At 44.5% G+C, this 72089-nt stretch overlaps 2 protein-coding genes and 1 pseudogene across 2 annotated transcripts; all 3 read left to right on the top strand.

Moving 5' to 3' along the window:
* Positions 1-16408: 16408 nt before the first annotated feature.
* Positions 16409-20795, top strand: LOC112237196 (extracellular calcium-sensing receptor-like). Its single transcript, XM_042295008.1, has 11 exons — positions 16409-16638; positions 16746-17037; positions 17251-17493; positions 17655-17753; positions 17922-18237; positions 18320-18492; positions 18648-18878; positions 19419-19542; positions 19637-19830; positions 19940-20218; positions 20332-20795. Exons 1-11 carry the CDS (start codon positions 16409-16411, stop codon positions 20758-20760), a joined length of 2610 nt encoding a protein of 869 aa, XP_042150942.1. The 3' UTR covers positions 20761-20795.
* Positions 20796-34788: 13993 nt separating this feature from the next.
* Positions 34789-39304, top strand: LOC112237197 (extracellular calcium-sensing receptor-like). Its single transcript, XM_042295007.1, has 11 exons — positions 34789-35018; positions 35126-35417; positions 35736-35978; positions 36116-36214; positions 36383-36698; positions 36782-36954; positions 37110-37340; positions 37910-38033; positions 38128-38321; positions 38431-38709; positions 38823-39304. The coding sequence occupies exons 1-11, from the start codon at positions 34789-34791 to the stop codon at positions 39249-39251; spliced, it is 2610 nt and encodes an 869-aa protein (XP_042150941.1). The 3' UTR covers positions 39252-39304.
* Positions 39305-57037: 17733 nt separating this feature from the next.
* Positions 57038-61555, top strand: LOC112237201 (annotated as a pseudogene).
* Positions 61556-72089: the final 10534 nt, after the last annotated feature.

The raw sequence follows: 72089 nt of genomic DNA, 5'->3' as shown, positions 1-72089 counted from the left end.
CCCAGAAGACTCAAGGCTATAATCGCTGCCAATGGTGCTTCGACAAAGTACTCAGTAAAGGGTCTGAATACTTTATGTAAAGGTGATATTTGAGTATTTTTTATTTTGTTTAAATTTGCATTCTACATACATACATTCTACATACATACATTCTACATACATACATTCTAAACATACATTCTACATACATACATTCTCATATATACATTCTAAACAACGATTTTTGCTTTGTCATTATGGGGTATTGTGTGTAGATTTACGAGGGAGAAAAAACTATTTACTCATGTTAGAATAAGGCTGGAATGCGACAAAATGTTGAAAAAGTCAAGGGGCCTGAATACTTTCCGAATGCACTGTATGTTCTCATATTTCCAGAGTTGCTGGAGGGCTTTGGAAACCCATGTATGTATTTGTGACACCATATATTCTACATTTTGTGGAGGAACATGAACTGCTTTGGAGGCACATAGTTGCAGGGAATGACAAACACTGACCTTATTCGAATTGTGTTCTTGAAGTTTTGTCAGGACGGAGCTATTTTTGCTGCACATTGTGTTGCAGCGATCTGTGGCCAGACCGATGCAGTTTATTGTCATCAAGAAACCTGAACAAGGCATTGGCAAAGGTCAGTGAATCAGCAGCTGGAATGATTATTATTCCTCCAAATGTGCTTATGATTTGAAAGAGTTTATTGCTGTGTTGTTTTACCAGAACACCCAGCTGCTTCTTAGTAGTGAGTGAGTGAGAGAGAGAGAGAGAGAGAGTGAGAGAGAGAGAGAGAGAGAGAGAGAGAGAGAGAGAGAGAGAGAGAGAGAGAGAGAGATGTTCCTCTCTCACTCTCTCTCTGTCATTCAATTCAAGGGGCTTTATTGGCATTGGAAACGTGTTATCATTGCCAAAGCAAGTGAGGTAGATAATATACAAAAGTGAAATAAACAAACTATATAAAATGAACAGTAAACATTACACATACAGAAGTTTCAAAACAATAAAGATATTACAAATGTAATATTATTTATATATATATATATACAGTATTGTAACAATGTACAAATAGTTAAAGTACACAAGAGAAAATAAATAATCATAAATATGGGTTGTATTAACAATGGTGTCTGTTCTTCACTGGTTGCCCTTTTCTTGCAGCAACAGGTCACAAATCTTGCTGCTGTGATGGCACACTGTGGAATTTCACCCAGTAGATATGGGAGTTTTTCAAAATTGGATTTGTTTTCGAATTCCTTCTGGATCTGTGTTATCTCAGGGAAATATGTCTCTCTAATATGGTCATACATTGGGCAGGAGGTTCGGAAGTGCAGCTCAGTTTCCACCTCATTTTGTGGGCAGTGAGCACATAGCCTGTCTTCTCTTTAGAGCCATGCCTGCCAACGGTGGCCTTTCTCAATAGCAAGGCTATGCTCACTGAGTCTGTACAAAGTCAAAGCTTTCCTTAAGTTTGGGTCAGTCACAGTGGTCAGGTATTCTGCCACTGTGTACTCTCTGTTTAAGGCCAAATAGCATTCAAGTTTGCTGTTTTTTTTGTTAATTCTTTCCAATGTGTCAAGTAATTATCTTTTTGTTTTCTCATGATTTGGTTGGGTCTAATTGTGCTGTTGTCCTGGGGCTCTGTGGGGTGTGTTTGTGAACAGAGCCCCAGGACCAGCTTGCTTAGGGGACTCATCTCCAGGTTCATCTCTCTGTAGGTGATGGCTTTGTTATGGAAGGTTTGGGAATCGCTTCCTTTTAGGTGGTTGTAGAATTTAACGGCTCTTTTCTGGATTTTGATAATTAGTAGGTATCAGCCTAATTTTGCTCTGCATGCATTATTTGGTGTTCTATGTTGTACACAGAGGATATTTTTTGCAGAATTCTGCATGCAGAATCTCAATTTGGTGTTTGTCCCATTTTGTGAAGTCTTGGTTGGTGAGTGGACCCCAGACCTCACAACCATAAAGGGCAATGGGCTCTATGACTGATTCAAATATTTTGTTGAAATTTATGTTTCTTTTGATGGCATAGAATGCTCTTCTTGCCTTGTCTCTCAGATCGTTCACAGCTTTGTGGAAGTTACCTGTGGCGCTGATGTTTAGGCCAAGGTATGTATAGTTTTTTGTGTGCTCTAGGACAACAGTGTCTAGAAGGAATTTGTATTTGTGGTCCTGGTGACTGGACCTTTTTTGGAACACCATTATTTTGGTCTTACTGAGATTTACTGTCAGGGCCCAGGTCTGACAGAATATGTGCAGACGATCTAGGTGCTGCTGTAGGCCCTCCTTGGTTGGTGACAGAATCAGCAAACAGTAGACATTTGACTTCAAATTCTAGTAGGGTGAGGCCGCGTGCTGCAGACTTTTCTAGTGCCCGCGCCAATTCGTTGATATATATGTTGAAGAGGGTGGGGCTTAAGCTGCATCCCTGTCTCACCCCACGACCCTGTGTGAAGAAATGTGTGTGTTTTTTGCCAATTTTAACCGCACACTTGTTGTTTGTTACATGGATTTTATAATGTCGTATGTTTTACCCCCGACACCACTTTCCATCAATTTGTTTCGCAGACCCTCATGCCAAATTGAGTCGAAGGCTTTTTTGAAATAAACAAAGCATGAGAAGACTTTGCCTTTGTTTTGGTTTGTTTGGTTATCAATTATGGTGTGTAGGGTGAATACATGGTCTGTTGTATGGTAATTTGGTAAAAAGCCAATTTGACATTTGCTCAGTACATTGTTTTCATTGAGGAAATGTACGAGTCTGCTGTTAATGATAATGCAGGGGATTTTCCCAAGGTTACTGTTGGTAGTTATTGGGCTCAAATTTGTCTCCACTTTTGTGGATTGGGGTGATCAGTCCATGGTTCCAAATATTGGGGAAGATGCCAGAGCTAAGGATGATGTTGAAGAGTTTTAGTATAGCCAATTGGAATTGAGGATACCATCAACACCACAGGCCTTTTTGGGTTGGAGGGTTTTTATTTTGTCCTGTAACTCATTCAAGGTAATTGGAGAATCCAGTGGGCTCTAGTAGTCTTTAATAGTTGATTCTAAGATTTGTAGGTGATCATGTATATGTTTTTGCTCTTTATTTTTTTTTTAGAGCCAAAAAAGATTGGATAAGTGGTTTACCCATACATCTCCATTTTGGAGATGTTGTTTGTTAAGTGTGTTCCAATTTTCCCAGAAATGGTTAGAGTCTATGGATTCTTCAATTACGTTGAGCTGATTTCTGACGTGCTGTTCCTTATTTTTCCGTAGTGTATTTCTGTATTGTTTTAGTGATTCACCATAGTGAAGGCGTAGACTCAGGTTTTCCGAGTCTCTATGTTTTTGGTTGGACAGGTTTGTCAATTTCTTTCTTATATTTTTGCATTCTTCATCAAAGCATTTGTCATTGATGTTAATTTTCTTCGGTTTTCTATTTGAGATTTTTAGATTTGATAGGGAAGCTGAGAGTTCAAATATACTGTTAAGATGTTCTATTGCCAAGTTTACACCTTCACTATTGCAGTGGAATGTTTTACCCAGGAAATTGTCTAAAAGAGTGTCATAACGTTGGCCTGGGGGTTGGTTTATGACTGTCATAAATACCTCTTCCGCCCTTTTTCCTCTCTCTACCCTATTAAGATTGCATTTGCAAAACCCCTTGGTTAACATAGAGATTCTGGGAACGTCAGAATGTGGGGGGAAATTAACTATATTCTGGTAATCCGAACAATTGAACATATGCAGTGGTACTTAATGAATATGATGTCAGTTCGGTTGTCATCTGAGACATTCTCATCAATGATAAGATGACATAAAGTCCACAGTGGAAAGTCTATACATCAGAGTTATCAGATGCACATGGAATTGTTGTTCAATTTAAATGTTTGAATATGAAATTATTTGTGATGGGATGAAATGAGATTTTAGCTTCTAAAATGTGAGATGTGGGTTTTCATAAGTTAGGGCTGCTCACTCAGTGGCCCGCCCACGTGAAGAGACAAAGGCTGTAAAACTTCAAACACACCCTCCTCTTCCTTCCTATATAAGCTCTTGACTACAACATAACTTTCTGTTCCAATGAGGTAGGATGACGATCCTATGTCAGAATGGTTCAGATAAAACTACAGAACGAAGCCAACATCAGCATGAGCTTTGGTTGCGAATGGTATGAACTTTGAACTCTTATTCATGACAGAAGTGATATCTCCTAGCCGTTGAGTTAGCGACCGCAGCTGCAAACACAGGTTAGGAAGGAACAGACAGAGTATCCCATCTACCAAACAACGACGTTACTACAACTTATTCAAGTGACCACCAGAGACATTCTTCAAAGGACAGAGGACTCGGTTTGGCAACACGGCCTTCCATCTACCACCAACCTACTGAAGCGCAGCTCAGAGTAAATATTTATTGCATTTTCCTTTTTCCAAATGGGCGGTAATTTAGAATGCATAAGATACTGTATTTACGATAGCACAGCCTCGCCCTTTGTTCCTCAGTCTTCCCGCTCTTTCACTCAGACCCTGCCCCCTTTCTTTTGTGTAACAAGCTGTCATATCTGTTCCGCCCGCTAGGGACGTTTCCTATGACGTAAAGAATTATCCCGGTATAATTAATTATTTGTATATGTTATTCTGTGTGATTAGTTAGGTATTTAGTAAATAGATAATTAAACCCAATTTTGTATTGCTGATTCAACTTGTTAGCCAGGATTCTTGCAGATAACCAAGAATTTACAACTTTCAGAATATGAGATAAGATGACGATTAATGTTGACTGCTATTGATGTAAAATATTGCTAAATCTTTAAGAGTTTATTCGGAAGATAACAGCTCTATAAATATTGTTTTGTGGTGCCTGACTCTCTAGTTAATTACATTTACCTGATTAGCTCAATCAGGTAATATTAATTATGGAGAAAGTATTTTATAGAATAGCCTGTCATAGCAATTAATCTGGCATAGCCAAAGACACGACAAGACATTGAATTTGTTGTTGCCGAATTGTTTTTTTTGGTAGGTTTCCAAACTGCATTCCTTCCATCGATAGCATTTCTTAATGTTACTCAGTTCCTTTGGCTTTGATGCCTCATGATTGAGTATTGCTCTGTTCAAGTAGACTGTGATTTTGCTGTGGTCTGATAGGGGTGTCAGTGGGCTGACTGTGAACGCACTGAGAAACTCTGGGTCGAGGTCAGTGATAAAGTTGTCTACAGTACTACTGCCAAGAGATGAGCTATAGGTGTACGTACCATAGGAGTCCCCTCAAAGCCTACCATTGATTATGTACATACTCAGCATGCGACAGAGCTGCAGGAGTTGTGACCTGTTTTTATTGGTTATGTTGTCATAGTTGTGCCTAGGGGGGCATATATGGGAGGGAATGCTGTCACCTGCAGGCAGGTGTTTGTCCCCCTGTGTGCTGAGGGTGACAGGTTCTTGTCCGGTTCTGGCATTTAGGTCACCACAGACTAGTACATGTCCCTGGGCCTGGAAATGATTAATTTCCCCCTTCAGGATGGAGAAGCTGTCTTCATTAAAGTATGGGGATTCTAGTGGGGGGATATAGGTAGCATACAGGAGGACATTTTTCTCTGTTAAGATAATTTCCTTTTGAATTTCTAGCCAAATGTAAAATGTTCCTGTTTTGATTAATTTCATGGAGTTAGTTAGGTCTGCTCTATACCAAATTAGCATACCCCCTGAGTCCCTTCCCTGTTTCACACCTGGTAGTTTGGTGTTATGGGACTACCAGCTCTCTGTAACCTAGAGGGCAACCAGTGGGTCCGTATCCTCTACACCAGGTTTCTTGCAGGATGACAATGTCTGTATTACCAATTTCTTTGGTGAAGTCCGCGTTCCTGCTCTTTAGGCCAAAGGCAGATGACCTCAGGCCTGGGATATTCCAGGATGATATAGTGAAGGCCTTTTGTTCCATAAAGTGTCCAATGTTGTTGGTCGTGGTTTGGCCTCAGGCCAGTAAGTGTGAGCAGAGCCTGCTGAGCATCTGGTACATGCCATTGGCTTGGGCGAGTGTAAGAGTGGGGGTTGGGCCTGTTTGCCCGGTCACTCCCTGGGCATATGTGTGACTTCCATGTTGAGGCCCTCTTTGCGGGGGTGGGGGTGCATGGGGTGGGCAGGAGTGGCATAGGTCTGATCTGAGGGAGCCTAAATGGGGTGTGGGCATGGTTGACGTGGGGGGGGTGTTGATTGGTTGGGTTGGGGTTGTGGATGTGTCTGGGGGTGCTGTGGTCTGGATGTAAGTCCTCTTGGCGTGGGTCCTCTATGTGGAGGTCCAGGGGGGGTCCTGCAGGTCTTGGAGGGTGTCTCGCTGGTCTGGGTGGGGTGTCTATTGATCTGTTGCTCTTGTGTGAAGTGTTGGGGATACGTTTGAGAGCGATGTCCTTTAGAGTCCGGGCAAAGGTGGGCGCTGCTGCCTTGTAGAGGTGGACCTGGTCATAGAGGCTGTTCAAGTCCAGGGTGGAGTGGTGAGCCAGGAAAACATTTGATTTTGAGGCACAGTCACGGGAAATACTTGTGTTTTACCGCTGTATTGAGGCAGGGTGGAAGTCTTTTCGTGGTAGCAGGGTGGAGATAACCACTTGTGCGTTGGGGAAGGTAGAAGAAGCCTTTTCAATCACTCCCTTCAGTGCAGTGGCCAACCTTTCCTGCTGTGCTCTCAGATCATTTGTGCCTGTGTGTATTATTATGTGGATGGGTGAACCTAGTTGGTCCTCAGACAGAAGGTCTAGGGCGCGCTGGGTGTTTGGACACCAGAGTTTAGACACACTGTGTTTGGGAAAATGTTTTTTTTTCTTCTATATATTTCCCATTTGAGTCCATAAGGAGAACAATCTGTGTCTTGTGTTTGTCCTCAGTGGGTGTGGGGGGGTTGTCAGAAGGGCTATCAGGGGGGACAGGGGGGGTGCTCAGAGGGGGTGAGAGCCGCTGGGCTTGGGGTTTTTCTTTTGTCTGTTCTGCTGTGATGTCGACTATATGGTCAGGGTCTGGTGTGGACTGTTCTGCTGTGGTGTCAAGACTTTTGTCGGGTGCTGAGGTAGGCTGTTCTGCTGGCTTCTCTGTGAGGGTGGCCACCTTTCTAGTGGGTTGTTCTCTGTCACACGCCATCCCCCTCAACCTCTACTCCAGCAGTCTGATCCTCTCCTCTAGTGCTCTGTTCTTCTCCTGCTCCTGCTCTTTCTCCTGTTGAAGTTGTCTCACCACTGTCCAGAGTGCAGATATGTCTCTCTCCACCTCTGGTTAAAGGGGTGTTGTTGTGCTGGACTTTTGTCTGGGCCTGTGCTGATTGGAGTGTAATCACCTGCTGTTCCAGCTCCACCTGCCTTACCTCCAGCTGGGTGAATTTATCCTTCATTTCAATGAGGGAGTAGTAATCTGTGCTTATTTTCCACCATCATTTGCAAATAAATTCATAAAAAATCCTACAATGTGATTTTCTGGATTTTTTTTCTAATTTTGTCTGTCATAGTTGAAGTGTACCTATGATGAAAATTACAGGCCTCTCTCATCTTTTTAAGTGGGACAACTTGCACAATTGGTGGCTGACTAAATACTTTTTTGCCCCACTGTATAATGAAGAGGTCTGGTCTGACCAGCTTGGGGTGGGGGTATCTTTATCAAGGGAGTTTTTCCTTGCTGGGCTAATTCTTTAATTTTGTGAAAGTCCAGCTGAAATTGTTTGGGGTTACCCTGTACCATTACTGTTCCGGACTTACAGAAGTTTATATTAGCTGACTCAGAGTCCTCGTTGTCAAGTATCCTGAGTTTCCACCCCCCAACCCCCCCCTCTCTTAACAAAGGGGTAGTGTTCTAATATAGCACTATGCCATGCCAGGGGATGGTTTGTGTGGAAGATAAGGTTGCTGATGTTCCCATTTTTGTGATAGTCAGCAAAAAGTGTCTCTTGATTTTCCATAAGGAGCTTCATTTTGTAATATTTTCTTGCCTTAACATTCTTTACATAAACAGGGTACTATATTTTAATTACCTCTGAACAGCAGGAGGCAGCTTCTAAGGCCTCTCCATTTGGTTGGGGTAGACTGTTTGACTCTCCTCACTTGACACGTCAGTGCTAGTTGAAGCTATATCAAGCCTGGCAGAATTATGTTAGCATTCAGTTCTTATAAAGTAATGTCATGTATTTTTCTTCTTGTCTCTCTCTCTCTCTCTCTCTCTCTCTTCCTCTCTTCCTCTCTTCCTCTCTCTGCATGCTGGGAGTGTTTGGTGCATGCCGGGAATTGTTTGAGTGAAGGAGTGCACATGTTGTGGAGACTTAGTTATTCACAACTTTCTTTCAGTTTTCTATTTCTTGGTGGCATTTTTGGGGGGTTTTCTTCTGTGCTGATTAAGGTTATTATTTATTTTTGTTGTGGTAGAATTAAGTATTTAGTTTTTCGTATCTTAATGACCCTGATTTTGGCGGGGATGGCAGCCCGAATGGGGATGCCGTCCCTGTCACTTCGGCACGGCTTTAGGTGTGTTACTGAAGCTGCTGTCACAGTGGAGGAGTTTCTGGTCGCCGTAGGAGAGAAGGTAGGCTATGAGAATGTTGCTTATGCATCCCGGATGAATAAAGCGGTGGTGGTATTTCTTAAAGAAGAGTGTCTTGTTGATCGGATGGTTGAGCATGGTGTACTTCTTAAAGAAGAGTGTCTTGTTGATCGGATGGTTGAGCATGCTGTACTTCTTAAAGAAGAGTGTCTAGTTGATCGGATGGTTGAGCATGGTGTACTTCTTAAAGAAGAGTGTCTAGTTGATCGGAGGGTTGAGCATGGTGTACTTCTTAAAGAAGAGTTTCTAGTTGATCGTATGGTTGAGCATGGTGTACTTCTTAAAGAAGAGTGTCTGGTTGATCGTATGGTTGAGCATGGTGTAATTCTTAAAGAAGAGTGTCTTGTTGATTGGATGGTTGAACATGGTGTACTTCTTAAAGAAGAGTGTCTGGTTGATCGTATGGTTGAGCATGGTGTACTTCTTAAAGAAGAGTGTCTAGTTGATCGGATGGTTGAGCATGGTGTATTTCTTAAAGAAGAGTGTCTAGTTGATCGTATGGTTGAGCATGGTGTACTTCTTAAAGAAGAGTGTCTAGTTGATCGGATGGTTGAGCATGGTGTACTTCTTAAAGAAGAGTGTCTTGTAGATCGTATGGTTGAGCATGGTGTACTTCTTAAAGAAGAGTGTCTAGTTGATCGGATGGTTGAGCATGGTGTACTTCTTAAAGAAGAGTGTCTAGTTGATCGGATGGTTGAGCATGGTGTACTTCTTAAAGAAGAGTGTCTTGTTGATCGGATGGTTGAGCATGGTGTACTTCTTAAAGAAGAGTGTCTTGTTGATCGAATGGTTGAGCATGGTGTACTTCTTAAAGAAGAGTGTCTTGTTGATCGTATGGTTGAGCATGGTGTACTTCTTAAAGAAGAGAGTCTTGTTGAGCGTATGGTTGAGCAAGGTGTACATCTTAAAGGAATGTTTATTCAAGTTACGCCGCTTTTTTCTCCGTCAACAAGGGTAACGATTTCAAATGTACCGCCGTTTATTCCAAATAAGCTATTGGAGCACGAGTTATTGCGCTTTGGGAAGTTCGCCAGTTCAATTAAGGTTGTCCCGTTGGGTTGCAAACACCCGGTGTTGAAACAGGTAATGTCATTTCGGCGACAGGTGTTTATGTTTTTGGTCTCACCGGAGCAAACTTTAGAGTTATCGTTTAAAATCAAGTATGACAATAGAATATTGTCTATGGCTTATGCTAGTACGGGTAGTCAACAGTGTTTTGAGTGTGGGGATGTTGGTCATAATCGACATGCTTGCCCGAAAAGGGAGAAGGCCGAGGGAGGGGTGCAGGTGGTCCTCATAACGCCTGGGCCCTCTGATGTAGAGAGAGGTAGGCCGACAGCGGTAGAGCAGCCAAAAGCACCTGTTGCTGAGGAACAAGTTATCCGTGTTGAGGGCACGGAGTTGCAACTTGTATTAGAGGGAAATGTTATGCTGCAGGAAAGTATTGTTGTAGAAGGTAAGGATGTATCTGAACAGCCAGTTCCTCAGACTGGTGAGCAGGTGCCCAGTACGAGTGCTGGGGTAAAGGAGGGGGTTCATGTGGAGCTAGGCTCCCAGGGAGTGGAGGAGATGCCCACTATGAGTAATGAGGTACAGGAGGGGGTTCATGTGGAGCTAGGCTCCCAGGTAGTGGAGGAGATGCCCACTATGAGTAATGAGGTACAGGAGGGTTTTCATGTGGAGCTAGGCTCCCAGGTAGTGGAGGATATACCCACTACGAGTGCTGGGGTTCATGTGGAGCTAGGCTCCCAGGTAGGGAGTGCTGAAAGGGATGTGGTAGAGGGGAGTCAGTTGTCTGTGGTCTCAGCTGAGGATCAGAAGGATATGGATATCTCTTTTGATATGATAGCTGCTGGTGAGGACTCAATTTACGATCTAGAGGAGGTAAATTAGTTTCTGGATCAGACTTTTGGGAAATCTGTCAAATTGGCAGATTATTTTGATGTTGATAAGTTTGTGAGGTCAGCTGTGATATTACAGAAGACGGTGGGGTAAGACCAATTGAGTGAGAAGAAGCGGTTTCGCTTGAGGAAATGTATTACTGCTGTTGCAGCAGCAAAAGGTGGTGGGAAACGTGGTCAGGTTAATTAAGAGAATATTTAAATAATGATGATGATCATGCTTCATAGGGTGTCTTTTTTCTCTTTGGTTTCTCTGTGGTTTCTTCTGCTTTCTTTTCTCTTTTCTATATGGAGGTACTAAGGGTAGGTTCTCTAAATATTAATGGGGGAAAGGACAGGAATAAGAGGGCTTGGGTATTAGAAGTAATAAAACAGAAAAGGCTTAATGTAGTTTTCCTACAGGAGACACATAGTGATGAGGAAAATGAGGTTGACTGGGGTATGTGGAGGGAGGGGCAGCATGTACTCAGTCATGGTACTAATTTCAGTGCTGGGGTGGCAATCTTGTTTTCCTCAGGCTTAGGGGTGACTGTGGTATCTACAACAGAGATTGTCAAGGGTCGGGTTTTATTGGTCAAGGTGGATGTTATGTTTTTAAATTTAAATTTTTAAAAAATGTTTATGCTCCTAATGAGGGTACAGAGCGTATTGCTATATTTGATCAAGTAAAGGAAACCTTAAGACAGTGTGATCAAGAGGGGTGTATGGTTTTAGGGGGGGACTGGAACTGTACAGTGGATTTTACTGTTTATCGCACCGCTGAAGAACCTCACCTGTGGTCAGCCACTTGCCTGTCTGGCCTATTAACTGAGTTTGAGCTTTCTGATGTGTGGAGAGTAAGGAATGCAAAAGTTAGGCAGTACACATGGCTAAAAATTAATGAAGGTCGTGTCAGTGCAGCAAGGTTAGACAGGTTGTATGTATCTGAGCAATACTGTAGTAGGGTTGGAAAGTGTGCCATTACTCCTGTGGGTTTCTCTGATCATCATATTGTACCTGTTTATATTCACTTGTCCTGTCCACGAAGGTCATCACCTTACTGGTATTTTAATGTTAAATTGTTACATGATGTCATGTTTTGTGGCAGGTTTTTGTTGTTTTGGGAAAAATTAAGGGTTATAAAAGGGAATTTTGAGTCCTTGAGACAATGGTGGGAGGTTGGGAAGGCCCACATACAAGTGTTTTGTCAACAGTATACTGCTCTGTCTCAAATTGAAGTTAACCTCTAGCGACGAGCAATCCCGTATCCGGGAGCGTAATCATAGCCTCAAGCTCATTACCATAACGCAACGTTTCCTATTCATGAAAATCGCAAATGAAATGAAATAAATATATTCAAACACAAGCTTAGCCTTTTGTTAACAACACTGTCATCTCAGATTTTCAAAATATGCTTTTCAACCAAAGCTACACAAGCATTTGTGTAAGAGTATTGATAGCCTAGCATAGCATTAAGCCTAGCATTCAGCAAGCAACATTTTCACAAAAACAAGAAAAGCATTCAAATAAAATCATTTACCTTTGAAGAACTTCGGATGTGTTCAATGACGAGACTCTTAGATAGCAAATGTTAATTTTTTCCAAAAAGATTATTTGTGCAGACGAAATAGCTCCGTTTTGTTCATCACGTTTGGCTAAGAAAAATACCGGAAAATGCAGTCACTTACAACGCCAAACTTTTTTCCAAATTAGCTCCATAATATCGACAGAAACATGGCAAACGTTGTTTAGAATCAATCCTCAAGGTGTTTTTCACATATCTATTCGATAATCTATCAGTGGTGGCAGTTGGCTTCTCATCAGAAGCAAACGGAAAAATACTGCAGCTGGAGATTACGCAATAATTGCAACGGAGGACACCAAGCGACCACCTGGTAGATGTAGTCTCTTATGGTCAATCTTCCAATGATATGCCTACAAATACGTCACAATGCTGTAGACACCTTGGGGAATACGTGGAAAACGTAAGCTGACTCCTAGCTCCTTCACAGCCATATAAGGAGTCATTGGAATGAGGAGGTTTCAAAAAATGCGGCACTTCCTGATTGGATTTCTATCTGGGTTTCGCCTGTAACATCAGTTCTGTGGCACTCACAACAATATCTTGCAGTTTTGGAAACGTCAGAGTGTTTTCTTTCCAAAGCTGTCAATTATATGCATAGTCGAGCATCTTTTTGTGACAAAATATCTTGTTTAAAACGGGAATGTTTTTCATCCAAAAATTTAAAGAGCGCCCCCTATATCGAAGAAGTTAAAGAGACTATCAAGGCCCTTGAACAGGACATCAAATCTATTGAATTGAAGTTGCTCACTCAGAACGACCCTGGACTAGTCATGAACTTACAGGACAAGAGACATGAACTGAGGTCGTTTCTGCATGAAAGAGTGAAGGGTGCCTTGATTAGGTCTCGTTTCACTTCCCTCAAGGATATGGATGCTCCTAGCGCTTTAAAAAAAACCTAGGACAGTCGACATTGCAACGTAAACAGGTCTGCCTTTGTCTCCCTGATGGGAAGGTGACCACGGATGACATTGAAATGCATCAACATGCCGTGGATTTCTACTCGGCCCTCTATAAGGCAGAGGACTGTGACTCTCTGTGTACTGAACAGTTGTTACACGGTCTTCCTCAATTGGGACCTGAGCAGAGAGTCGCATTGGACTCTGACATTACACTGCAATAGCTGTCCACAGCAGTTATGCAGCTCTCAACAGGCCGAGCCCCTGGCATCGATGGTTTACCATCTGAGTTTTATAAGCACTTTTGGGGGTCTATTGGGGAAGATTTTTATGAAGTGGTGTTGTGAATCTTTTCATGAGGGTTCTCTTCCTGTATCCTGTCAACATGCTGTGCTTTCACTGTTGCCAAAAAAGGGGGTTTTGGCTCTGGTAAAAAATTGGAAACCTTTTGCTTTGCGGTGCGCGGAATACAAAATTGTTTCTAAATGTCTCTCAAGCAGGTTGAAAGAGTATCTGGGATTGTTGATCCACAAGGACCAGTCCTACTATGTACCTGATCGCTCTATTGTTGACAACTTGTTTCTGATAAGAGATGTTTTAGACATTTGTAAACTGTCTGATGTAAATGTGGGTTTTACTGTCTTTGGATCAGGAGAAGGCTTTTGATCGTGTGGACCACCAGTACTTGTTTAAAACAATGAAATCCTTTGGGTTTGGGGATTTTTTTTTGTCTTGGATGAATTTACTGTATGCTGGGGCCTCGTGTATGGTGAAGGTGGGTGGTGGTTTGAGTTGCCCTATCCCTGTCCAAAGGGGCATCAGGCATGGATGCCCAATTTCAGGGCAGTTATATAGTCTGGCGATTGAATCACTGCTTTGTTTTTGAAGAGCGAAGCTTACTGGTTTCTCTGTGCCAGGTGTAATGAAGGGTCCCACAATAGCACTGTCTGCATATGCAGATGATGTGACAGTTTTTATTACAGGGCTGTGAAGATGTTAAGGTTCTCTCAAATGCTTTGAAGGTGTATGAGGGGGCCTCCTCAGCTAGAGTCAATTGGGGAAAGATTGAAGCGCTGTGGGCAGGTCAGCTTCAAACCGGGTCCGCTCCACGGTTACCAGGGGGGCTTCCAGGTGGCAGAGATGGGATGAATACTTTTTTTTTTCTAGGCTCCGATGTCTTTCAGAAAAATAACTGGGAGGGTGTATTGGAGAAAGTGTGTGCCAGACTGTTAAGATGGAAATGGGTGCTGCCTCAGCTGTCTTATAGGGGAAGGGTCCTGGTAGCTAATAATCTTGCTGCCTCTACCCTGTGGCACAGACTAATGATTTTGCAGCCACCAAAGGGTGGAGCTTCAGAGGACCCTTGTCAAATTCTTCTGGTCTGGACAACACTGGATTAAAGCTGCAGCCCTGTACCTTCCACTGCACGAGGGTGGGCAAGGCCTGGTGGACATTCCGTCTAGAATCATGGCTTTCCGGCTCCAAGAAGCCCAGAGATTGTTGTACAGAGACGGTTCTAGCTGGGTCGAAACAGCCTACATATTGATGAAGAGAGCGGGCTGTTTGGGCTTAGACAAGCACCTTTTCCTCTTTTAAAGCTGGAAGGGGGTGATTTGCCTGGCCTGACTCCATTTTATGAGTCTGTTATACAGGCTTGGAGGGTTCTTGTCAAGTCCCGTAAGGCCTGCACGCCACCAGGGATGTGGCTTTTTGAAGAGCCTCTTTTCCACAACACTGCCATCCAGTCCCGTGTTCTGGGTTCAGCTAGCCTACGTTCATGCCTGTTAGGCGTGGGGTGTACCAAGCTGGGTCATCTGATGCGGAGCAGGAGCAGATCGTTGGAGGAGCTGGGAGAAAGAGCGGGGATCCGATCATCTCGCCTACTGAGGAAGGTCGTCGCTGAGGTCTGCGACTCCTTGCCAGTGCTTCATCTGCAGTATGTGACTGACACTTCCAATTCTGATCGGTGGAAGGAGGGTCTGGATTATGTGTTCCCTGCCCTGATTGTTAGTGCTGCGATGGAGGCATTCGAGGAGGATGTGGGGATGCTGCTTTCCTTCGATACCCCGGAGCTGGTGGAGTTCAATAAGGTGGGAAAGAAGGCCATGTACAGAATATGTGTAAAGGTGTCCCATGCCTCTTCCCTGGAAGGGGTAAAATCGACAAGGTGGGTGGGTGTGCTTGGTCCAGGTGCCTCTCCAAAAAGCTGTTGGCGATCATTATACAAACTGCCTATTGATAAGAGGACAGCTGACCTCCAATGGAGGATAATACATGGAGCTATAGCCACCAACATGCATCCGGTACACCTGGACCCTACTGTTGGGGAGGGGTGTCCATTCTGTGCTGAGTCTGAATCTCTGGCACATCTGTTTTACTGTGTCCCAGGTTGGTCAGGATGATTGAACTGATCACTGATTGGTTCTCAACGTTGGGAGAGGTTTTCTCTTCCCAACTGTATATATTTGGGCCAAAGTACAGGTTCAGTCAAAAGGATGTAGTTGTGTTGTTTAATTTTGTGTTAGGGGCAGCAAAATTAGCGATATGGAAGACCCGAAAGAACAGCATTCGGGGACAGGGGTCTGTGGATGTGGTGGGAATGCTGTAGGGAATGTTGGCAGCGAGACTAAGGGTTGAGTTTTCCTATTATAAACTTGTCAACAATATTGATCTGTTTTTGAGTATATGGGGTATTCCGAGGCTGTTGTGTTTAGTTACTGTGGAGGAGGAATTAGAATTGTGTTTTTAATTGATGTGTAACTGTGGTTTTGTATGAGTATTTATTGTGTGGTGGGCCCCCAGACCCAATAAAGATTATTTAAAACTCAAACTCTCTCTCTCTCTCTCACTCTGTCTCTATCTCGCTCTCTCTGTCTCTCTCTCACTGTCTCTCTCTAATCCATTTAGCCACAATCAATAAAATAATTTGTAGTACAGTATAATGTAATATCTGTCTGAATGGGTACATCAGATGTTGTTGAAGAACAGATACTGTATCTCTTGTGCTACACATTACCTTTAATAACATCACCCTCAGGCTTTCTCCAATTACCCCCAATAACAAGTCCCCAATTAACCCCCTCCTGCCCCGTCCTCCCTACAAGCACCCCCTGGTGGCCGTGTGCATGTTTTTTAGCCGGGGGCTCATTTCTCCCTATATCAGCAGCTCCCCTTCTCTCCTCTTCCTCTCCCTCTTTCACTCTCACACTCTGCAGGAGATGCCAGACTGACAGACACTCATCCTCTCTGTCTGTCTGTCTGTCTCACCAGGATAAGGCTTGCTGTTGCCAAGTAGGGCAGAGGTAGAACAAGGTGTTGTGTGTCAATCGCTGTTTTTTCACATCTGGTTACAGGTGACAATGGTGTATATCTTCACTGATGGCACTTTTTGTTAATATCATTCTGTCTACAGAGTGTTCTGTCTGCAAGTTCTTGGTTTGGTCTCTCTCCAACAGGTGACGGAACTCTCCCAGTCTTCAGACTTGTCTCTCTCCAGGTGATGAGCCTGTGTGGCTGGCTGTGGCTGCTCTACTGTCTCCATGTCCCTGGGTCTGTCTGGGGTCTGGATGGCGGTGGAGAGGGGGCTTGTCGGCTGATAGCTAAGCCCGTCTCGGGCAGTGTTTATCGGGCAGGAGATGTGGTCATTGGGGGCCTGTTCCCCATCCATGTGGAAGCCCCTCTGCCAGAGCAGGAGTTCAGAAGCATTAAGGGAAATTCTACCTGTACAATGTACGCAGCTTGTGTGATAACAGCTTTTTGTCATTGTGTTTTCACCTGAAGGTAATGTGTATTAAGTTACCTCCTATCTCTGTTTCTTCCTTTCTTCTGTCTGTCAGTTTCAAACAGCGTGCTTACCGCTGGCTCCAGACTATGATCTTTGCTGTGGAGGAGATTAATCGTGACCCAGCCCTCCTGCCTAACCTCACCCTGGGGTTCCTGGCTGCTGACACATGCCGGTCAGATGGCACCACCCTGGGGGCGGCCCTAGCCATGGTGAGCGGCAAGGAGGCCTCTGTGGTGGGCACAGAGTGTGGCACAACCCCTGAGGTTCCCGTCATCATCGGGGATGCCCACTCCTCAGCTTCCATGGTCGTGGCACAGACCCTCGGGCCGTTTGATTTACCCATGGTGAGGCAGGGGTTGGATTACAGGTTGGGATGAGATGATGACTCTTCTCACATTACATTTCCATCTCTATCTAGATTTCTCTGTGACCAACTTTAACTTTCCTTCTCCCTCTGCTCTCCTTCTCTTACAAATTATAATTATCCTTGACTCTCGCTCTCTCTCTCTCTGTCGAACTTACTCTCTGTCTCTCCCTCTCACTTTGTTCTCTCCCAGGTGAGTTACTTTGCCACCTGTGCGTGTTTGAGTGACACCTGGAGGTACCCCTCATTCTTCCGTACGGTACCCAGCGATGCCTTCCAGGCTCGGGGCATGGCCAAGCTGCTGCGTCAGATGGGCTGGGTGTGGGTGGGACTGGTGTCAGAGGATGATGACTATGGCAAGTTTGGGGTTCAGCTGCTTCTCCAAGAGCTCCAGGGATCTGGGGTGTGTGTCGCTTACTCTGAGGTCCTCCCCAAGGTATGACCCCACTCTGATGATCTGACAATAAACTCTCTCTTTTGCTCTATCTTTCTCTCTCTCTTTCACTCTGACTCCCCCTCTCTTCCAGTCTAACATATATGCTCTCTCTGATATTCTCTGACTCTCTTCCCTTTCTCTCACTGATGGTCATCCCCAAGTTACCGTCGAAGAGAAAGATCAGGCACATTGCAGACACCATCAGAGGATCTACTGCCAGAGTGGTGGTGGCATTTGTAGGATTCACGGGTCATGCAGAGGTGAGCAGTTACCAATCAGAGTATTGTTAATGATTTGTAACACAGCTGTAGCAGTGTCCTTGTGTCTTATCGTGTCTTGATGCCCTTTACAGACACAATCATTTCCAAATTGATAATCATGCATTTCATCTTGACTGTCTAGATCTCTTTAACGATTTCATTCTCCAGGGCCTGATGGAAGAGGTTGTCCGTCAGAACATTACAGATAAGCAGTGGATTGCCTCAGAGGCCTGGGTCACCTACTCGACTATCGCCGCCCCGACAAACCTGCCCTCTTTTGCCGGGACAATCGGTTTTGCCCTGAAGAAAGCTGACATTCCCGGCCTGGGGCCTTTCCTAACACGCCTCCATCCAGACGGGGACTACCAAAAGTCCGACCCATTCCTGAGAGATTTGTGGGAGGAGATGTTTGTGTGTTCTCTGGGGATAGACCTCAGCGTGACGCTGTCGTCCAGGCGACAGTGTACTGGGTCAGAGGTCATACGTGAGGGAGACTTTACACCTAAATCTCTGTTTTTTGTCCTGATTCCCAATGTTATCTCAGTAAAATAAAGTGTCAATCCTAGGTGAGGGGGAGAGCCAGTATGCTGATGTGTCTCAACTGAGAGGCAGCTATAATGTGTACAAGGCTGTGTACGCCATCGCCTACGCCATACAGGATATGATGGCCTGTCGACCAGGGGACGGAGTCTTTAATGGTGGACAGTGCCCTGATATCAGGAAGCTTCAGCCCAGCCAGGTGAGAATATCATGTTGATCTGTTTTCAAGTTAAGAACACTAATGTTTCCAGTCAGGATACAGTGAAAACACTTTGTAAGGTTTGAATACTAAAGAACAAAAGCAACTACTGGTTCTAACTCTTAATCCTGTTCCAATTCCCTTTTCTATTTGAGATTGTTCATTATCTGAGGGGAGTGAACTTCAGTACTCCTGTGGGGGAATCTTTCCACTTTGACATGAATGGTGATCCGCCTGCCTCTTATGACATCATCAACTGGCATGTGACCCCCGAGGGGACGGCAGAGTTTGTCCAGGTCGGACATTTTCTGTCCTCTGAGGGATCGGACGACCAGTTTCACATCGACATGGATAAAGTGGTGTGGGGTGGGGGCAGCGGAGATGAGGTGAGAACTGTTCAGTTTAGTTTCATTGTGTGTGTGTGTGTGTGTGTGTGTGTGCGTGCGTGTGTGCGTGTGTGTGTGCGTGTGCGTGTGTGTGTGCGTGTGTGTGTGCTTGAGTGATAGAGAGAGATTTATTGAGTTTTTCACCCTGAAGCAGACATTCAGAAAAAAAGAAAGACAATAAGAAGACCAAATAAATACAGGGGAATGGTATCTCAGCCAGAAAGTCAACATGATACTGAACATATTCTCATTTAAAATGACGGCCTACCCCAGCCAAACCCTGAAGACGCTCTGAATCATGGCCAAATGTGAAATTGTTTGGATTTGAACCAGGGACTGTAGTGGTGCCTCTTGCACTGATATGCAGTGCCTTAGAATGCTGAGCCACTCAGGGGAACATGATACTGAACTTGAGATGTTTGTATGGTCATATTCCTGACATAGTCACCAGAGGGGCCTAGCAAGCCTGCCCGTCTGTGTAATAATGATGATAATAGCGCTGATGATGATAATAACTTCTTCCTCTCCCCCCTCTGGTAGGTCCTTGTGTCTGTATGCAGTGCTGACTGTCCCCCTGGTACCAGGCATGCGGTACAGAAGGGGAGGCCTGTGTGCTGCTTTGACTGTCTGTCCTGTGCTGAGGGAGAGATCAGCAACACAACAGGTAGTCTATCAACGGTTCTGATTCCAATTCATATTTTTCCTCAAGCCTGGTTGGTCCTTATTTGGACTCCTTATTCTTCTTCCCTCTCTATCAGGGTCAGTTGAGTGTATTCGGTGTCCAGAGCGGTTCTGGTCCAACCCTGATCGTACGGCCTGCATCCCCCAGCTGGTGGACTTCCTCTCCTTCAGCGACACCATGGGCGTCATCCTGTCTGTCATCTCAGTTTCCGGGGCAACACTCACAGCCGGTGCCCTGGCCACCTTCCTCTACCACCGTCACACGGCCCTGGTGAGTTGAATCATATGATCATGTATAGAGGTACTGGACAGAGATGAGATTGTGTCATATGATTTCTGACATCACTTAGTCTAATTTATCTTTCTCTGTCTCGTTTCAGGTGAAAGCCAACAACTCTGAGCTCAGCTTCCTGCTCCTTCTGTCGCTCAAGCTCTGCTTCCTGTGTGCTCTGGTTTTCATTGGCCAGCCGAACCCGTGGACGTGCATGCTGAGACACACCCTGTTTGGTATAAGTTTTGTGTTCTGCATCTCCTGTCTGCTCAGCAGGACAGTGGTGGTGCTGGTGGCCTTCAGGGCCACTCTGCCTGGAGAGAACCTGATGAGATACTTCAGCCCCACCCAGCAGAGGATGGGTATCTCACTCTGCACACTCATCCAGGTGAACATCTAGTTTTTACTATATTCTATGAGAATGTAGTTGTTTCCTTCATTGACCATATTATTTGTTTACTAGATACCTAGTTTTCCATCCACCTCCGTTCCCTTACACAGGTGCTGATCTGTGTGCTGTGGCTGGCCTTAGCTCCACCCCGACCTGCTGAGAGGAGGGGCAGAGAGGGTCGGGGCCCGAGGGTCGTCCTGGAGTGTGAAGTGGGCTCTGTGGTCGGCTTCTCTCTGGTGCTGGGCTACATCGGCCTGCTGGCCTCCCTCTGTCTCCTTTTAGCCTTCCTGGCCAGGAAACTCCCAGACAACTTCAACGAGGCCAAGTTCATCACCTTCAGCATGCTGATCTTCTGTGCCGTGTGGATCTCCTTCATCCCTGCCTACGTCAGCTCTCCTGGGAAGTACACAGTAGCTGTAGAGATCTTTGCCATCCTGGCCTCCAGCTTTGGGCTGCTGTTCTGTCTGTTTGCTCCAAAGTGTTACATCATCCTTCTGAGACCAGAGAGAAACAACAAGAAATATATGATGTCCAAATAGAAACCACCAAGAAACACATGATGTCCAAATAGAAACCACCAAGAAACACATGATGTCCAATTAGAAACCACCAAGAAACACATGATGTCCAATTAGAAACCACCAAGAAACACATGATGTCCAATTAGAAACCACCAAGAAACACATGATGTCCAAATAGAAACCACCAAGAAACACATGTTGTCCAATTAGAAACCACCAAGAAACACATGATGTCCAATTAGAAACCACCAAGAAACACATGATGTCCAATTAGAAACCACCAAGAAACACATGATGTCCAATTAGAAACCACCAAGAAACACATGATGTCCAATTAGAAACACCAAGAAACACATGATGTCCAATTAGAAACCACCAAGAAACACATGATGTCCAATTAGAAACCACCAAGAAACACATGATGTCCAATTAGAAACCACCAAGAAACACACGATGGACAAATATTAACTTACACTTACTCAAATCGTGATTTAGGGCTTGTTGACATTCATTTCAACAGGGGAATGTCCATTCTGTTTTGAAACATTCATTTCCTGCTATACCTTCACTATATTACTTTGTTAATAATTGTATGTGCTCCTATAATGTGTCAGAATGAAATACGTCTATATGAACAATACCAATAAAGATGACGTAGTGTCTACTCATGCTGGGAGAGTTGGTATTGAGTTTGTCACACAGAACCTACAGACCCTCTACACATGATTCCTTCATCACCCAGTCAGTGTGTGTGTGTGTGTGTGTGTGTGTGTGTGTGTGTGTGTGTGTGTGTGTGTGTGTGTGTGTGTGTGTGTGTGTGTGTGTGTGTGTGTGTGTGTGTGTGTGTGTGTGTGTGTGTGTGTGTGTGTGTGTGTGCATATGAGTGTGTCTGTCCCTCATCGTATAACAAAATGAAAACAGGCACATTCCACTGTCTGCTTACCCACTGTGGGAACCTCTCCACTCCCGATCACTCCCTCTTTATACCCAAGAAGACTCAAGGCTGTAATCACTGCCAAAAGTGCTTCAACAAAGTACTGAGTTAAGGGTCTAGAAATGATGTATATGTGAGAGTTCAGTTTTTTTAATATAAATTTGCATTCATTTCTAACAACCTCTTTTTGCTTTGTCATTGTGGGGTTTTGTGTGTAGATTTACGAGGGGAAAAAAACGATTTAGTTATTTTTAGAATAAAGCTGGAAAGGAACAAAATGTTGAAAAGTCAAGGGGCCTGAATCCTTCAAATCAAATCAATCAAATCAGATTTTATTTGTCACATACACATGGTTAGCAGATGTTAATGCGAGTGTAGCGAAATGCTTGTGCTTCTAGTTCCGACAATGCAGTAATAACCAACAAGTAATCTAACTAACAATTCCAAAACTACTGTCTTATACACAGTGTAAGGGGATAAAGAATATGTACATAAGGATATATGAATGAGTGATGGTACAGAGCAGCATAGGCAAGATACAGTAGATGGTATCGAGTACAGTATATACATATGAGATGAGTATGTAAACAAAGTGGCATAGTTAAAGTGGCTAGTGATACATGTATTACATAAGGATGCAGCCGATGATATAGAGTACAGTATATACGTATGCATATGAGATGAATAATGTAGGGTAAGTAACATTATATAAGGTAGCATTGTTTAAAGTGGCTAGTGATATATTTACATTTCCCATCAATTCCCATTATTAAAGTGGCTGGAGTTGAGTCAGTGTCAGTGTCAGTGTGTTGGCAGCAGCCACTCAATGTTAGTGGTGGCTGTTTAACAGTCTGATGGCCTTGAGATAGAAGCTGTTTTTCAGTCTCTCGGTCCCAGCTTTGATGCACCTGTACTGACTTCACCTTCTGGATGATAGCGGGGTGAACAGGCAGTGGCTCGGGTGGTTGATGTCCTTGATGATCTTTATGGCCTTCCTGTAACATCGGGTGGTGTAGGTGTCCTGGAGGGCAGGTAGTTTGCCCCCGGTGATGCGTTGTGCAGACCTCACTACCCTCTGGAGAGCCTTATGGTTGTGGGCGGAGCAGTTGCCGTACCAGGCGGTGATACAGCCCGCCAGGATGCTCTCGATTGTGCATCTGTAGAAGTTTGTGAGTGCTTTTGGTGACAAGCCGAATTTCTTCAGCCTCCTGAGGTTGAAGAGGCACTGCTGCGCCTTCTTCACAATGCTGTCTGTGTGACTGGACCAATTCAGTTTGTCTGTGATGTGTATGCCGAGGAACTTAAAACTTGCTACGCTCTCCACTACTGTTCCATCGATGTGGATAGGGGGGTGTTCCCTCTGCTGTTTCCTGAAGTCCACAATCATCTCCTTAGTTTTGTTGACGTTGAGTGTGAGGTTATTTTTCTGACACTACACTCCGAGGGCCCTCACCTCCTCCCTGTAGGCCGTCTCGTCGTTGTTGGTAATCAAGCCTACCACTGTTGTGTCGTCCACAAACTTGATGATTGAGTTGGAGGCGTGCGTGGCCACGCAGTCGTGGGTGAACAGGGAGTACAGGAGAGGGCTCAGAACGCACCCTTGTGGGGCCCCAGTGTTGAGGATCAGCGGGGTGGAGATGTTGTTGCCTACCCTCACCACCTGGGGGTGGCCCGTCAGGAAGTCCAGTACCCAGTTGCACAGGGCGGGGTCGAGACCCAGGGTCTCGAGCTTGATGACGAGCTTGGAGGGTACTATGGTGTTGAATGCCGAGCTGTAGTCGATGAACAGCATTCTCACATAGGTATTCCTCTTGTCCAGATGCGTTAGGGCAGTGTGCAGTGTGGTTGAGATTGCATCGTCCGTGGACCTATTTGGGCGGTAAGCAAATTGGAGTGGGTCTAGGGTGTCAGGTAGGGTGGAGGTGATATGGTCCTTGACTAGTCTCTCAAAGCACTTCATGATGACGGAAGTGAATGCTACGGGGCGGTAGTCGTTTAGCTCAGTTACCTTAGCTTTCTTGGGAACAGGAACAATGGTGGCCCTCTTGAAGCATGTGGGAACAGCAGACTGGTATAGGGATTGATTGAATATGTCCGTAAACACACCGGCCAGCTGGTCTGCGCATGCTCTGAGGGCGCGGCTGGGGATGCCGTCTGGGCCTGCAGCCTTGCGAGGGTTAACACGTTTAAATGTCTTACTCACCTCGGCTGCAGTGAAGGAGAGTCCGCATGTTTTCGTTGCAGGCCGTGTCAGTGGCACTGTATTGTCCTCAAAGCGGGCAAAAAAGTTATTTAGTCTGCCTGGGAGCAAGACATCCTGGTCCGTGACTGGGCTGGATTTCTTCTTGTAGTCCATGATTGACTGTAGACCCTGCAACATGCCTCTTGTGTCTGAGCCGTTGAATTGAGATTCTACTTTGTCTCTGTACTGACGCTTAGCTTGTTTGATAGCCTTGCGGAGGGAATAGCTGTACTGTTTGTATTCGGTCATGTTACCAGTCACCTTGCCCTGATTAAAAGCAGTGGTTCGCGCTTTCAGTTTCACGCGAATGCTGCCATCAATCCACGGTTTCTGGTTAGGGAATGTTTTAATCGTTGCAATGGGAACGACATCTTCAACGCACGTTCTAATGAACTCGCACACCGAATCAGCGTATTCTTCAATATTGTTATCTGACGCAATACGAAACTTATCCCAGTCCACGTGATGGAAGAATACTTTCCGAATACACTGTATGTTCTCATATTTCCAGAGTTGCTGGAGGGCTTTGGAAACCCATGTATGTATTTGTGACACCATATATTCTACATTTTGTGGAGGAACATGAACTGCTTTGGAGGCACATAGTTGCAGGGAATGACAAACACATTTAATGTAGACCTAACACGGATTGTGTTCTTGAAGTTTTGTCAGGACGGAGCTGTTTTTGCTGCACATTGTGTTGCAGCCATCTGTGGCCAGACCGATGCAGTTTATTGTCATCAAGAAACCTGAACAAGGCATTGGCAAAGGTCAGTGAATCAGCAGCTGGAATGATTGTTACATCCCAAGTTATCTACAGTTGCAATGCTGGAGTGGCATTTGGATGCGTGTCCATCACATCTGCCAGTGTCACACTTCAGCATCTGCGGTGAAAGGTGGCAGAGCTAGAGTGGTGTTTGTCAGACCATGAGAGCATGAGACATCCCAAAAACTTTATTAGTCCAGTTAGGCTAGTTGAGAACAAGTTCTCTATGAGGTGAAAGGTGGCAGATCTAGATTGGTGTGTGCCAGGCTTGAGACATCCCAAAGATCTGTCTTCTCAGGTAAACATCTGTAGCGTCCGATTGGTTTGACCTACAAACTATAACTTCTTGGAAAGAGGAGACTCTCACGAACACGTTGGTGATCTCCATGTTGCTCCACGACCCCCACAAGTATCAGGAGACTCGTCTGAAGCCGGTACCATCGACGTGCCAACTTCTGCTTCTTATGATAAATTTTTTTGACTGTCCCTTTTGTTATTTATGAATGTGTTATTCAATGTGTTTCTATGGGCTATAGTAGTAAAGGCCACAATCAATATTTTATCAAATACATTTGTTATATATTTGTTTTATAAATAAAGGGGTCCTACATTTTTTTAAATCAAATAGGTAAATGACCAACAGTATGACCATCTTAAAAAATGTAATGTCAGTTTAGAACCCCCCACCCCCCCTTAGATTCTGAAGAAATTATGGAGTTATTCCCATATGTAGTTCCTGTGTCAAACGATGTCCTGGCATTAGGAAACAAAGTAGCATTTCTCTTGTTTTTCTCCATTTGTGAATGAGAAATAAGATCTAGTGGTGGTGGGCTTGGATTTCTGATTTGACTACAGGAAGCTTTTCTGTCAGCTCCTGTGATGCTCTGAATTAATTCCATTATACCCTGTTCTCTTTCCCAGTCTTTGCTCTTTTTTCAGCCATATTTTACCCATTTACCTGGTATTCTGATGGTAGAACTGTGTCTAGCATTTACCTGGCATTCTGATGGTAGAACTGTGTCTAGCATTTACCTGGCATTCTGATGGTAGAACTGTGTCTAGCATTTACCTGACATTCTGATGGTAGAACTGTGTCTAGCATTTACCTGGCATTCTGATGGTAGAACTGTGTCTAGCTTTTACCTGGCATTCTGATGGTAGAACTGTGTCTAGCATTTACCTGGCATTCTGATGGTAGAACTGTGTCTAGCATTTACCTGGCATTCTGATGGTAGAACTGTGTCTAGCATTTACCTGGCATTCTGATGGTAGAACTGTGTCTAGCATTTACCTGGCATTCTGATGGTAGAACTGTGTCTAGCTTTTACCTGGCATTCTGATGGTAGAACTGTGTCTAGCATTTACCTGGCATTCTGACGGTAGAACTGTGTCTAGCATTTACCTGGCATTCTGACGGTAGAACTGTGTCTAGCATTTACCTGGCATTCTGATGGTAGAACTGTGTCTAGCATTTACCTGGCATTCTGATGGTAGAACTGTGTCTAGCATTTACCTGGCATTCTGATGGTAGAACTGTGTCTAGCATTTACCTGGCATTCTGATGGTAGAACTGTGTCTAGCCAGTAAGCGAGCGTATCCAATCGGTTCCTCTGGCCTCAACTCTGGCATAATTAATCGGGTCATAAATTATCTAAATTAGGAGAGACGATGTGGGAAGACTTGAGAACTATACAGCCTTTGTACCAGGTTGAAGAAGAGACGGGAAACTAAACTAGTTCGGAAACTAATGACGTCATTTTCAGTTTATAACCTGTGGTAAATCATGTTCAGTACTCTCGAGAATAAACGCTGCTGATTGATTTTGAGACTGGTCTCTGTCCATTTTATGCAAATAAGAGCCTTACAAATTCTTAGGAATTGACAGAGTGTTTAATGTTAATTGGGTATTAAAACATGTAGGAATTTAATTCCTGTAACAGTTTACCTGGCATTCTGATGGTAGAACTGTGTCTAGCGCTTACCTATCATTTTGACGGTAGAACTGTGTCTAGCGTTTACCTGGCATTCTGACGGTAGAACTGTGTCTAGCCAGTAAGCGAGCGTATCCAATCGGTTCCTCTGGCCTCAACTCTGGCACCACTTCTCATAGCTCTCTCTCTCTCTCTCTCTCCTTTGACTTCAACTTTCTGGCAAATGTTAGCTAGCTGGCTACATAACCAGAGAGTATCTCTGAAACTGTTGGATTATAATTTCTCAGTTTCTCTCCCTTGCTGTGTTGGCTGTAGTGATTGGTAGGACTGGGGGCATTGAGGAAACACAGAAAAGAGGCAACAAACATTTTTGTGGGAGGAGTATGTAGCTACCTAGTGTCGTTGGTTGAATCTCACGTCACTTGTCACGACCTGCTGGCCTCCTCACACTGACGTGACTCATCTGCCTGCATCAGCTGCAGCTCTCTCTGTCTCAGCAGTACACACACACACACGCCGCTCTGTACCATCCCAATGACTGTATATGAAACTCCCCTCGCACCACTCAACTTGGAAGTTGCCCACAAACCCACAAGCCGTGACCAATACATTGTCAACTGTGATATACACGTGTAATTTTCAAAAGTAGCACAATTTAACGGTAAAACCGAGAACATCGCAACCCTGGCATTTAACCCTGGAGTGCAACCCTGGCATGTTGTATTAAAAAATATATATTTCACCTTTATTTAACCAGGTAGGCTAGTTGAGAACAAGTTCTCATTTACAACTGCGACCTGGTCAAGATAAAGCAAACAGTGCGACAGAAACAACAACACAGAGTTACACGCAGAATACACACACATACAGACAATAATACAATAGAAAAAGTCTAACAATGTTTGCAAATGAGGTAGGATAAGGGAGGTAAGGCAATAAATAGGTAGTAGTGGCAAAAAATAATACAATATGGCAATTAAACATTGGGGTGATAGATGTGCAGAAAATAAAAAATAACACTATGGGGATAAGGTAGTTGGATGGGCTGTTTACAGATGAGCTATGTACAGGTGCAGTGATCTGTCAGCTGTTCTGACAGCTGGTGCTTAAAGCTAGTGAAGGAGATGTGAGTCTCCAGCTTCAGTGACTTTTGCAGTTCGTTGTAGTCATTGGCAGCAAAGAACTGGAAGGAAAGGTGGCCGAAGGAGGAATTGGCTTTGGGGGTGACCAGTGAAATATTCCTGCTGGAGCGCGTGCTACGAGTGGGTGCTGTTATGGTGACCAGTAAGCTGAGATAAAGCGGGGCTTTACCTAGCAGAGACTTGTAGATAACCTGTAGCCAGTGGGTTTGGCGACGAGTATGAAGCGAGGGCCAACCAACAAGAGCGTACAGGTCGCAATGGTGGGTAGTGTATGGGGCTTTCGTCACAAAACGGATGGCACTGTGATAGACTACATCCAGTTTGTTGAGTAGAGTGTTGGAGGATGACATCACCGAAGTCGCGGATCGGTAGGATGGTCAGTTTTATGAGGGTATGTTTGGCAGCATGAGTGAAGGATGCTTTGTTGCGATATAGGAAGCTGATTCTAGATTTCATTTTGGATTGGAGATGCTTAATGTGAGTCTGGAAGGAGAGTTTACAGTCTAACCAGACACCCAGGTATTTGTAGTGGTCCACGTATTCTAAGTCAGAGCCGTCCAGAGTAGTGATGCTGGACAGGCGAGCAGGTGCGGGCAGTGATCGATTGAATAGCATGCATTTAGTTTTAATTTGACACACTGAACTCTGTCTAAGAAGTAGTTGGTGAACCAGGTGAGTCAGACATTTGAGAAACCAAGGCTGTTGAGTCTGCCGATAAGAATGTGGTGATTGACAGAGTCGAAAGCCTTGGCCAGGTCGATGAATACAGCTGCACAGTATGGTCTCATATCGATGGCGGTTATGATATCATTTAGGATATTGAGCGTGGCTCAGGTGCACCCGTGACCAGCTCTGAAACCAGATTGCATAGCGGAGAAGGTACAGTTGGATTCGAAATGGTCGGTGATCTGTTTGTTAACATGGCTTCGAAGACGTTAGAAAGGCAGGGTAGGAGAGATATAGGTCTGAGCAGTTTGGGTCTAGATTGTCTCCCCCATTGAAGAGGGGGATGACCTCGGCAGCTTTCCAATCATTGGGGATCTCAGACGATACAAAAGAGAGGTTGAACAGGCTAGTAATAGGGGTTGCAACAATTTTGGCGGATAATATTAGAAAGAGAGGGTCCAGATTGTCTAGCCCGGCTGATTTGTGCTGGGTCCAGATTTTGCAGTTCTTTCAGAACATCAGCTATCTGCATTTGGGTGAAGGAGAAATGGGGAGACTTCGGCAAGTTGCTGTGGAGTTTGTGCTACAGGGTGCAAATTTCTGTTTGAAAAAGCTAGCCTTGTCACGCCCTGGTCTTAGTATTTTGTGTTTTCTATATTTATTTGGTCAGGCCAGGGTGTGACATGGGTTTATTTTGTGTTGTGTTTATGTATGTTTTTTTTTTGTAGGTTTTGGGATTGTGGCTTAATGGGGTGTTCTAGCAAAGTCTATGGTTGCCTGAGGCGGTTCTCAATCAGAGGCAGGTGATTCTCATTGTCTCTGATTGGGAACCATATTTAGGCAGCCATATTCTTTGAGTGTTTGGTGGGTGATTGTTCCTGTCTCTGTGTTTGTTGTCACTAGATAGGCTATATAGGTTTTCACGTTCCGTTTGTTGTTTTTGTATTGTTCGCTTTTCTTCTTTATTAAACATGTATGTAAATTACCACGCTGCATTTTGGTCCGACTCTCTGTCTCTGATTCGGACATGCTTATTTAAGATGTTGAGGAAAGCACTTTTAAAGAATAACAAGGCATCCTCTACTGACGGAATGAGGGCAACATCCTTCCAGGATACCCGGGCCAGGTCGATTAGAAAGGCCTGCCTGCTGAATTATTTTAGGGAGCGTTTGACAGTGATGAGGGGTGGTTGTTTGACCTCAGACCCAATACGGACGCAGGCAATGAGGCAGTGATCGCTAAGATCCTGGTTGAAGACAGCAGAGGTGTATTTGGAGGGCAGGTTGGTTAGGATGATATCTCTGAGGGAGCCTGTGTTTACGGATTTGGGGTTGTACCTGGTAGGTTAATTGATCATTTGTGTGAGATTGAGGGCATCAAGCTTAGATTGAACGATTGCTGGGGTGTTAAGCATGTCCCTATTTAGGTCACCTAACAGCTCAAGCTCTGAAGATAGATGGGGGGCAATCAATTCACATATGGTGTCCAGGGCACCGCTGGGGGCAGAAGGTGGTCTATAGCAAGAGGCAACGGTGTGAGACTTGTTTCTGGAAATGTTGATTTTTAAAAGTAGAAGCTCAAATTGTTTGGGCACAGACCTGGATAGTAAGATAGGTCTGTGCCCTGGCATGCAGTCACCAAAGAGCTACAGTATGTGTCTGCACTGTGGGATACAGGGAGAAAGGCGCGCTCACTGGCTGTGCACTGCTGTCTTTTAGGGAGTCCATGTCATTTACCTGTGCACAATCAAGTGTGGAAAGAGAGGCAAGCATTGCTGCCTATTACAAGGAGCTGCTACCTATTAGACTACCTACAAGCACTGCTACCTATTAGATATCTCTGAGAATTTAGAACATGCTTAATATGTAGCACTGAGAATTTAGAACATGCTTAATAAATAGCACTGAGAATTTAGAACATGCTTTATAAATAGCACTGAGAATTTAGAGCATGCTTAATAAATAGCACTGAGAATTTAGAGCATGCTTAATAAATAGCACTGAGAATTTAGAGCAATGATTTTTTGGTTTAAATTAAGACATTTAGAAACAGTATAGCCAGTAATAAATCTGTCCCCTCTTGTAGTCATTAGACAGGTAGTATTCCTTTGTCAGCAATTGTGTCCCCACAGTTGAGCACATTTCCCTGGGGTTGGAAATTACACGTCTCTTGCTCAAGGGTGGGGAAGATCCCCTCTGAAATATATGCGGATTTTGAGGGGTGGATATACTGTATATTGATCAAAGGAACACATATTGTTCTATCAGTACAAGTCCTTTTTTCAGTTTTAACCAAATGTGCTGTTTAACAATTTTTAGGGGATCAATTAGATTTTGTAGTTCGATTTGTACCAAATGGTCAAACCTCCAGAGTCTCTGCCTCTATTGACAGAGCTGTGTTTCTGTGACGGCACCATTACCTCTCTGTAGCCTGTGGGACAGTGAGTGACAATGTCTGCCTTACACCATGTCTCCTACAGAATGATTACCTCTCTGTAGCCTGTGGGACAGTGACCTCTCTGTAGCCTGTGGGACAGTGAGTGACGACGTCAGCCTTACACCATGTCTCCTGCAGAATGATGACGTCAACATCTTTAAGATTTTTGTTGAAATCCAATGCTAAACTCTTCAGTCCAAAGGTTGATGAGTTTAGGATCTGAATGTTCCACATGCTAACTGATAGGTTGATGAGTTTAGACCCTGAATGTACCACATGCTAACTGATAGGTTGATGAGTTTAGGCCCTGAATGTTCCACATGCTGACTGATAGGTTGATGAGTTTAGGCCCTGAATGTTCCACTTGCTGACTGATAGGTTGATGAGTTTAGGCCCTGAATGTTCCACATGCTGACTGATAGGTTGATGAGTTTAGACCCTGAATGTTCCACATGCTGACTGACAGGTTGATGAGTTTAGACCCTGAATGTTCCACATGCTGACTGATAGGTTGATGAGTGTAGGCCCTGAATGTTCCACATGCTGACTGATAGGTTGATGAGTTTAGACCCTGAATGTTCCACATGCTGACTGACAGGTTGATGAGTTTAGACCCTGAATGTTCCACATGCTGACTGATAGGTTGATGAGTTTAGGCCCTGAATGTTCCACATGCTGACTGATAGGTTGATGAGTTTAGGCCCTGAATGTTCCACATGCTAACTAATAGTGATTTCATGTTGCAAAAATAAAGAATAGCAGAGTCAGAAATACAACTACACATTTTTTAATTGTTAAGAGTGAGATGAATAGAATACAAGCAAAAAAATATATGTTATATATTATATTATATTATCCACTACCGTTCAAAAGTTTGGGGTCACTTAGACATTTCCTTGTTTTTGAAAGAAAAGCACATTTTTCGTCCATTGAAATAACATGAAATTGATCAGAAATACAGTGTAGACATTGTTCATGTTGTAAATGACTATTGTAGCTGGAAACGGCAGAGTTTTTACGGAATATCTACATAGGCGCACAAAGGCCCATTTATCAGCAACCATCACTACTGTGTTCCAATGGCACGTGGTGTTAGCTATTCCAAGTTTATCATTTTAAAATGCTAATTGATCATTAGAAAACCCTGTTGCAATTATGTTAGCACAGCTGAAATCTGTTGTTTTGATTTAAGAAGCAATAAAACTCGCCTTCTTTAGACTAGTTGAGTATCTGGAGTATCAGCATTTGTTGGTTCGATTACAGGCTCAAAATGTCCAGAAACAAAGACCTTTCTTCTGAAACTCATCTGTCTATTCTTCTTCTGAGAAATGAAGGCTATGGGAGAAATTGCCAAAACACTGAAGATCTGGTACAATACTGTGTACTACTCCCTTCACTACTCCCTTCACAGAACAGCGCAAACTGGCTCTAACCTCAATAGAAAGAGGGATGGGAGGCCCCGCTGCACAACTGAGCAAGAGGACAAGTACATTAGAGTGTCTAGTTTGAGAAACAGACACCTCACAAGTCCTCAACTGGTACCCGCAAAACACCAGTCTCAGCATCAACAGTGAAGAGGCGAATCTGGGATGCTGGCCTTCTAGGCAGAGTTCCTCTGTCCAGTGTCTCTGTTCTTTTGCCCATCTTAATCTTTTATTTTTATTGGCCAGTCTGAGATATGGCTTTTTCTTTGCAACTCTGCCTAGAAGCAGAGTACAATAGGTGTGTGTGTGTGTTTGTGTGCTTGTGTCCATGTTTTGGAACTGCTGAACGTAACGCTCCAATGTATACTGAGATTTGTTTGTATAGATATGATCCTTATCGAACAAAACATACATCTATTGTGTAACATGAAGTCCTATGAGTGTCATATATGAAGAGGGTAGAGGTGGGTGAGTGGAGGTGTTAGGGGTGGTGAGGGGCTGCGGTTTCTCTCTAGGAGTCTCTACAGTCTGCTCTATCTGCTGTAGCACCCTCTTGATGACAGACAACTCCTTTGCCATCTCCTCCTTTACCTGCACCAGCTCTCTCTTCATGGTGGCTTTTACCTCCTCAAGCGCTGTGGTAAGGCTCTCTCTCAGCTCCTAGACAGAGTTATTCAGCTGGGACCTGCACTGGTTGATCCTGTCCTGTAGAAGCTCTGTGTCTGGGCTGTAGGTGGTGTAGCTGAGGGGCTGCTCCTTTAGGTCAGTAACCCATACCTCTAACTCTAACACAGAGAGCCTGTATCTCAGCAGGCAGATGGTGGTCTTGACTATGTTGGTTGTAGGCAGGTAGGGGGCAGGATAGACCTGTTGTGTGGTTGTAGGTCTGGGCCTGGGCTCGTGCTGTTGGGGTGCCTGAGGAGAGAGGTCAGGGGGCTGTCCTTGTCTTTTTTGGATTCCGCTATCTTCCTTAGGGAAGTCCTGCACGTGGGGAAGTCCTGCACAAAAGAGCTGAGTGCAGCGTCACTGCCCTGGACCATGACAGTGCCGTTCTGGTGCATGTTTACCCTCAGAAACCTGTTTTCCTGGTCCTTCTCGCTGTCCTCAAAAATGTGTATTTGCCTTCCCTTGCAGATGCCTTTCTTTGTTGTACAGCTGAAATGCCTGGTTCCAGCTGTAGTGTGGTCTGTGTGGTCTGTGTAAAATAACAGGTTTGTAACAGTCCTGTTGTGTGAGCAGTCTGCAAAGAAAGTATCCCGGTTCTCCCTCAGAATTATGTGTTTAAAATTGAGTCTTCCCTTCTCTGATTTGATTTCTGCTTGAAATTCAAAAAAAGGGGAGAAAGTCTCTGTCTGCTGCTGCTGGTGTTGCCATGGTTACCACCAGTAAACAGTTGGAGTTAGATGGTAAGCTAGCTGGCACATTTGATTTTGGCTACCTAGCAAGGTTAAGATTGGTCTTTTAATTCACTTTCTGTCAATCTTGTCGTCCTGTGTTGATCTTCAGTTGTACAATTTGGTTACCTATACATGTATTGCTCATTTAAATGTGTTAATCTCACTCTTAACAACCAGAAAGTTATAAAAAGTCAGGAGCTGTTATTCTGCATGACTTCTCTCTCTCTCTCTCTCTCTCTCTCTCTCTCCATCTCTCTCTCTCTCTCTCTCTCTCCATCTCTCTCTACTCTCTCTCTCTCTCTCTCTCTCTCTCTCTCTCTCTCTCTCCATCTCTCTCTACTCTCTCTCTCCTCTCTCTCTCTGTATCTCTCTCTACTCTATCTCTGTATCTCACTCTCTCTCTCTGTCTCTCACTCTCTCTCTCTGTCTCTCTCTCACTCTCTCTCAATCACTCGCTGTCCTTCTCCCTAACCCATTTAGCCACAATTGATAAAATAATTTAAAGTACAGTATGATGTAATATCTGTCTGAATGGATCCATCAGATGTTGTTGAAGAACAGATACTGTATCTCCTGTGCTACACATTACCTTCAATAACATCACCCTCACAGGCTTTCTCCAATTACCCCCAATTACCTGCTCCCCAAGTTATCCTCCAATAACAAGTCCCCAATTAACCCCCTCCTGCCCCGTCCTCCCTACAAGCACCCCCTGGTGGCTGTGTGCTTGTTTTTTTAGCCGGGGGCTCATTTCTCCCTATATCAGCAGCTCCCCTTCTCTCCTCTTCCTCTACCTCTTTCACTCTCACACTCTCTGCAGGAGATGCCAGACTGACAGACACTCATCCTCTCTCTCTCTCTGTCTGCCTGTCTCATCAGGATAAGATTTACTGTTGCTAGGTAGGGAGGAGGTAGAACAAGGTTTTGTGTGTCTATCGCTGTTTTTTCAAGTCTGGTTACAGGTGTCTGTGGTGTATATCTTCATTGAAAGCACTTTTTGATCATGTCTTTATGTCTACAGAGTGTTCTGTCTACAAGGTCTTGGTTTGGTCTCTCTCCAACAGGTGACAGAACTCTCCCAGTCTTCGGCCTTGTCTCTCTCCAGGTGATGAGCCTCTGGGGCTGGCAGTGGCTGCTCTACTGTCTCCATGTCCCTGGGTCTGTCTGGGGTCTGGATGGAGGTGGAGAGGGGGCTTGTCAGCTGATAGCTAAGCCTGTCTCGGGCAGTGTTTATCGGGCAGGAGATGTGGTCATTGGGGGCCTGTTCCCCATCCATGTGGAAGCCCCTCTGCCAGAGCAGGAGTTCAGGAGCATTAAGGAAAATTATACCTGTACAATGTATGCAGCTTGTGTGATAGCAGCTTTTTGTCATTGTGTTTTCACCTGAAGATAATGTGTATTCAGTTACCTCATCTCTCTGTTTCTTCCTTTCTTCCGTTTGTCAGTTTCAAACAGCGTGCTTACCGCTGGCTCCAGACTATGATCTTTGCTGTGGAGGAGATTAACCGTGACCCAGCCCTCCTGCCTAACCTCACCCTGGGGTTCCTGGCTTCTGACACATGCCGGTCAGAGGGCACCACCCTGGGGGCAGCCCTTGCCATGGTGACCGGCAAGGAGACCTCCGTGGTGGAAACAGATTGTGGCACAACCCCTGAGGTTCCCGTCATCATCGGGGATGCCCGGTCCACAGCTTCCATCGTGGTGGCACAGACCCTCGGGCCGTTTGATTTACCCATGGTGAGGCAGGGGTTGGATTACAGGTTGGGATGAGACGATGACTCTTTTCACGTTACATTTCAATCTCTTTCTAGATTTCACTCTCTATAAAGTTTAATTCCTTCTCCAACTGCTCTCTGACTTTTACAAATTATAATTATCCTTGACTCTCTCTCTCTCTCTCTCGCTGTCTCTCTCATGATCTCTCTCTCTTTCTCTCTCTCTCTCTCTCTCTCTCTCTCTCTCTCTCTCTCTCTCTCTCTCTCTCTCTCTCGCTGTCTCTCTCATGATCTCTCTCTCTCTCTCTCTCTCTCTCTCTCTCTCCCTGTTCTCTCCCAGGTGAGTTACTTAGCCACCTGTACATGTTTGAGTGACAACTGGAAGTACCCCTCATTCTTCCGTACTGTACCCAGCGATGCCTTCCAGGCTCGGGGCATGGCCAAGCTTCTGCGTCTGCAGAGATGGGTGTGGGTGGGACTGGTGTCAGAGGATGATGACTATGGCAAGTTTGGGGTTCAGCTGCTTCTCCAAGAGCTCCAGGGATCTGGGGTGTGTGTCGCCTACTCTGAGGTCCTCCCCAAGGTACGACCTCACACTTATGATCTGACAATAAACTCTCTCTTTTGCTCTGACTCCTTCTCTCTTCTAATCTAATAGAAACACTCTCTCTGATTTTCTCTGACTCTCTTACCTTTCTCTCACTGATGCTCATCTCCAAGGTACCGTCTAAGAGAAAGATCAGGCACATTGTGGACACCATCAGAGGATCTACTGCCAGAGTGGTGGTGGCGTTTGTAGGATTCACAGGTCATTCAGGGGTGAGCAATTACCAGTCAGAGTATTGTTAATGATTTGTAACACAGCTGTAGCAGTGTCCTTGTGTCTTATCGTGTCTTGATGCCCTTTATAGACACAATCATTTCCTAATTGATAATCTTGCATTTCATCTTGACTATCTTGATCTTTTTAACAATTTCATTCTCCAGGCCCTGATGGAAGAGGTTGTCCGTCAGAACATTACAGATAAGCAGTGGATCGCCTCAGAGGCCTGGGTCACCTACTCTACTATCGCCTCCCCGAAAAACATGCCCTCTCTTGCCGGGACAATCGGTTTTGCCCTGAAGAAAGCTGACATTCCCGGCCTGGGGCCTTTCCTAACACGTCTCCATCCAGATGGGGACTACCAGAAGTCCGACCCCTTCCTGAGAGAATTGTGGGAGGAGATGTTTGGGTGTTCTCTGGGGGTTGACCTCAGCGTGACGCTGTCGTCCAGGCGACAGTGTACTGGGTCAGAGGTCATACGTGAGGGAGGCTTTACACCTAAATCTCAGTTTTTTTGTCCTGATTCCCAATGTTATCTCAGTAAAATAAAGTGTCAATCCTAGGTGAGGGGGAGAGCCAGTATGCTGACGTGTCTCAGCTGAGAGCCAGCTATAATGTGTACAAGGCTGTGTACGCCATCGCCTACGCCATACAGGATATGATGGCCTGTCGACCAGGGGATGGAGTCTTTAATGGTGGACAGTGCCCTGATATCAGGAAGCTTCAGCCCAGCCAGGTGAGGATATCATGTTGATCTGTTTTCAAGTTAAGAACACTAATGTTTCCAGTCAGGATACAGTGAAAACACTTTGTAAGGTTTGAATACTGAAGAACAAAAGCCACAACTGGTTCTAACTCTTAATCCTGTTCAAATGCCCTTTTCTATTTGAGATTGTTCATTATCTGAGGGGAGTGAACTTCAGTACTCCTGTGGGGGAATCTTTCCACTTTGACATGAATGGTGATCCGCCTGCCTCTTATGACATCATCAACTGGCATATGACCCCCGAGGGGACGGCAGAGTTTGTCCAGGTCGGACATTTTCTGTCCTCTGAGGGATCGGACGACCAGTTTCTCATCGACATGGATAAAGTGGTGTGGGGTGGGGGCAGCGGAGATGAGGTTAGAACTGTTCAGTTTAGTTTCACTGTGTGTGTGTGTGTGTGTGTGTGTGTGTGTGTGTGTGTGTGTATATGTATGTGCATGTGCCCGTGTATTTGTGTGTGTGAGTGAGTGATAGAGATTTATTGAGTTTATTACCCTGAAGCAGACATTCAGAAAAGAGAAAGACATAGAGAAGACCAAATAAATAACAGGGGAATGGTAACTCAGACAGAAGGTCCACATGAACGGTGTCTGAACAGTATATTTTTTTAACAATTCAGTTAAGAACATATTCTCATTTACAATGACGGCCTACCCCAGCCAAACCCGGAAGACACTCCCAATCACAGCCAAATGTAATACAGCTTGGATTTGAACCAGGGACTGTAGTGGTGCCTCTTGCACTGATATGCAGTGCCTTAGAATGCTGAGCCACTCAGGGGGAACATGATACTGAATTTGAGATATTTGTGTGGTCATATTCCTGACATAGTCTCCAGACGGGCCCAGCAAGCCTGACTGTCTGTGTAATAATGATGATAATAGCAATGATGATGATGATAACTTCTTCCTCTCCCCCCTGGTAGGTCCTTGTGTCTGTATGCAGTGCTGACTGTCCCCCTGGTACCAGGCATGCGGTACAGAAGGGGAGGCCTGTGTGCTGCTTTGACTGTCTGTCCTGTGCTGAGGGAGAGATCAGCAACACAACAGGTAGTCTATCAACGGTTCTGATTCCAATTCATATTTTTCCTCAATCCTAATTGGTCCTGATTTGGACTCCTCATTCTTCTTCCTTCTCTATCAGGGTCAGTTGAGTGTATTAGGTGTCCAGAGCGGTTCTGGTCCAACCCTGATCGTACGGCCTGCATCCCCCAGCTGGTGGACTTCCTCTCCTACAGCGACACCATGGGGGTCATCCTGTCTGTCATCTCAGTTTCCGGGGCAACACTCACAGCCGGTGCCCTGGCCACCTTCCTCTACCACCGTCACACGGCCCTGGTGAGTTGAATCATATGATCATTTATAGAGGTACTGGACAGAGATGAGATTGTGTCATTTGATTTCTGACATCACTCAGTCTAATTTATCTTTCTCTGTCTCGTTCCAGGTGAAAGCCAACAACTCTGAGCTCAGCTTCCTGCTCCTTCTGTCGCTCAAGCTCTGCTTCCTGTGTGCTCTGGTTTTCATTGGTCAGCCAAAGCCGTGGACGTGCATGCTGAGACACACCCTGTTTGGTATAAGTTTTGTGTTCTGCATCTCCTGTCTGCTCAGCAGGACAGTGGTGGTGCTGGTGGCCTTCAGGGCCACTCTGCCTGGAGAGAACCTGATGAGATACTTCAGCCCCACCCAGCAGAGGATGGGTATCTCACTCTGCACACTCATCCAGGTGAACATCTAGTTTTTACTATATTCTATGAGAATGTAGTTGTTTCCTTCATTGACCATATTATTTGTTTACTAGATACCTAGTTTTCCATCCACCTCCGTTCCCTTACACAGGTGCTGATCTGTGTGCTGTGGCTGGCCTTAGCTCCACCCCGACCTGCTGAGAGGGGGGACAGAGAGGGTCGGGGCCCGAGGGTCGTCCTGGAGTGTGAGGTGGGTTCTGTGGTCGGCTTCTCTCTGGTGCTGGGCTACATCGGCCTTCTGGCCTCCCTCTGTCTCCTCTTAGCCTTCCTGGCCAGGAAACTCCCAGACAACTTCAACGAGGCCAAGTTCATCACCTTCAGCATGCTGATCTTCTGTGCCGTGTGGATCTCCTTCATCCCTGCCTACGTCAGCTCTCCTGGGAAGTACACAGTAGCTGTAGAGATCTTTGCCATCCTGGCCTCCAGCTTTGGGCTGCTGTTCTGTCTGTTTGCTCCAAAGTGTTACATCATCCTTCTGAGACCAGAGAGAAACACCAAGAAATATATGATGTCCAAATAGAAACCACCAAGAAACACATGTTGTCCAATTAGAAACCACCAAGAAACACATGTTGTCCAATTAGAAACCACCAAGAAACACATGATGTCCAATTAGAAACCACCAAGAAACACATGATGTCCAAATAGAAACCACCAAGAAACACATGATGTCCAATTAGAAACCACCAAGAAACACATGATGTCCAATTAGAAACCACCAAGAAACACATGATGTCCAATTAGAAACCACCAAGAAACACATGATGTCCAATTAGAAACCACCAAGAAACATGATGTCCAAATAGAAACCACCAAGAAACACATGTTGTCCAATTAGAAACCACCAAGAAACACATGTTGTCCAATTAGAAACCACCAAGAAATATATGATGTCCAAATAGAAACCACCAAGAAACACATGTTGTCCAATTAGAAACCACCAAGAAACACATGTTGTCCAATTAGAAACCACCAAGAAATATATGAAAATAGAAACACATGAAACACATGTTGTCCAATTAGAAACCACCAAGAAACACATGTTGTCCAATTAGAAACCACCAAGAAATATATGATGTCCAAATAGAAACCACCAAGAAACACATGATGTCCAATTAGAAACCACCAAGAAACACATGATGTCCAATTAGAAACCACCAAGAAATATATGATGTCAAATAGAAACCACCAAGAAACACATGTTGTCAATTAGAAACCACCAAGAAACACATGATGTCCATTTAGAAACCACCAAGAAACACATGTTGTCCAATTAGAAACCACCAAGAAACACATGTTGTCCAATTAGAAACCACCAAGAAACACATGTTGTCCAAATAGAAACCACCAAGAAACACATGATGTCCAATTAGAAACCACCAAGAAACACATGATGTCCAATTAGAAACCACCAAGAAACACATGATGTCCATTTAGAAACCACCAAGAAACACATGATGTCCAATTAGAAACCACCAAGAAACACATGATGTCCAATTAGAAACCACCAAGAAACACATGATGTCCAATTAGAAACCATTAAAAAACACATGATGGACAAAAATTTACTTACACTTCCTCAAATCGTGATTTCAACAGGGGAATGTCCATTCTGTTTTGAAACATTAATTTCCTGCAATACCGTCACTATATTACTTTGTTAATATTAGTATGTGTTCTTATAAAGTGTCGTAATGAAACACGTCTATATGAACAATAAAGTTTACTTAGTGTCTACTCATGCTGGAAGAGTTAGTATTGAGTTTGTCTGACAGAACCTACAGACCCCCTACACATGATTCCTTCGTCACCCAGTCAGTGTGTGTGTATGTGTGTGCGTATGAGTGTGTGTCCCACATCGTATAACAAAATGAAAACAGTAACATTCCACTGTCTGCTTACCCACTGTGGGAACCTCTCCACTCCCCATCACTCCCTCTTCACACCCAGAAGACTCAAGGCTGTAATCGCTGCCAATGGTGCTTCGACAAAGTACTCAGTAAAGGGTCTGAATACTTTATGTAAAGGTGATATTTGTTTTTTTTATTTTGTTTAAATTTGCATTCTACATACATTCTCATACATTCTACATACATACATTCTCATATATACATTCTAAAAAACTATTTTTGCTTTGTCATTATGGGGTATTGTGTGTAGATTTACGAGGGGGAAAAAACGATTTACTCATGTTAGAATAAGGCTGGAATGCGACAAAACGTTGAAAAAGTCAAGGGGCCTGAATACTTTCCGAATGCACTGTATGTTCTCATATTTCCAGAGTTGCTGGAGGGCTTTGGAAACGCATGTATGTATTTGTGACACCATATATTCTACATTTTGTGGAGGAACATGAACTGCTTTGGAGGCACATAGTTGCAGGGAATGACAAACACATTTAATGTAGACCTAACACGGATTGTGTTCTTGAAGTTTTGTCAGGACGGAGCTGTTTTTGCTGCACATTGTGTTGCAGCCATCTGTGGCCAGACCGATGCAGTTTGTTGTCATCAAGAAACCTGAACAAGGCATTGGCAAAGGTCAGTGAATCAGCAGCTGGAATGATTATTATTCCTCCAAATGTGCTTATGATTTGAAAGAGTTTATTGCTGTGTTGTTTTACCAGAACACCCAGCTGCTTTTTAGTAGTGACATCAGTACTTTCATCAGTAATCAATGAGTAAGACACATTCCCAATGTCCTTTATTGGTTCCTCATGCACTGCAGGCCCTGTAACTGCATTTAGGAGTGCTGTGCATTTTTTTTCTGTGAATATTGATTCCTTTCTTTGCAATGTCTTCAACAAAACATCCCAAGTGATCTACAGTTGCAATGCTGGAGTGACATTGGATGCGTGTCCATCACATCCACCATTGTCACACCTCCGCATATGAGGTGAAAGGTGGCAGAGCTAGAGTGGTGTGTGCCAGACCATGAGACATCCCGAAAATCTGTCTTCTCAGGTAAACATCTGTAGCATCCGATTGGTTTGACCTACAAACTATAACTCCTTGGAAAGAGGAGACTTTCTCGAACACGTTGGTGTTCTCCGTTTTGCTCTACGACCCCCACAAGTATCAGGAGACTCTCACGAACACGTTGGTGTTCTCCATGTTGCTCTACGACCGCCACAAGCATCAGGAGACTCGTCTGAAGCCGGTACCATCGACGTGCCAACTTCTGCTTCTTATGATACATTTTTTTGACTGTCCCTTTTGTTATTTATGAATGTGTTATTCAATGTGTTTCTATGGGCTATAGTAGTAAAGGCCAAAATCAATATTTTATCAAATACATTTGTTATATATTTGTTTTATAAATAAAGGGGTCCTACATTTTTTAAAATCAAATAGGTAAATGACCAACAGTATGACCATCTTAAAAAATGTAATGTCAGTTTAGAACACCCCACGCAGCGCCTTAGATTCTGAACAATTAACGGAGTTATTCCCATATGTAGTTCCTGTGTCAAACGATGTCCTGGCATTAGGAAACAAAGTAGCATTTCTCTTGTGTTTCTCCATTTGTGAATGAGAAATAAGATCTAGTGGTGGTGGGCTTGGAATTCTGATTTGCCTACAGGAAGCTTTTCTGTCAGCTCCTGTGATGCTCTGAATGAATTCCATTATACCCTGTTCTCTTTCCCAGTCTTTGCTCTTTTTTCAGCCATATTTTACCCATTTACCTGGTATTCTATTGGTAGAACTGTGTCTAGCATTTACCTGGTATTCTGATGGTAGAACTGTGTCTAGCTTTTACCTGGCATTCTGATGGTAGAACTGTGTCTAGCATTTACCTGGCATTCTGATGGTAGAACTGTGTCTAGCGTTTACCTGGCATTCTGATGGTAGAACTGTGTCTAGCTTTTACCTGGCATTCTGATGGTAGAACTGTGTCTAGCATTTACCTGGCATTATGACGGTAGAACTGTGTCTAGCATTTACCTGGCATTCTGACGGTAGAACTGTGTCTAGCATTTACCTGGCATTCTGATGGTAGAACTGTGTCTAGCATTTACCTGGCATTCTGACGGTAGAACTGTGTCTAGCATTTACCTGGCATTCTGATGGTAGAACTGTGTCTAGCATTTACCTGGCATTCTGATGGTAGAACTGTGTCTAGCATTTACCTGGCATTCTGATGGTAGAACTGTGTCTAGCTTTTACCTGGCATTCTGATGGTAGAATTGTGTCTAGTATTTACCTGGTATTCTGATGGTAGAACTGTGTCTAGCATTTACCTGGCATTCTGATGGTAGAACTGTGTCTAGCTTTTACCTGGCATTCTGACGGTAGAACTGTGTCTAGCATTTACCTGGCATTCTGATGGTAGAACTGTGTCTAGCTTTTACCTGGCATTCTGATGGTAGAACTGTGTCTAGCATTTACCTGGCATTCTGATGGTAGAACTGTGTCTAGGCATTCTTGGTAGAACCTGGCATTTACTGATGATGGTAGAACTGTGTCTAGCATTTACCTGGCATTCTGATGGTAGAACTGTGTCTAGCTTTTACCTGGCATTCTGACGGTAGAATTGTGTCTAGCATTTACCTGGCATTCTGACGGTAGAACTGTGTCTAGCATTTACCTGGCATTCTGATGGTAGAACTGTGTCTAGCATTTACCTGGCATTCTGACGGTAGAACTGTGTCTAGCATTTACCTGGCATTCTGACGGTAGAACTGTGTCTAGCATTTACCTGGCATTCTGACGGTAGAACTGTGTCTAGCATTTACCTGGCATTCTGATGGTAGAACTGTGTCTAGCATTTACCTGGCATTCTGACGGTAGAACTGTGTCTAGCATTTACCTGGCATTTGACCTGGCATTCTGGCATGGTAGAACTGTGTCTAGCATTTACCTGGCATTCTGATGGTAGAACTGGCATTCTGATGGTAGAACTGTGTCTAGCATTTACCTGGCATTCTGATGGTAGAACTGTGTCTAGCATTTACCTGGCATTCTGATGGTAGAACTGTGTCTAGCATTTACCTGGCATTCTGATGGTAGAACTGTGTCTAGCATTTACCTGGCATTCTGATGGTAGAGACTGTGTCTAGCATTTACCTGGCATTCTGATGGTAGAACTGTGTCTAGCATTTACCTGGCATTCTGATGGTAGAACTGTGTCTAGCATTTACCTGGCATTCTGATGGTAGAACTGTGTCTAGCATTTACCTGGCATTCTGATGGTAGAACTGTGTCTAGCATTTACCTGGCATTCTGATGGTAGAATTGTGTCTAGAACTGTGTCTAGCATTTACCTGGCATTCTGATGGTAGAACTGTGTCTAGCATTTACCTGGCATTCTGACGGTAGAACTGTGTCTAGCTTTACCTGGCATTCTGACGGAACTGTGTCTAGAACTGTGTCTAGCATTTACCTGGCATTCTGATGGTAGAACTGTGTCTAGCATTTACCTGGCATTCTGATGGTAGAACTGTGTCTAGCATTTACCTGGCATTCTGATGGTAGAACTGTGTCTAGCTTTTACCTGGCATTCTGATGGTAGAACTGTGTCTAGCATTTACCTGGCATTCTGATGGTAGAACTGTGTCTAGCATTTACCTGGCATTCTGACGGCAGAATTGTGTCTAGCTTTTACCTGGCATTCTGATGGTAGAACTGTGTCTAGCATTTACCTGGCATTCTGATGGTAGAACTGTGTCTAGAATTGTGTCTAGCTTTACCTGGCATTCTGTGTCTAGCGTTTACCTGGCATTCTGATGGTAGAATTGTGTCTAGCATTTACCTGGCATTCTGACGGCAGAATTGTGTCTAGCTTTTACCTGGCATTCTGACGGTAGAATTGTGTCTAGAATTGTGTCTAGCTTTTACCTGGCATTCTGACGGTAGAATTGTGTCTAGCATTTACCTGGCATTCTGACGGCAGAATTGTGTCTAGCTTTTACCTGGCATTCTGACGGTAGAATTCTGTCTAGCGTTTACCTGGCATTCTGACGGTAGAATTGTGTCTAGCGTTTACCTGGCCTTCTGACGGTAGAATTGTGTCTAGCGTTTACCTGGCCTTCTGACGGTAGAATTCTGTCTAGCGTTTACCTGGCATTCTGGCAGTAGAATTGTGTCTAGCGTTTACCTGGCATTCTGACGGTAGAATTGTGTCTAGCATTTACCTGGCATTCTGATGGTAGAATTGTGTCTAGCGTTTACCTGGCATTCTGATGGTAGAACTGTGTCTAGCATTTACCTGGCATTCTGACGGTAGAACTGCGAGCGTATCCAATCAGTTCCTCTGGCCTTAACTCTGCACCACTGCTCATAGCTCTCTCTCTCTCTCTCTCCTCTGACTTCAACTTTCTGGCAAATGTTAGCTAGCTAGCTACATAACCAGAGAGTATCTCTGAAACTGTTGGATTACAATTTCTCAGTTTCTCTCCCTTGCTTTGTTGGCTGTAGTGATTCGTAGGACTGGGGGCATTGAGGAAACAGAAAAGAGGCAACAACATTTTTTGAGGGAGGAGTATGTAGCTAGCTAGTGTCGTTGGTTGAATCTCACGTCACTTGTCACGACGTGCTGGCCTCCTCGCACTGATGTGACTCATCTGCCTGCATCAGCTGCAGCGCTCTTTGTCTCAGCAGTACACACACACACGCCGCTCTGTACCATCCCAATGACTGTATAGGAAACTCCCTTTGCACCAGTCAACTTGGAAGTTGCCCACAAACCCACAAGCCGCGACCAATACATTGTCAACCGTGACATAATTTTCAAAAGTAGCCCAATTTAGCAGTAAAACCGAGGACATGGCAACCCTGGCATGCAACCCTGGCTTGTTACCCTGGCATGCAACCCTGGCATGCAACCCTGTTATGTAACCCTGGCTTGTAACCCTGGCATGCAACCCTGGCATTTAACCCTGGCATGTAACCCTGGCATGTAACCCTGGCTTGTAACCCTGGCATGCAACCCTGGCATGTTTTATTTATTTTAGGTTTTCCGATGGCAGGATTTTTTATTGATTTAATTTCAACTTCATTTAACCAGTTAGGCTAGTTGAGAACAAGTTCTCATTCACAACTGCGACCTGGCCAAAATAAAGAAAAGCAGTGCGATACAATTAACATCACAGAGTTACACATGGAATAAACAAACATACAGTCAATAATGCAATAGAAAAAGTCTATACAATGTGTGCAAATGAGGTAGGATAAGGGAGGTAAGGCAATACATAGGTAGTAGTGGCGAAATAATTACAATATTGCAATTAAACATTGGGGTGATAGATGTGCAGAATATGCATGTGCAAGTAGAGATACTAGGGTGCAAAGGAGCAAAATAAATAAAATAAATAACAATATGGGGATGAGGTAGTTGGATGGGCTATTTACAGATGAGCTATGTTGGAACGATTGTCGTTGGTGGAAGAAGGAGTAGACCAAAGCGCGGCGTGGTACGTGTTCCTGATACCTTTAATGAACTGAACACTGAATACAAACGAACAAGAGAATAAAGGAAAACCTGAAACAGTCCCGTATGGTGAAAAAAACTGAAACGGAAAATAACCACCCACAAACAAGTGGGAAAATAGGCTACCTAAGTATGGTTCTCAATCAGACAACGATCGACAGCTGCCTCTAATTGGGAACCATACCAGGCCAAACACAGAAATATAAACACAAGAACAAAACATAGAATGCCCACCCCAACTCACGCCCTGACCAAACTAAAATAGAGACATAATAAAGGAACTAAGGTCAGGATGTGACATACGTATATGTTTACTTAAATGAACATGCTACCCTTAGATACAATTAACCTGATAACATTATTATCCAATTTATTAATTTTTCCCTCTGCCGCAAATGTCGTACATTTCACAGTGTAAGAAATCCGTAATTTTATCCCAGATATTTAATAAAAATGCAATCGCATTCTCCCATGACTCCTTTAAATTACATATTTTAGATAACTTCCATCCGTCCCGGAATAAGGAATCCTACTTAAACACACCAGAATACAATGTTTAACTAAGTTAAATCAAACCCTAAAATTGACCATAACCAGTAACCAAATAAACAAACCACTTTTATCAGCAAAAAAAACTATACTAAAAGCTCACTACTATAATGCTTCAGTTGACAAAATGATTCAGAGACTCACGTTTACATCTGCTAGTTCCTCAAGAAAAAACAACAACTTGCCCCTGTTACAGATGTCTACGTATCAGGGGAAAAGCTCAAATAACCAAATTCAAACTAGCTAATTTCCTGAAACATATGCAATTATGTTTTTCTATAGAGGTTGCTTTTCAACATTAAATACCCTAACATGGTTCCACACAATGGAAGTGCTCAAATTCACTGGTGTTACATAAACAATCAAACCCGGAATCGACAACCATCAGAATATCACGATGATTTACGATTCAGACATCCAGTCTCCCTTTCTCATAGCCTAATACAATCCAAATAAACGCCACAAATCTATGATGCCCACCTAGCGAATCACCTGCTCGTTTTTAGCATCTTTCCTGAACTTCTGAAAAGTGACACAAATCTATAATGCACGCATTTTCCTTCTAAAATACAACCAATTTTCTCCGTTACTCCTAGTCATAATTTCCGTGGCGACAAAACTGCTTTGCGAGTGATGTCATCAACACGCGCTCAACCTCGGCCCAATCCGTAACGACTTTCAATGAATTGTAAATAATTGTTGTTCGATAAACCAAATCTAATTTATCACATCTGTTCAAATCTTGAATTATAATTTACAACACCAACCAATATCTCTAAATTCGCTAATTTTATAAAACATTTCGATGGTGTAACGGTTTTCTAGTGGTGATGAAGGAGAGTCGGACCAAACTGCAGCGTGTCGATTGCGATCCATGTTTAATACAACAAAGAAAACACGAACACTACACAAAACAATAAACGAAACCGAAACAGCCTATCTGGTGCAAACTAACAGAGAGTACACATTGGACACTAAGGACAATCACCCACGACAACCTCAAAGAATATGGCTGCCTAAATATGGTTCCCAATCAGAGACAACGATAAGCACCTGCCTCTGATTGAGAACCACTCCAGACAGCCATAGACCTTGCTAGACAACCCACTAAGCTACAATCCCAATACCACCACCAAAACCCCAAGACAAACACACCACAATTACAAAAACCCCATGCCACACCCTGGCCTGACCAAATACATAAAGATAAACACAAAATACTTTGACCAGGGCGTGACAGAACCCCCCCCTAAGGTGCGGACTCCCGAACGCACCTCAAAACAATAGGGAGGGTCCGGGTGGGCGTCTGTCCATGGTGGCGGCTCCAGCGCGGGACGTAGACCCCACTCCTTTAATGTCTTAGTCCCCTCTCCCTTTGTCCCTGGATAGTCCACCCTCGCCGCCGACCATGGCCTAGTAGTCCTCACCCAGAACGCCACTGGACTGAGGAGCAGATCGGGACTGAAGGACAGCTCGGGACCGAGGCAGCTCGGGACTGAGGGGAAGCTGGGAGAAAGCTCAGGAGTGAGAGAAAGCTCAGGAGTGAGAAAGCTCAGGAGTGAGAGAAAGCTCAGGAGTGAGAGGAAGCTCAGGAGTGAGAGGAAGCTCAGGAGTGAGAGGAAGAGGAAACTCAGGAGTGAGAGGAAACTCAGGAGTGAGAGGAAGCTCAGGAGTGAGAGGAAGCTCAGGAGTGAGAGGAAGCTCAGGAGTGAGAGGAAACTCAGGAGTGAGAGGAAACTCAGGAGTGAGAGGAAGCTCAGGAGTGAGAGGAAGCTCAGGCAGGTAGATAGATCTACCAGCTCCTGGCTGACTGGTGGTTTCAGCAGATCCTGGCTGACTGGCAGATCCTGGCTGACTGGCAGATCCTGGCTGACTGGCAGATCTGGAAGAGTCTGGTTGACTGGCAGATCTGGAAGAGTCTGGTTGACTGGCAGATCTGGAAGAGTCTGGTTGACTGGCAGATCTGGAAGAGTCAGGTTGACTGGCAGATCTGGAAGAGTCTGGTTGACTGGCAGATCTGGAAGAGTCTGGTTGACTGGCAGATCTGGAAGAGTCTGGTTGACTGGCAGATCTGGAAGAGTCTGGCTGACTGGCAGATCTGGAAGAGTCTGGCTGACTGGCAGATCTGGAAGAGTCTGGCTGACTGGCAGATCTGGAAGAGTCTGGGCAGACTGGCGGCGCTGGAAGACTGGCGGTGCTGGGCAGACTGGCGGCGCTGGGCAGACTGGCGGCGCTGGGCAGACTGGCGGTGCTGGGCAGACTGGCGATGCTGGGCAGACTGGCGGTGCTGGGCAGACTGGCGATGCTGGGCAGACTGGCGATGCTGGGCAGACTGGCGGCGCTGGGCAGACTGGCGACGCTGGGCAGACTGGGGGCACTGGCGGCGCTGGGCAGACTGGCGGCACTAGCTGCTCCATATAGGCTGACAGCTCTGGCGGCTTCTTACAGACTGACCGCTCTGGCGGCTCCGTGCTGACTGGCAGCTCCTTGCAGACTGGCAGCTCCTTACAGACTGACAGCTCCGTGCAGACTGACAGCTCCGTGCAGACTGGCAGCTCCTTGCAGACTGGCAGCTCCATGCAGACTGGCAGCTCCATGCAGACTGGCTGCTCCATGCAGACTGGCTGCTCTATGCAGACTGACAGCTCTGGCTGCTCCATGTAGACTGGCTGCTTCATGCAGACTGGCAGCTCGGGCTGCTTCATGTAGACTGACAGCTCTGGCTGCTCCATGCGGACTGACAGCTCTGGCTGCTCCATGTAGACTGACTGCTTCATGCAGACTGGCAGCTCAGGCTGCTTCATGTAGACTGACAGCTCTGGCTGCTCCATGCAGACTGACAGCTCTGACTGCTCCATGCAGACTGACAGCTCTGGCTGCTTCATGCAGACTGGCAGCTCTGGCTGCTCCATGTAGACTGGCTGCTTCATGCAGACTGGCAGCTCGGGCTGCTTCATGTAGACTGACAGCTCTGGCTGCTCCATGTAGACTGACTGCTTCATGCAGACTGGCAGCTCGGGCTGCTTCATGTAGACTGACAGCTCTGGCTGCTCCATGCAGACTGACAGCTCTGACTGCTCCATGCAGACTGACAGCTCTGGCTGCTTCATGCAGACTGGCAGCTCTGGCTGCTCCATGTAGACTGGCTGCTTCATGCAGACTGGCAGCTCGGGCTGCTTCATGTAGACTGACAGCTCTGGCTGCTCCATGCGGACTGACAGCTCTGGCTGCTCCATGCAGACTGACAGCTCTGACTGCTCCATGCAGACTGACAGCTCTGGCTGCGCTGAACAGGCGGGAGACTCCTGCAGCGCTGTGTCGGAGGAAGGCTCTGGCTGCGCTGAACAGGCGGGAGACTCCGGCAGCGCTGGAGATGAGGAAAGCTCTAACAGCGCTAGATAGGCGGGTGACTCCGGCAGCGCAGGAGAGGAGAAAGGCTCCGACAGCGCTGGAGAGGCGAGGCGCACTGTAGGCCTGATGCGTGGTGCTGGTACTGGTGGTACTGGACCGAGGACACGCACAGGAAGCCTGGTGCGGGGAGCTGCTACCGGAGGGCTGGGGTGTGGAGGTGGTACTGGATAGACCGGACCGTGCAGGCGCACTGGAGCTCTTGAGCACCGAGCCTGCCCAACCTTACCTGGCTCGATGCCCACTCTAGCCCGGCCGATACGAGGAGCTGGAATATACCGAACCGGGCTGTGCACCCGCACTGGAGACACCGTGCGCTCCACAGCATAACACGGTGCCTGCCCGGTCTCTCCAGCCCCCAGTAAGCACAGGGAGTTTGCGCAGGTCTCCTACCTGGCATAGCCATACTCCCTGTGAGCCCCCAAGAAATTTTGGGGCTGACTCTCGGGCTTCCATCCGCTCTGTCGTGCTAGCTCCTCATAATGCCGCCTCTCTGCTTTTGCTGCCTCCAGCTCGGCTTTGGGGCGACAATAATCTCAGGCTCATTCCAGGGTCCTTTACCGTCCAATTCCTCCTCCCATGTCCATTTCTCCAGGTGGTGCAACCTCTCCCACTGTAGCTGCTGCTGCTCCTGCTGCTGCTGCCTCTGTTGCCTCTTGTCCTGTTGCTCCTTTGGGCAGCTACACTCCCTGGTTTAGCCCAGGGTCCTCTCCCGTCGAAGATCTCCTCCCATGACCAGAAATCCTTGTTGAGCATCTCCTTTTCGGCTGCTCCTGCCTGTTGACACGCCGCTTGGTCCGTTGGTGGTGGGTGATTCTGTAACGGTTTTCTAGTGGTGATGAAGGAGAGTCGGACCAAACTGCAGCGTGTCGATTGCGATCCATGTTTAATACAACAAAGAAAACACGAACACTACACAAAACAATAAACGAAACCGAAACAGCCTATCTGGTGCAAACTAACAGAGAGTACACATAGGACACTAAGGACAATCACCCACGACAAACTCAAAGAATATGGCTGCCTAAATATGGTTCCCAATCAGAGACAACGATAAGCACCTGCCTCTGATTGAGAACCACTCCAGACAGCCATAGACCTTGCTAGACAACCCACTAAGCTACAATCCCAATACCACCACCAAAACCCCAAGACAAACACACCACAATTACAAAAACCCCATGCCACACCCTGGCCTGACCAAATACATAAAGATAAACACAAAATACTTTGACCAGGGCGTGACAGATGGGCATAAATCATAATTGTCTCTTCGTTATTATTTAGAATTCATTTTGATTGAAATAACTGTCTCGTCTTTGACTTAGCATTTTAATTACGACTCTATTCCCAATACGTTATTCACTTGTCTAATTAAAACTCCTAATAATCCCTATGTGAGTGTACCCCTTTAAGATATCTTGTCTCTGGGAACAGGGAAATCCCCTTAACCCAAACTTTTACTACAACAATGAAACCTAATAATTATGATAATCCCTTCACATCATTCGTTTTAAAGCCCTCGATGTTTCATGTAAATCATTCAGTCTATCTTCAAATTGTCGTCCCAAAATATTTTATACACTGTCATACACTCAAACCACTGTGATAAACGTGCACTGTCCCTTTAAGATAAGACATATACTTGTTCCCCGTAATGAAAAACAGATTGTGTTTTTAGAATATGTTAACTTCTTGTTCGAATTCACTGGCGTTACCTAACCAAAAATCAATACTCGGGAAAACAATCACAACTTTTTACGATTAAACTATTCTTAACTATTTTATAGTCCAAAGCGTTGCACTATATAGCCCCATTGAATGCCTAGCAATTCCGTTGCTAGCTGTAGCATCTTTTCAGACTATCTTTACGATACTTCTCCTTTAAAAAAAAACTGGATTTGGAACTTTCAGCCACTTTTGAAAAGTAACTCTAAGCTATAATGCACGCATTTTCCCCCTAAATGCCACAACCCATTTTCTCTTCTTTGAGGAACGATGTTGTTCAACGTAAAACGACGGCGCAAATCTGCCTGTCTCTGTAAAATATATATTCCCTGTTCAGATTGAGTTCAGCTTAAAATTCTAATCAACAAAGTAAAACCAACCAAACTTCTCAACTTTCTATACCCTAACATTTAGACGTACCATGTTCTGTGCTAATTTTATCGTATGTCAGTCGATTCATAAAGAGCTATAACATCCGGATAGCACGAAATTGCATCGTATCTCTCCGTTATTCCCTACATTTAACTTTAGGTGACTTTCTCTTCTATAATACATTTATTTAGATGCGACTCCCATCTTAATACATTATTCTAGCAGATCATTTTGGGCAAAATAGCGTATTACAACGAAATTGTCTTGTCATTATTTTTAATGACTTCTTTTTTCAATTCAATCTTTTACAAACACTTGGGACTGTATTTTTTCAGGCAAAACCTACAAATAGATGAATTACCATCTAAATTCAATTTTAGTCTATCGGTTTCAAAGCTGAAACACGTACCTTGGTGTCCCACTATTAAAATGATTGTGTTTCCCCGCCAATAATTATCTTATTATAATTGTCTGTAGTCTCAAAACTTCAACACCGAGAATTCTCAGAAAATCGTCCTTTAAAACCCTTCCTGACTATATTAGTAATATGAGCTTCCATTCAGGTTCTTTGTCTGAGTCAGATTTTGGACGCCTCCCTTCCATTCTCTTTGTTCTCCTATAACGGTAATCTCCCGCTAGTTTCCAACACTTCCTTTGAGGAATTTCTAAACATCCTTACCGTTACTTAGCTATGGTAATTAATCACTTATCTATGCCTTTCTATATTTAATTTTACATTCTATGTGCGTGCATTTCTATAAATTTGCAATGTACCGTTACTTAGTTACTTTAGTCCTTTTCTGTCTGACTATGTGTGTGTCTCTTTTATGGAAATCTTATCATTAGCTTTGACTGTTGAATCAGATATTAGGTCTTACCTTACAACTATAAGCCCAGGGGTTGTAAATCCCTAGTTAATATCTTATTTTCTGGTTGTGTCAGAGGGCCTTTAAAGAATGCTAATAATCGTTATCTCACGCCACTATTTCTCAGGCTTCCCTCTCGCATGGAACCTCCTGTCTATAGATTTGGTCTTTTATCCCATTCCTTTAGATTTTGGTTCCCTCTCCTCCTTATTTGGATATTAATTTATTTCAGCATCGTACAGGTTCAATTATTCTGTTCACCTAGAATTACCCTGCCTTCTCACCAAGCCTAATTTATCCTCACCTGTTTTATATATATCTTATCTGCTACTTCTTGATAGTCAGACTACTTCCCATATACAGATAGACTACTCAGGTTCAAACTTTATTTAGGTATGTCTTTTGAATTAATGGCTATCCTATTTGTATGGGACAAGCGTCCTAATTCTCCAATGCGTACTATATCCCTGCTTAATAACCTTCTGGCTTGCAAAACCAGGATTTATTAAGCTCTAGTTTATTTATGGTAGTGCACCTTACCACAAGTCAATTTCAGACCTGTTTCCTTCCTATCGATTTTGGTTAAAACCCAAGATAGAAACCCATTGTATTTGTTCAGAATATTCAAGCACCTATTATTGATCAAATCCAAACTCCTTCATAACATTTAATCATTAAATATCCTAAATAATCCCTCCCTAATTCGAGAATAAAGGCTACTGATCTGCTGCCGACTGGGAAAAGCACTGTTCGTTTGGATCTGTCACCATACCTGCCGTCTGTAGTGTATACCGGCCTGTTTTTAACCTCCATTCAGGGGCCAGGTCTTTAATAACGTGCATGATTTTTCCGGCGTACGACCTCCAGATGGCAGGGACGGATTTTTAGATCCGGCTCGAAGGACCAATTGTTAAAGGAATTAATTTGCTCTATGTTTTAATACCCAATTAAAATTAAACACTCTGTCAATTCATAAGGATTTGTAATTCCATTATTCTATAATGATAGACAGAGCCCAGTCTTAAAATCAGACAGTAGAGTTTATTCAAGAGAGTACTCAGTACTTACACATTTTACCACAGGTTATAAACTGAAAATGACGTCAGCGTTTTCTAAATGTTCCGTCTCTTCTTGACACTGGTAGAAAGGCTCTATAGTTCTCAAGCCTTCCCTCCTCGCCTAGAGCCAAGGTCAGCCAGTGTAGATCAGCATTCTAGTCAGTCTGGAGATATAGTTCATTCATTTGTACCAAGGAACAGACTGTCATTGTTCTAAACTCTTGACCACATTCACCACATTATATTCAGTTCTGGGATCAAGAAAGAAAATTCATACATGTACAGTAACATAATAGTATTCTGATTAGTACATATACAGTAACATAACAATATTCTGATTAGTACATCCTGATTGAAATGTATACATATTTAGTCATTATAGATAAAAATTCCCTTAACAGAGTATACCAGAACTCATATGGCAGGCAAAAACCTGCGAAAAAATCCAACCAGGAAGTGGGAAATCTGAGGTTTATAGTTTTTCAACTCTTTGTCTATCGAATATGCAGTGTCTTTGGGGTCAAATTGCACTTCTTAAGGATTCCACTAGATATCAACATTCTTTAGAACCTTGTTTGATGCTTCTACTGTGGTCTGGCAGAGTGGCAGGAGCTGACCACGCCCATTCACGTGAGAGTTAGCATGAGTTCCATTGCATTTCTGAAGACAAAGGAATTCTCCGGTTGGAACATTATTGAAGATTTATGATAAAAACCTCCTAAAGATTGATGCTATACATCATTTGACATGTTTCTACGAACTGTAATATAACTTTTTTGACTCTTCGTGAAGATCATCAAAGGTAAGTGAATAATTATAATGCTATTTCTGACTTCTGTTGACTACACAACATGGCGGATATCTGTTTGGGTTGTTTTGGTCTTTGGCAAAGCTTTTTTGAAATATGACACAGCGGTTGCATTAATGAGAAGTTTATCTAAAGTTCCATGCATAACAGTTGTATCTTTTTGCAATGTTTATTATGAGTATTTCTGTATATTGGCTCTCTGCAAAATCACCGGATGTTTTGGAACTACTGAACTTAACACATACTGAGATTTTTAAAAATATAAATATGATCTTTATCGAACAAAACATACATCTATTGTGTAACATGAAGTCCTATGAGTGTCATATATGAAGAGGGTAGAGGTGGGTGAGTGGGGGTGTTAGGGGTGGTGAGAGGCTGCAGTTTCTCTCTAGGAGTCTCTACAGTCTGCTCTATCTGCTGTAGCACCCTCTTGATAACAGACAACTCCTTTGCCATCTCCTCCTTTACCTGCACCAGCTCTCTCTTCATGGTGGCTTTTACCTCCTCAAGCGCTGTGGTAAGGCTCTCTCTCAGCTCCTAGACAGAGTTATTCAGCTGGGACCTGCACTGGTTGATCCTGTCCTGTAGAAGCTATGTGTCTGGGCTGTAGGTGGTGTAGCTGAGGGGCTGCTCCTTTAGGTCAGTAACCCATACCTCTAACTCTAACACGGAGAGCCTGTATCTCAGCAGGCAGATGGTGGTCTTGACTATGTTGGTTGTAGGCAGGTAGGGGGCAGGATAGACCTGTTGTGTGGTTGTAGGTCTGGGCCTGGGCTCGTGCTGTTGGGGTGCCTGAGGAGAGAGGTCAGGGGGCTGTCCTTGTCTTTTTTGGATTCCGCTATCTTCCTTAGGGAAGTCCTGCACGTGGGGAAGTCCTGCACAAAAGAGCTGAGTGCAGCGTCACTGCCCTGGACCATGACAGTGCCGTTCTGGTGCATGTTTACCCTCAGAAACCTGTTTTCCTGGTCCTTCTCGCTGTCCTCAAAAATGTGTATTTGCCTTCCCTTGCAGATGCCTTTCTTTGTTGTACAGCTGAAATGCCTGGTTCCAGCTGTAGTGTGGTCTGTGTAAAATAACAGGTTTGTAACAGTCCTGTTGTGTGAGCAGTCTGCAAAGAAAGTATCCCGGTTCTCCCTCAGAATTCTGTGTTTAAAATGGATTCTTCCCTTCTCTTCTGCTTGAAATTCAAAAAAAGGGGGGAAAGTCTCTCTGTCTGCTGCTGCTGGTGTTGCCATGGTTACCACCAGTAAACAGTTGGAGTTAGATGGTAAGCTAGCTGGCACATTTGACACGCATGTGTTAAACTCACTCTTGACAACCAGAAAGTTATAAAAAGTCAGGAGCTGTTCTTCTGCATGACTCTCTCTCTCTTTCTCTCTCTCTCTCTTTCTCTGTCTCTCACACTCTCTCTGTCTCTATCTCGCTCTCTCGTTCTCCATCACTCTCTCTCTCTCACTCTCTACCCATCTCGCCAATCCATTTAGCCACAATTAATAAAATAATTTAAAGTACAGTATGATGTAATATTGTCTGAATGGATCCATCAGATGTTGTTGAAGAACAGATACTGTATCTCCTGTACTACAAATTACCTTCAATAACATCACCCTCACAGGCTTTCTCCAATTACCCCCAATTACCTGCTCCCCAAGTTATCCTCCAATAACAAGTCCCCAATTAACCCCCTCCTGCCCCGTCCTCCCTACAAGCACCCCCTGGTGGCCGTGTGCTTGTTTTTTAGCCGGGGGCTCATTTCTCCCTATATCAGCAGCTCCCCTTCTCTCCTCTTCCTCTCCCTCTTTCACTCTCACACTCTGAAGGAGATGCCAGACTGACAGACACTCATCCTCTCTCTCTCTCTCTGTCTGTCTGTCTCACCAGGATAAGGCTTGCTGTTGCCAGATAGGGCAGAGGTAGAACAAGATTTTGTGTGTCAATCGCTGTTTTTTCACATCTGGTTACAGGTGTCTGTGGTGTATATCTTCACTGATGGCACTTTTTGTTAATATCGTTCTGTTTACAGAGTGTTCTGTCTGCAAGTTCTTGGTTTGGTCTATCTCCAACAGGTGACGGAACTCTCCCAGTCTTCAGACTTGTCTCTCTCCAGGTGATGAGCCTGTGTGGTTGGCTGTGGCTGCTCTACTGTCTCCATGTCCCTGGGTCTGTCTGGGGTCTGGATGGAGGTGGAGAGGGGGCTTGTCGGCTGGAAGCTAAGCCCGTCTCTGGCAGTGTTTATCGGGCAGGAGATGTGGTCATTGGGGGCCTGTTCCCCATCCATGTGGAAGCCCCTCTGTCAGAGCAGGAGTTCAGGAGCATTAAGGGAAATTCTACCTGTACAATGTATGCAGCTTGTTTGATAACAGCTTTTTGTCATTGTGTTTTCACCTGAAGGTAATGTGTATTCAGTTACCTCCTATCTCTGTTTCTTCCTTTCTTCCGTCTGTCAGGTTCAACCAGCGTGCTTACCGCTGGCTCCAGACTATGATCTTTGCTGTGGAGGAGATTAACCGTGACCCAGCCCTCCTGCCTAACCTCACGCTGGGGTTCCTGGCATCTGACACATGCCTGTCAGAGGGCACCACCCTGGGGGCAGCCCTAGCCATGGTGACCGGCAAGGAGGCCTCCGTGGTGGGCACAGAGTGTGGCACAACCCCTGAGGTTCCCGTCATCATCGGGGATGCCCGCTCCTCAGCTTCCATCGTGGTGGCACAGACCCTCGGGCCGTTTGATTTACCCCTGGTGAGGCAGGGGTTGGATTACAGGTTGGGTTAGGATGAGATGATGACTCTTTTCACATGACGTTTCAATCTCTATCTAGATTTCTCTCTCTCTAAAGTTTACTTTCCTTCTCCCTCTGCTCTCTGTCATTTACAAATTATAATTATCCTTAACTCTCTCTCTCTCTCTCTCGCTGTCTCTCTCACGATCTCTCTCTCTCTCTTTCTCTCTCTCTCTCTCTCTCTCACTCTCTTCTCTCCCAGGTGAGTTACTTTGCCACCTGTGCGTGTTTGAGTGACACCTGGAGGTACCCCTCATTCTTCCGTACGGTACCCAGCGATGCCTTCCAGGCTCGGGGCATGGCCAGGCTGCTGCGTCAGCTGGGCTGGGTGTGGGTGGGTCTGTTGTCAGGGGATGGTGACTATGGCAAGTTTGGGGTTCAGCTGCTTCTCCAAGAGCTCCAGGGATCTGGGGTGTGTGTCGCTTACTCCGAGGTCATCCCCAAGGTACGACCTCACTCTGCTGATCTGACAATGTACACTCTCTCTTTTGCTCTATCTTTCTCTCTCTCTTTCACTCTGACTACCCCTCTCTTCCAGTCTAACATATACGCTTTCTTTGATTTTCTCTGACTCTCTTCCCTTTCTCTCACTGATGGTCATCCCCAAGGTACCGTCTAAGAGACAGATCAGGCACATAGTGGACACCATCAAAGGATCTACTGCCAGAGTGGTGGTGGCATTTGTAGGATTCACAGGTCATTCCGGGGTGAGCAGTTACCAGTCAGAGTATTGGTAATGATTTGTAACACAGCTGTAGCAGTGTCCTTGTGTCTTATCGTGTCTTGATGCCCTTTACTGACACAATTGATAATTGATAATCTTGCATTTAATTGATAATCTTGCATTTCATCTTGACTATCTTGATCTTTTTAACAATTTCCTTCTCCAGGCCCTGATGGAAGAGGTTGTCCGTCAGAACATTACAGATAAGCAGTGGATTGCCTCAGAAGCCTGGGTCACCTACTCTACTATCGCCTCCCGAAAAACATGCCCTCTCTTGCCGGGACAATCGGTTTTGCACTGAAGAAAGCTGACATTCCCGGCCTGGGGACTTTCCTTACACGCCTCCATCCAGACGGGGACCACCAGAAGTCCGACCCCTTCCTGAGAGAATTGTGGGAGGAGATGTTTGGGTGTTCTCTGGGCGTTGACCCCAGCGTGACACTGTCGTCCAGGCGACAGTGTACTGGGTCAGAGGTCATACGTGAGGGAGACTTTACACCTAAAGCTCACTTTTTTTGTCCTGATTCCCAATGCTATCTCAGTAAAATAAAGTGTCAATCCTAGGTGAGGGGGACAGCCAGTATGCTGACGTGTCTCAGCTGAGAGCCAGCTATAATGTGTACAAGGCTGTGTACGCCATCGCCTATGCCATACAGGATATGATGGCCTGTCGACCAGGGGACGGAGTCTTTAATGGTGGACAGTGCCCTGATATCAGGAAGCTTCAGCCCAGCCAGGTGAGAATAACATGTTGATCTGTTTTCAAGTTAAGAACACTAATGTTTCCAGTTAGGATACAGTGAAAACACTTTGTAAGGTTTGAATACTGAAGAACAAAAGCCACAACTGGTTCTAACTCTTAATCCTGTTCAAATGCCCTTTTCTCTTTGAGATTGTTCATTATCTGAGGGGAGTGAACTTCAGTACTCCTGTGGGGGAATCTTTCCACTTTGACATGAATGGTGATCCGCCTGCCTCTTATGACATCATCAACTGGCATGTGACCCCCGAGGGGATGGCAGAGTTTGTCCAGGTCGGACGTTTTCTGTCCTCTGAGGGATCGGACGACCAGTTTCACATCAACATGGATAAAGTGGTGTGGGGTGGGGGCAGCGGAGATGAGGTTAGAACTGTTCAGTTTTGTGTGTGTGTGTGTGTGTGCGTGCGTGTGTGTGTGTGTGTGTGTGTGTGTGTGTGTGTGTGTGCGTGTGCGTGTGCGTGTGCGTGTGCGTGTGCGTGTGCGTGTGTGTGTGTGTGTGTGTGTGTGCGTGATAATTGTTTATTTTATCACCCTGAGCCATACAGAAAAGAGAAAGACCAAATGGATAACAGGAATTTACCTCAGAGTGAAAGCTCTGACATCGACATCTTTTATTTTCATTTAACATTCATTTAATGAGACAAGTCAGTTAAGAACAAATGTTATATACAATGACGGCATGATGCTGGGCCAATTGTGCATCGCCATATGGGACTCCGAATCACTGCCTAATGTGATACAGCCTGGATTCGAACCAGGGACAGTAGTTACACCTCTTGCACTCATATGTGCCTTAGACTGCAGCGCAACTCTGGAGTTAAATTACACTGAATTTGAGATATTTGTGTGGTCATTTTCCTGGCATACTTCCCAGAGGGGTCCAGCAAGCCTGCCTGTCTGTGAAATAATTATGATAATAGCAATGATTTTGAAAATGATGGCTTCATCCTCTCCCCCCCTCTGGTAGGTCCCTGTGTCTGTATGCAGTGCTGACTGTCCCCCTGGTACCAGGCATGCGGTACAGAAGGGGAGGCCTGTGTGCTGCTTTGACTGTCTGTCCTGTGCTGAGGGAGAGATCAGCAACACAACAGGTAGTCTGTCAACGGTTCTGATTACAATTCATATTTTTCCTCAATCCTGATTGGTTCTGATTTGGACTCCTCATTCTTCTTCCTTCTTTATCAGGGTCAGTTGAGTGTATTAGGTGTCCAGAGCGGTTCTGGTCCAACCCTGATCGTACGGCCTGCATCGCCCAGCTGGTGGACTTCCTCTCCTTCAGCGACACCATGGGCGTCATCCTGTCTGTCATCTCAGTTTCCGGGGCAACACTCACAGCCGGTGCCCTGGCCACCTTCCTCTACCACCGTCACACGGCCCTGGTGAGTTGAATCATATGATCATATATAGAGGTACTGGGCAGAGATGAGATTGTGTCATATAAAGATGGGATTTTTGACATGTCATTGTGTAAATTATCTTTCTCTCTCGTTCCAGGTGAAAGCCAACAACTCTGAGCTCAGCTTCCTGCTCCTGCTGTCACTCAAGATCTGCTTCCTGTGTGCTCTGGTTTTCATTGGCCAGCCGAAGCCATGGACGTGCATGCTGAGACACACCCTGTTTGGTATAAGCTTTGTGTTCTGCATCTCCTGTCTGCTCAGCAGGACTGTGGTGGTGCTGGTGGCCTTCAGGGCCACTCTGCCTGGAGAGAATCTGATGAGATACTTCAGCCCCACCCAGCAGAGGATGGGTATCTCACTCTGCACACTCATCCAGGTGAACATCTAGTTTTTACTGTATTCTATGGGAATGTAGTTGTTTCCTTCATTGATCATATTATTTGTTTTCAAGATAACTCGTTAAGATAACTCAAGATAACTAGTTTTCCATCCACTTCCGTTCCCTTACACAGGTGCTGATCTGTGTGCTGTGGCTGGCCTTAGCTCCACCCCGACCTGCTGAGAGGAGAGGCAGAGAGGGTCGGGGCCCGAGGGTCGTCCTGGAGTGTGAGGTGGGCTCTGTGGTCGGCTTCTCTCTGGTGCTGGGCTACATTGGCCTGCTGGCCTCCCTCTGTCTTCTCTTAGCCTTCCTGGCCAGGAAACTCCCAGACAACTTCAACGAGGCCAAGTTCATCACCTTCAGCATGCTGATCTTCTGTGCCGTGTGGATCTCCTTCATCCCTGCCTACGTCAGCTCTCCTGGGAAGTACACAGTAGCTGTAGAGATCTTTGCCATCCTGGCCTCCAGCTTTGGGCTGCTGTTCTGTCTGTTTGCTCCAAAGTGTTACATCATCCTTCTGAAACCAGAGAGAAACACCAAGAAACACATGTTGTCCAATTAGAAACCACCAAGAAACACATGTTGTCCAATTAGAAACCACCAAGAAACACATGTTGTCCAATTAGAAACCACCAAGAAACACATGTTGTCCAATTAGAAACCACCAAGAAACACGTTGTCCAATTAGAAACCACCAAGAAAGAAATTATGTCCAATTAGAAACCACCAAGAAACACATTATGTCCAATAAGAAACTACCAAGAAACACATGATGTCCAAATATGAACTTAATAAATGTACTCACATCGTGATTTAGGGCTCGTTGATATTAATTTCAACAGGGGAATGTCAATTCTGTTTGGACATGTTATTTTCCTGCTCTAACTTCACTATATTACGTTGTTAATAATTGTATGTGCTCTTATAAAGTGTCATAATGAAACACGTCTATATGAACAATACCAATAAATATTACGTAGTGTGTACACTTGCTGTAAGTGTTAGTATTGAGTCTGTCTGACAGAACCTACAGACCCCCTACACATGATTCCTTCGTCACCCAGTCAGTGTGAGTGTGTTTTTGTCTCTGTGTGTGTGTGTGTGTGTGTGTGTGTGTGTGTGTGTGTGTGTGTGTGTGTGTGTGTGTGTGTGTGTGTGTGTGTGTGTGTGTGTGTGTGTGTGTGTGTGTGTGTGTGTGTGTGTGTGTGTGTGTGTGTGTGTGTGTGTGTGTGTGTGTGTGTGTGTGTGTGTGTGTGTGTGTGCGTGCGTGCGTGCGCGTGTGTGTGTTCCTCATCAGACACTAAAATGAAAACAGAAACATTCCACTGTCTGCTTACCCACTGTGGGATCCTCTCCTCTCCCCATCACTCCCTCTTCACACTGTCTGCTTACCCACTGTGGGATCCTCTCCTCTCCCCATCACTCCCTCTTCACACTGTCTGCTTACCCACTGTGGGAACCTCTCCTCTCCCCATCACTCCCTCTTCACACTGTCTGCTTACCCACTGTGGGAAACTCTCCTCTCCCCATCACTCCCTCTTCACACTGTCTGCTTACCCACTGTGGGATCCTCTCCACCCCCCATCACTCCCTCTTCACACTGTCTGCTTACCCACTGTGGGAGCCTCTCCTCTCCCCATCTCTCCCTCCTCCATCCACCCTTTCCTCCTCTCTCCATCTCTCCCCTGCCTTTCAACCACAGAGTCCCCCGGATTCACAAGCACTCCCTTTGTCCCACTACCTCGGTTCACATTCACACCACATTCTACATCAGGTTGAAAGCGCTACCTGGTAGCACCACCACAACGTGTAGAGTTACTACCCAATAGCACCACCACAATGGGTAGAGTTACTACCCGGTAGCACCACCACAACGTGTAGAGTTACTACCCAATAGCACCACCACAACGTGTAGAGTTACTACCCAATAGCACAACAACAACATGTAGAGTTAATACACAATAGCACCACCACAACGGGTAGAATTACCACCACAGTCCAGTAAGCTATCTGGGCCTCAGTAGCAGTATTCTGGGTCCAGTAAGCTATCAGGGCCTCGGGTCATTATCAAGGAATTCTCCCTATGCCACCAGAAGACCATCAGTAACCCAATTAGAGTCCCATCAGAGGCCCAATTAGAGGCCCATCAGAGTCCCAATTATAGGCCCCATTTGATGCCCCATCAGAGGTCCAATTAGAGGCACCATTAGAGGGACAATTAGAGGTTCCATCAGAGGCACAATTAGATAACAAATTAGAGGCCCCATCAGAGGCCCAATTAGAGGCCACATTAGAGACCCATTAGTGGCCCCATAAGAGTCCCCATTAGAGTCCCCATTAGAGGTCCAAATAGAGGCCCCGTTAGATGCCCAATTAGAGGCCCCATTAGAGGCCCAGTTAGAGTCCCCATTAGAGGCCCCACTAGAAACCCAATTAGAGGACCATTTAGAGGCCCAATTAGAGGCCCAATTAGAGTCCACATTAGAGTCCCAATTAGTCCCCATTAGAGACCCAATTAGAGTCCCCATTAGAGGCCTATTAGAGGCCCCATTAGAGATCCCCTTTGGAGACCCTGGTATCACTATCAGTCCTTCAGGGGGAACAGTAGAGACTGAGCCCAGGTGAATGGCTTATTGTCTTTCACCATAGTGAACAGGTGAAAGACAGGATTTAAAAAGACCTGTGAAGAGATGATCAAGTGGTAGAGGAAGGAGGAACAAATCAAATCAAATCATATTAAATCAAATGTTATTGGTCACATACACATGGTTAGCAGATGTTATTGCGAGTGCAGCAAAATGCTTGTGCTTCTACAGTAGTTCCAACAATTCTCCAACAACTACCTAATACACACAAATCTAAAGGGGTGAATGAGAATATGTATATATAAATATATGGATGAGTGATGGCCAAGCGCCATAGGCAAGGTGCAATAGATGATATAAAATACAGTATACACATATGATATGAGTAATGTAAGATAAGTAAGCATTATTAAAGCGCCACTTTTTAAAGTGGCTAGTGATACCATTATTAAAGTGGCCAGTGATTGGGTCTCAACGTAAGCAGCAGCCTCTCTGAGTTAGTGATTGCTGTTTAGCAGTCTGATGGCCTTGAGATAGAAGCTGTTTTTCAGTCTCTCCGGGTCTCAACTTTGAAGCACCTGTACTGACCTTGTCTTCTGGATGGTAGCAGTGTGAACAGGCAGTGGCTCGAGTGGTTATTGTCCTTGATGATCTTTTTGGCCTTCCTGTGACATCGGGTGCTGTAGGTGTCATGGAGGGTGGGTAGTTTGCCCCCGGTGATGTGTTGTGCAAACTGCACTACCCTCTGGAGAACCTTACGGTTGAGGCAGATGCAGTTGCCGTACCAGGCTGTGATACAACTCGACAGGATGGTCTCGATTGTGCATCTGTAAAAGTTTGTCAGGGTTTTGGGTGACAAGCCAAATTTCTTCAGCCTCCTGAGGTTTAAGAGGCGCTGTTGAGCCTTCTTCACCACACTGTCTGTGTGGGTGGACCATTTCAGTTTGTCTGTGATGTGTACGCCAAGGAACTTAAAACTTTCCACCTTCTCCACTGCTGTCCCTTCGATGTGGATAGGGGGGAGCTCCCGCTGCTGTTTCCTGAAGTCCACGATCATCTCCTTTGTTTTGTTGACGTCAGAAAGTCCAGGACCAAGTTGCACAGGTTGGGTAGAGACCCAGGGCTTCCAGCTTGATGATGAGCTTGTAGGGTATTATGGTGTTTTAAGCTGAGCTGAAGTCAATGAACAGCATTCTTACATAGGTATTCCTCTTGTCCAGATGGGATAGGGCAGCATGCAGTGTGATGGCGATTGCATCGTCTGTGGACCTGTTGGGGTGGTATGCAAACTGAAGTGGGTCTAGGGTGGCCGGTAAGGTGGAGGTGACATGATCCTTGACTAGTCTCTCAAAGCACTTCATGATAACAGAAGTGAGTGCTACGGGGCGGTAGTCATTTTGTTCAGATATCTTTGCCTTCTTGGGTACAAGAACAATGGTGGCCATCTTGAAGAATGTAGGGACAGCAGACTGGGAGAGGGATTGATTGAATCTGTCCGTTAACACACCAGCCCGCTGGTCTGCGCATGCTCTGAGGACTAGGGATGCCGTCTGGGCCAGCAGCCTTGCGAGGGTTAAAACGTTTAAATGTTTTACTCATGTCGGCCAAGGAGAAGGGAGGCGCAGTCGGTGTTCGTGGTCTGCAACGGTGGCACTGTATTAATCTCAAAGTGGGCAAAAAAGGTGTTTAGTTTGTCTGGAAGTGTGACGTTGGTGTCCGTGACGTGGCTGGTTTTCGTTTGTAGCCTGTGATTTCTTGTAGACCTTGCCACATACGTCTCGTGTCTGAGTTGTTGAATTACTGAGCCATTGAATTACACTACAGTACAGACCTCAGAATGTTTAAGGTATTATAGGCCTGGCTGGTACGCCCCTCAGAATGTTTACTGTGTTATAGGCCTGGATGGTACCAACTACCAACTACCAAACTAAGGGCTAACAACAAAAATAAGAGCTAACAACCAAACTACAGGCTAACAACCAAACTAAGAGCTAAGAAACAAACTAAGGGCTAACTGCCAAACTAAGGGCTAACAACCAAACTACAGGCTAACAACCAAACTAAGAGCTAACAACCAAACTAAGGGCTAACAACCAAACTAAGGGCTAACAACCAAACCAAGGGCTACCAACCAAACTTAAGAGCTAACAAACAAACTAAGGGCTAACAACCAAACTAAGAGCTAACAAACAAACTAAGGGCTAACAACCAAACCAAGGGCTAACAACCAAACTAAGAGCTAACAACCAAACTAAGGGCTAAAAACCAAAGTACGGGCTAACAACCAAACTAAGAGCTAACAACCAAACTAAGGGCTAACAACCAAACTAACAGCTTACAACCAAACTAAGGGCTAACAACCAAACTACAGGCTAACAACCAAACTAAGAGCTAACTACCAAACTAAGGACTAACTACCAAACTAAGGGCTAACTACCAAACTACGGGCTAACAACCAAGCTAAGGGCTAACAACCAAACTAAGGGCTAACAACCAAACAAAGGGCTAACAACCAAACAAAGGGCTAACAACCAAACTAATGGCTGACAACAAAACTAAGGGCTAACAACAAAACTAAGGGCTAACAACCAAACTAAGAGCTAACATACAAACTAAGGGCTAACAACCAAAATAAGGGCTAACTACCAAACTAAGGACTAACTACCAAAATAAGGGCTAACAACCAAACTAAGGGCTAACTACCAAACTAAGGGCTAACAACCAAAATAAGGGCTAACAACTAAACTACGGGGTAACAACCAAACTAAGAGCTAACAACCAAACTAAGGGCTAACAACCAAACTAAGGGCTAACAACCGACCTAATGGCTATCAACCTAACTAAGGGCTAACAACCAAACAAAGGGCTAACAACCAAACCAAGGGCTAACAACCAAACTAAGGGCTAACAACCAAACTAAGGGCTACCAACCAAACTTAAGAGCTAACAAACAAACTAAGGGCTAACAACCAAACTAAGGGCTAACAACCAAATCAAGGGCTAACAACCAAACTAAGAGCTAACAAACAAACTAAGGGCTAACAACCAAAATAAGTGCTAACTACCGCCCTAATTGGCTAACAACCTAACTAAGGGCTAACAACCAAACTAAGGGCTAACAAACAAACCAAGGGCTAACAACCAAACTAACGGCTAACTACCGACCTAATGGCTAACAACAAAACTAAGGGCTAACAACAAAACTAAGGGCTAACAACCAAACTAAGAGCTAACATACAAACTAAGGGCTAACAACCAAAATAAGGGCTAAAACTAAACTACGGGGTAACAACCAAACTAAGAGCTAACAACCAAACTAAGGGCTAACAACCAAAGTACAGGCTAACAACCAAACTAAGGGCTAACAACCAAAGTACAGGCTAACAACCAAACTAAGAGCTAACAACCAAACTAAGGGCTAACAACTAAACTACGGGGTAACAACCAAACTAAGAGCTAAATACCAAACTAAGGGCTAACAACCAAACTAACAGCTTACAACCAAACTAAGGGCTAACTACCAAACTAAGGGCTAACAACCAAAATAAGAGCTAGCAACCAAACTAAGGGCTAACAACCAAACTACAGGCTAACAACCAAACTAAGAGCTAACTACCAAACTAAGGGCTAACTACCAAACTACGGGCTAACAATCAAACTACGGGCTAACAACCAAACTAAGGGCTAACAACCAAACTAAGGGCTAACAACCAAACTAAGGGCTAACAACCAAACAAAGGGCTAACAACCAAACAAAGGGCTAACAACCAAACTAAGAGCTAACAACCAAACTAAGGGCTAACAACCAAACTAAGAGCTAACAACCAAACTAAGGGCTAACAACTAAACTACGGGGTAACAACCAAACTAAGAGCTAACAACCAAAGTACGGGCTAACAACCAAACTAAGAGCTAACAACCAAACTAAGGGCTAACAACCAAACTAACAGCTTACAACCAAACTAAGGGCTAACTACCAAACTAAGGGCTAACAACCAAAATAAGAGCTAACAACCAAACTAAGGGCTAACAACCAAACTACAGGCTAACAACCAAACTAAGAGCTAACTACCAAACTAAGGGCTAACAACCAAACTAAGAGCTAACAACCAAACTAAGGGCTAACAACCAAAGTACAGGCTAACAACCAAACTAAGAGCTAACAACCAAACTAAGGGCTAACAACTAAACTATGGGGTAACAACCAAACTAAGAGCTAACAACCAAACTAAGGGCTAACAACTAAACTACGGGGTAACAACCAAACTAAGGGCTAACAACCAAACTAAGGGCTACCAAACAAACTTAAGAGCTAACAAACAAACTAAGGGCTAACAACCAAACTAAGGGCTAACTACCGCCCTAATGGCTAACAACCTAACTAAGGGCTAACAACCAAACTAAGGGCTAACAACCAAACTAAGAGCTAACATATAAACTAAGGGCTAACAACCAAACTAAGGGCTAACTACCAAAATAAGGGCTAACAACCAAACTAAGGGCTAACTACCAAACTAAGGGCTAACAACCAAAATAAGGGCTAACAACTAAACTACGGGCTAACAACCAAACTAAGGGCTAACAACTAAACTACGGGGTAACAACCAAACTAAGAGCTAACAACCAAAGTACGGGCTAACAACCAAACTAAGAGCTAACAACCAAACTAAGGGCTAACAACCAAACTAACAGCTTACAACCAAACTAAGGGCTAACTACCAAACTAAGGGCTAACAACCAAAATAAGAGCTAACAACCAAACTAAGGGCTAACTACCGACCTAATGGCTAACAACAAAACTAAGGGCTAACAACCAAACTAAGGGCTAACAACCAAACTAAGAGCTAACATATAAACTAAGGGCTAACAACCAAACTAAGGGCTAACTACCGCCCTAATGGCTAACAACCTAACTAAGGGCTAACAACCAAACTAAGGGCTAACAACCAAACCAAGGGCTAACAACCAAACTAAGGGCTAACTACCAACCTAATGGCTAACAACAAAACTAAGGGCTAACTACCAAACTAAGGGCTAACAACCAAAATAAGGGCTAACAACTAAACTACGGGCTAACAACCAAACTAAGAGCTAACAACCAAACTAAGGGCTAACAACTAAACTACGGGGTAACAACCAAACTAAGAGCTAACAACCAAAGTACGGGCTAACAACCAAACTAAGAGCTGACTACCAAACTAAGGGCTAACAACCAAACTAAGAGCTAACAACCAAACTAAGGGCTAACAACCAAAGTACAGGCTAACAACCAAACTAAGAGCTAACAGCCAAACTAAGGGCTAACAACTAAACTACGGGGTAACAACCAAACTAAGAGCTAACAACCAAAGTACGGGCTAACAACCAAACTAAGAGCTAACAACCAAACTAAGGGCTAACAACCAAACTAACAGCTTACAACCAAACTAAGGGCTAACTACCAAACTAAGGGCTAACAACCAAAATAAGAGCTAACAACCAAACTAAGGGCTAACAACCAAACTACAGGCTAACAACCAAACTAAGAGCTAACAACCAAACTAAGGGCTAACTACCGACCTAATGGCTAACAACAAAACTAAGGGCTAACAACCAAACTAAGGGCTAACAACCAAACTAAGAGCTAACATATAAACTAAGGGCTAACAACCAAACTAAGGGCTAACAACCAAACTAAGAGCTAACAACCAAACTAAGGGCTAACAACTAAACTACGGGGTAACAACCAAACTAAGAGCTAACAACCAAAGTATGGGCTAACAACCAAACTAAGAGCTAACATATAAACTAAGGGCTAACAACCAAACTAAGGGCTAACTACCAAAATAAGGGCTAACAACCAAACTAACAGCTTACAACCAAACTAAGGGCTAACTACCAAACTACAGGCTAACAACCAAACTAAGAGCTAACTACCAAACTAAGGGCTAACAACCAAACTAAGAGCTAACAACCAAACTAAGGGCTAACAACCAAAGTACAGGCTAACAACCAAACTAAGAGCTAACAACCAAACTAAGGGCTAACAACTAAACTATGGGGTAACAACCAAACTAAGAGCTAACAACCAAACTAAGGGCTAACAACTAAACTACGGGGTAACAACCAAACTAAGGGCTAACAACCAAACTACAGGCTAACAACCAAACTAAGAGCTAACAACCAAACTAAGGGCTAACAACCAAACTAAGGGCTAACGACCAAACTAAGGGCTAACAACTGACCTAATGGCTAACAACCAAACTAAGGGCTACCAAACAAACTTAAGAGCTAACAAACAAACTAAGGGCTAACAACCAAACTAAGGGCTAACTACCGCCCTAATGGCTAACAACCTAACTAAGGGCTAACAACCAAACTAAGGGCTAACAACCAAACTAAGAGCTAACATATAAACTAAGGGCTAACAACCAAACTAAGGGCTAACTACCAAAATAAGGGCTAACAACCAAACTAAGGGCTAACTACCAAACTAAGGGCTAACAACCAAAATAAGGGCTAACAACTAAACTACGGGCTAACAACCAAACTAAGGGCTAACAACTAAACTACGGGGTAACAACCAAACTAAGAGCTAACAACCAAAGTACGGGCTAACAACCAAACTAAGAGCTAACAACCAAACTAAGGGCTAACAACCAAACTAACAGCTTACAACCAAACTAAGGGCTAACTACCAAACTAAGGGCTAACAACCAAAATAAGAGCTAACAACCAAACTAAGGGCTAACTACCGACCTAATGGCTAACAACAAAACTAAGGGCTAACAACCAAACTAAGGGCTAACAACCAAACTAAGAGCTAACATATAAACTAAGGGCTAACAACCAAACTAAGGGCTAACTAACGCCCTAATGGCTAACAACCTAACTAAGGGCTAACAACCAAACTAAGGGCTAACAACCAAACCAAGGGCTAACAACCAAACTAAGGGCTAACTACCGACCTAATGGCTAACAACAAAACTAAGGGCTAACAACCAAACTAAGGGCTAACAACCAAACTAAGAGCTAACATATAAACTAAGGGCTAACAACCAAAATAAGGGCTAACTACCAAACTAAGGACTAACTACCAAAATAAGGGCTAACAACCAAACTAAGGGCTAACTACCAAACTAAGGGCTAACAACCAAAATAAGGGCTAACAACTAAACTACGGGGTAACAACCAAACTAAGAGCTAACAACCAAACTAAGGGCTAACAACCAAACTAAGGGCTAACAACCGACCTAATGGCTATCAACCTAACTAAGGGCTAACAACCAAACAAAGGGCTAACAACCAAACCAAGGGCTAACAACCAAACTAAGGGCTAACAACCAAACTAAGGGCTAACAACCAAACTTAAGAGCTAACAAACAAACTAAGGGCTAACAACCAAACTAAGGGCTAACAACCAAATCAAGGGCTAACAACCAAACTAAGAGCTAACAAACAAACTAAGGGCTAACAACCAAAATAAGTGCTAACTACCGCCCTAATTGGCTAACAACCTAACTAAGGGCTAACAACCAAACTAAGGGCTAACAAACAAACCAAGGGCTAACAACCAAACTAACGGCTAACTACCGACCTAATGGCTAACAACAAAACTAAGGGCTAACAACAAAACTAAGGGCTAACAACCAAACTAAGAGCTAACATACAAACTAAGGGCTAACAACCAAAATAAGGGCTAAAACTAAACTACGGGGTAACAACCAAACTAAGAGCTAACAACCAAACTAAGGGCTAACAACCAAACTAAGAGCTAACAACCAAACTAAGGGCTAACAACCAAAGTACAGGCTAACAACCAAACTAAGAGCTAACAACCAAACTAAGGGCTAACAACTAAACTACGGGGTAACAACCAAACTAAGAGCTAAATACCAAACTAAGGGCTAACAACCAAACTAACAGCTTACAACCAAACTAAGGGCTAACTACCAAACTAAGGGCTAACAACCAAAATAAGAGCTAGCAACCAAACTAAGGGCTAACAACCAAACTACAGGCTAACAACCAAACTAAGAGCTAACTACCAAACTAAGGGCTAACTACCAAACTACGGGCTAACAACCAAACTACGGGCTAACAACCAAACTAAGGGCTAACAACCAAACTAAGGGCTAACAACCAAACAAAGGGCTAACAACCAAACAAAGGGCTAACAACCAAATTAATGGCTGACAACAAAACTAAGGGCTAACAACAAAACTAAGGGCTAACAACCAAACTAAGAGCTAACAACCAAACTAAGGGCTAACAACTAAACTACGGGGTAACAACCAAACTAAGAGCTAACAACCAAAGTACGGGCTAACAACCAAACTAAGAGCTAACAACCAAACTAAGGGCTAACAACCAAACTAACAGCTTACAACCAAACTAAGGGCTAACTACCAAACTAAGGGCTAACAACCAAAATAAGAGCTAACAACCAAACTAAGGGCTAACAACCAAACTACAGGCTAACAACCAAACTAAGAGCTAACTACCAAACTAAGGGCTAACAACCAAACTAAGAGC

Source organism: Oncorhynchus tshawytscha, linkage group LG13 (genome assembly GCF_018296145.1).
Source record: "Oncorhynchus tshawytscha isolate Ot180627B linkage group LG13, Otsh_v2.0, whole genome shotgun sequence".
NCBI lineage: Eukaryota > Metazoa > Chordata > Actinopteri > Salmoniformes > Salmonidae > Oncorhynchus > Oncorhynchus tshawytscha.
The sequence above is the reverse complement of the archived record's forward strand: the minus strand, read 5'-3'. Positions and strand labels throughout refer to the sequence as shown.

What these genes read in the sequence shown, in the direction of transcription:
- LOC112237197 (XM_042295007.1), top strand. Translation starts at nt 34,789, where the DNA reads ATGAGCCTCTGGGGCTGGCAGTGGCTGCTCTACTGTCTCCATGTCCCT. An exon ending in ACTCTGAGGTCCTCCCCAAG is followed by an intron (nt 35,979 to 36,115) that starts GTACGACCTCAC and finishes CTCATCTCCAAG; the next exon opens with GTACCGTCTAAGAGAAAGAT. An exon ending in CACTCTGCACACTCATCCAG is followed by an intron (nt 38,710 to 38,822) that starts GTGAACATCTAG and finishes TCCCTTACACAG; the next exon opens with GTGCTGATCTGTGTGCTGTG.
- LOC112237196 (XM_042295008.1), top strand. Translation starts at nt 16,409, where the DNA reads ATGAGCCTGTGTGGCTGGCTGTGGCTGCTCTACTGTCTCCATGTCCCT. An exon ending in AGAGATCAGCAACACAACAG is followed by an intron (nt 19,543 to 19,636) that starts GTAGTCTATCAA and finishes CCTCTCTATCAG; the next exon opens with GGTCAGTTGAGTGTATTCGG. An exon ending in CACTCTGCACACTCATCCAG is followed by an intron (nt 20,219 to 20,331) that starts GTGAACATCTAG and finishes TCCCTTACACAG; the next exon opens with GTGCTGATCTGTGTGCTGTG.